The 72,089-nt window shown below is 32.4% G+C and overlaps 6 protein-coding genes across 10 annotated transcripts in view; 2 read left to right on the top strand and 4 right to left on the bottom strand.

The window, feature by feature from the left end:
* The window catches only part of LOC114168902 (uncharacterized), a 4,679-nt gene extending 4,038 nt beyond the window's left edge, over positions 1-641 (top strand). For both annotated transcript variants that reach the window (XM_028053875.2, XM_028053874.2), the window contains 2 exons: positions 1-12; positions 213-641. The exon at positions 1-12 is cut by the window's left edge and continues 81 nt beyond it. In XM_028053875.2, coding sequence (XP_027909676.2) covers positions 1-12; positions 213-272 — 72 coding nt within the window. In that variant the 3' untranslated portion in view covers positions 273-641. The remainder of the gene's footprint in view (positions 13-212) is intronic.
* Positions 642-40,335: 39,694 nt separating this feature from the next.
* LOC146881552 (uncharacterized) lies at positions 40,336-41,473 on the bottom strand. The gene is made up of 3 exons (XM_085669230.1): positions 41,134-41,473; positions 40,478-40,980; positions 40,336-40,392 (listed from the first exon to the last, which is right to left on the bottom strand). Exons 1-3 carry the CDS (start codon positions 41,471-41,473, stop codon positions 40,336-40,338), a joined length of 900 nt encoding a protein of 299 aa, XP_085525356.1.
* Positions 41,474-44,215: 2,742 nt separating this feature from the next.
* On the bottom strand, positions 44,216-47,129 carry LOC114170185 (uncharacterized). Its single transcript, XM_085669229.1, has 4 exons — positions 46,981-47,129; positions 45,919-46,847; positions 44,611-45,672; positions 44,216-44,541 (listed from the first exon to the last, which is right to left on the bottom strand). The coding sequence occupies exons 1-4, from the start codon at positions 47,127-47,129 to the stop codon at positions 44,216-44,218; spliced, it is 2,466 nt and encodes an 821-aa protein (XP_085525355.1).
* A 4,534-nt stretch (positions 47,130-51,663) lies between these two features.
* Positions 51,664-54,268, bottom strand: LOC146881551 (uncharacterized). The gene is made up of 9 exons (XM_085669228.1): positions 54,104-54,268; positions 53,705-53,972; positions 53,511-53,607; positions 53,322-53,427; positions 52,593-52,747; positions 52,382-52,502; positions 52,136-52,315; positions 52,017-52,035; positions 51,664-51,872 (listed from the first exon to the last, which is right to left on the bottom strand). The coding sequence occupies exons 1-9, from the start codon at positions 54,266-54,268 to the stop codon at positions 51,664-51,666; spliced, it is 1,320 nt and encodes a 439-aa protein (XP_085525354.1).
* A 7,694-nt stretch (positions 54,269-61,962) lies between these two features.
* Positions 61,963-65,998, top strand: LOC114169915 (uncharacterized). 4 transcript variants are annotated; one of them, XM_028055308.2, is made up of 5 exons: positions 61,963-62,059; positions 63,078-63,368; positions 63,517-63,639; positions 64,833-65,123; positions 65,481-65,998. In XM_028055308.2, the coding sequence occupies exons 2-5, from the start codon at positions 63,120-63,122 to the stop codon at positions 65,688-65,690; spliced, it is 873 nt and encodes a 290-aa protein (XP_027911109.1). In that variant the 5' UTR covers positions 61,963-62,059; positions 63,078-63,119; the 3' UTR covers positions 65,691-65,998. The 4 variants fall into 4 exon arrangements, with proteins under 4 accessions (XP_027911109.1, XP_027911108.1, XP_027911110.1 ...); XM_028055307.2 differs by having other exon boundaries at positions 62,001-62,157; XM_028055309.2 differs by lacking the exon at positions 61,963-62,059 and adding an exon at positions 62,122-62,225.
* A 2,092-nt stretch (positions 65,999-68,090) lies between these two features.
* LOC114168154 (uncharacterized) lies at positions 68,091-70,397 on the bottom strand. Its single transcript, XM_028052888.2, has 2 exons — positions 70,160-70,397; positions 68,091-68,712 (listed from the first exon to the last, which is right to left on the bottom strand). The coding sequence occupies exons 1-2, from the start codon at positions 70,272-70,274 to the stop codon at positions 68,426-68,428; spliced, it is 402 nt and encodes a 133-aa protein (XP_027908689.2). The 5' UTR covers positions 70,275-70,397; the 3' UTR covers positions 68,091-68,425.
* Positions 70,398-72,089: the final 1,692 nt, after the last annotated feature.

The following is a 72,089-nucleotide window of genomic DNA, read 5'->3' as shown; positions in this document are numbered from 1 at the left end:
GTATTTTGCCAGGTATGGTCATTTGTATCATTCAATACTAATATTGGAGATTCCGAATTGACTAGAAATAAGACAGATTTTTATGATATATAATTGGGTACAAACCTCACGTTTTGTAAAATTGAGTTAGGTTTAAGGTTATTTCTTAAGAACTACCTCTGATTTGTTCTTGCATTCTCATTTAAGGTTTTAATTTAATTTTCTAAATGCAGGGTGGCACCCATTGGACTCAATGGGGACTAGTCCTTGGAGAAGTTTTGAAATCTCTATGATAGAATCATTTTTGAGTCACTTAGTTCATACAAAATTTCAGTATGCAACTTTCAGAGGATGGCATGATTCAGATTAGTACACATACAATCACACACTTCCAGAACACCAATTAAAATTTATATATAACCTCACTGGTAGATTTGTAGCTAGTGTTTAGCTAGTTTATCACAGTGTATCTTCCTTCTGTTTGAAGAAAGTTTGTGGGGATCAGATTTTGATGCTTTGTAGTTTGTACTTGTTTGATCATTAAAATCTTGTCAAGAGTTGTTGTAGAAGTTCAACACAATAGTAGGAATTTCTTATATTTGTATGTGTAATATTTAGTAATTCAACTTTAATTTTTGTTTTTTCATATTTTGCAATGTAAATTTTGATCTCAAAATTGAAGTTCCATTCCTTTTAAATTAACTCTTTTTCATATTTTGAGAAATTAATGTATTAGAATTTAATTTATTTTTTTCCTTTAATGTTTTTACTGGCAAATGGTACAAGTTAAGAGTGTCTATGAATTGATTGTACTCGATTGATTTTAGAGAGAAAAATTATCTAATCCAATTACTTTGGTCTTCTCAATTCTTCAGTTAGTTTATTAGTTTTAAAATATGATCCATTCTAATTTATGACAAGACGGTTTGCATTTGATAAGCTTTTATTATACTTTTATTTTGCATTGGAAATGTATTAAAAGATATAGTAAGATATATCTTAAACATAATAAAAAGTAATAGTTAGAAATATCAAATGTCATCTCAATTATTTTTGTAAAGTTTTAGGATGTCAATTTAATTAGGATATTAAAGTTTGATAGTAGGAATGGCAAGAGAGTACGTTGAGGACGATTTTCACTATATCGTTCTCAAAAATTCATGCTCTTTTACATCTTTGTACCTAATGGATATAAGATTTTTGTGTCATCTCCATCGGAAAAACAGGTATATTCATACCTTTGTCCTATATACTCTCTTATTAATTTGCTATCAATTAATTATTCTTTATAAAAAATAAAAATCATTTTGTCAGCATCCAATTTCGTCTGAATAAATACATTTGTTTTGTTAAAATAATAATAATAATAAAATAAATAATATATAAAATAATAATAAAACTAAATAATAAAATAAAAATATGTTTTGATTGATGATAGGTTTTTTTAACTTTAATTCTACCATGGAAAAAAAGAAAAAAAAAAAGAAGAAAAAACCAAGAGAAGGGAGAATATAATTTATTTTTAATTATCACACGCTTTTCATGAGTCCGTTTTGTACATATTTTCACCTACATTTCATCATTTCTGTTTTTAGAGAGGATATAATATTAGGAGCAATATTCTTTTATAATAATTTGAATAAATATCTTGCATTTATGTAAGCCCCATTTTTTCAGCTTAATAAGTGATTTGGGCTTGACCTTTTCTTGGGCCCAAGGCTAGCCCATTAGGGGGACCCAATACCCCTTTCCAGCCCCTAACCCCTTTCATTCTGTCTCATTTCTAGAAATCAGCTCTCTCTCCCTCTCTTTTCTCCACCAAAGTGCTTTGCTAGGGTTTTTAGCAAGCATTCTCTATGGGCTAAGTTACGAGTTCCTTCCAAGTAAGTAATCCCCTCAGTCTTTGTTTCACTTCGTCTTTTAGCTCATAAGCTTTGGTTTCACCTAAGTCTTGACCTTGGTCTCATTTTTGTCCCCTTATACTTCTGTTTTCAGCTTCCTAAGCTGCTTGGTTATTGTTGCTCCTCTACTAAACATCCTATTTGTAGCTTTCAGCTTAAAAAGGTAAGGGAAGCTAGGTCTTTTTTCGCGTTTTTGAAATATGTGTTTTGTTTTCGTTTCTATTTTATGCTTAAATGATTGGAAAACGTTAGTTTTGGTATATTTCTGAGTTAGGGGTTCAAATATTCATGAAACTGTGATGTTTGACGTCATTTCTCGTAATCTGATGCGTCACACAGTCGCTGGGCGACTTCCTTGGCTCGTTGGGCGACTGTGTATTTTTCTAATATGCGCAGTTTTAGTAAAATTGACTTTCCCGACTCATTAATCGTTGGATTGAGCTCAAATTTTGACATTTGGTTCACAACATGCTATTTTATGGTTTGACCGGTTGGATCGTCGATTAGATGTCTGTAGCTTGAGAAATGTGTTACACATTACTGCAATGATTTTGGTTTTGTGATAATAAATTTTCTTAGGAATTTTGGTGTAAGAATTATGGTTGTGTGTTGTGCTTGATTGTATGGAATTGAAGGTACTTAAATGTTGGCACTCATTTATTTGGGATGAATACTATTTTGTGATATATGTATGTCTTGGTATGCATTTATAAAGTATGAGATTAAATGAAATCTTGTTATGTTGAGTATGAAATGGAAAACATGACTTGTTTGATTGGTGGTGGATTGACATAAGACTTTAATGATTGAGATGAAATGTGAAAATCGTTGGTAAAATAGTTTCAAGGGAAACTCTTGGTGATGGTGGTTAGTGTATACCTTGATATAGGAGATGTCTAGATAAAGGAAGGTATCCTGAACTCTAATAATCGTTCACGCTCACATAGAGTAGAACGATTTATGTGGTGAGAGTGGCAGGAGGTCCTAGTCTTGGGACATATTGGGCCCAAGACATTAGAGGATTAACCCTGTGTGTGGTTGGGTGATAACCCCTTGCGTCTAGACTCTGCAGAGTTTAGAAGCCAGCACAGGCGCATACTTCCTTTAGAATTCTATATCAAGAGTATGATCCGGATATTGAGTTTTAGAAAGTCTTTTAATTGTTTGCTTTCACATGTTTTGCGTGCTTGTTGCTTTGCTTGTCTATAACCTGTTTTATAATTTGTTTGCTCAATAACATGTTAAATGTTTTACTCTAGCTTACCCTTTCTCTTTGTGTCTGTTCTCTTCTTTGGCTTTTTCCTTTTGCGAATGATCACCAAATCCTTGGTGTGAGCAGATGTGGAGACTCTTGGTGATCGTAATGTTGGCGGGGAGGCTGTGATGTAGTTAGGCTTCCTAGATCCTTTATTGCTCATTGTTGAGCATTTCTTCTTGTGTAGTTTTATTTTGTAGTTTCTTACTCTTTGAGCAAATTTCCAGTTTAATCTAATATGTGTTTGGATTCTTCTCATGGCATTATGTTTGTGTCTTTGAGCTTCCATTCCAGTATAATTTGGGATAACTGTAAAAAGGTTAATTCTAATATACTTTATGTCGGTGCTCTATGTTATACTATAAACATGAGGCGTTCTATAAATTAGAATTATTCTACTAAATTGGGATGTTACAATTTACACTTATGTGATGTGTCTCTTTGCGTTGAGTCTGGGAAGGTATTATTTTAAATAGAAGCAAATATTCCCGATAATAATGCTTTTAGAGAATGATACGATTTTAATGACGCACAAAATTTTATAACATCAAATAAATAAATAAATAAAATTAAATAAAAAATTATATTATTTCTTTTATATAAGTATTAAATATCATGTCAAGTCTCGGACTTGCTTCATAATCAAAACACTCCTTCACAGACTTTTAATTCTTTTTCTAAATCAATAATAATAAAATATAAAAATTATAAAATCATTTTAAATATCATGTCAAATCTCGGATTTGCTTGATAACTAAATTTTTTATCATGTAGAATCTCGGGTTCTCTTGATATTAATATATATATATATATATATATATATATATCTAAAATTTAGAAAATAATAATAATATCAAACAACCTCTTTATAAAGAACTACGTTATCCCTGATTTTCCAAATGTAAATACATAGGAACGAGGTACAATCCTTGTCGGGCCAAAAAAAATAAAAAAATAATTTTATTTTTAATCTTTATTATTTTATATGTGTTTTATTTTGTTTGATTTTTGGGAACAACAAATATTTTAAACATCAAATTTTATCTTGCATACTTAATTAAAGAGGGAACCGTCTGGAAACAGGCGTTGTGGGGTGCTAATACCTTCCCCACACGTAACCGACTCCCGAACCCAAATTTGGTTTAGAAGACCACTCTTTTTAAGGTTTTTCTATAGTTTTCCATAATAAACTATGGTGGCCAATCCTCTGTTTCATTTAAAATTATTTTCGACGTTCCGCCGCGATCTCGGTTGCGATAAATGGCGACTCCACTGGGACATGTTTGAGAGTCAATCCTATTAGTTGAGTGTGCAAAATATATGTTGTTTTTATATATTCATTTTCCCCTTGTCTTTTGTTTTATTTCATGTATATTTATATATCTTTGTTTGTCTTGATGTCATGTTTACTCTTTAACGTCCTCATATGATTATATTGTTGAAATTATTGAACCCTAGGGTAGAAGACAATTGATATATCTGTCTGGGAATTTTTGGTTATTTTGCATGTGTGGGTTTGGGTAGTCTTAGGTTGCTCCATTCACACACTACACATGGTAGGCTAGTGCATTCATTTTAATATTGGGGTCCTATACCCGGACCTGAGTTAGCTGTAAGGAGTGGAGGTGTAACGATTGTTATGTTAGATCTCGGATCTACTTGACTATTGGGAAGACTTCATCTAGAGTTTGCTACCTCTTGACATGCCACATCTGTTAGATCGCCTAGCGTTGTGGATTATGTCTTGAGGTTGACTTCAGCTCTAGAGGCCTGTGAGATAATTTAGAGCTATCCTTGGAAGAATCATATAAAAGCCCATAGACCAGAAAATAGATTTTCTCTACACCTTCTAGGACACAAAGGGAGTGTGCATTATTTCTTTATTTTTTTTATATTTGTTTTTTATAAAATAAGTAGTTAAATTGTGTCATATTCGCATCAACATATCATGTAAATAAGGACCTCTCGAGGTGCATACATGTATTACATCTCAAGCATGTTTTTTATAATTGCATAACACATAACATGCATCAACACATCTTGAAAAAAATTTGCACTACAATAATTTTAAAAATTAATTGTTTTGCAATTTTTTAAATCCATGGAATCTTGCCAAAAGTGAAAAAATAGGAGAAAATAAATTTTTCTTTGGTCATATCAGTTAGTTGAATAAATAGATTTTTTTTATGAAAAGTGGCATGCTTCTGAAACATTGCTCTAATATGTGTATATGGAATTGCTCAAATTCATTTCCCTACCCATCCCATTTCTCGTCACCTTGCCTTCATAAATATTTCTTTTGTATTCCATGGAGATCATCATAAAGGGGGCATGTGCCCTAGAATGAATTTAAATTGAAGTGAGTCTTTGAACACAGAAAAAAAGAAGGAAAACAAAAAAAAATGAAGAAAAGTCTGCTAGACTGAAAACCTAAGAGGGTGGTCTAGGCAAAAATTAAGACAAAAAAAAAGAAAATAATACAAAAAAAAAAAATAAAGGCAAACAAGGGGCAACTTCTAATGTGATTGAATTTTTTTCCCCTTTGGATTAAAGCTTTTTAAAGTAAAACAATCATGAGTTGAAATGATGTGTGGTCATGTTTCTTTATCAAGAAAAAATGATCTTCCTTTGTTACCCATTTTAAGCCTATAAAAATTAAAATTTCTTTTTAATTGCCCTGAACCAGGGTCACCTTCCCACTGAGGTTGACATAATGTTTGCATATATTTCATTTGACTTGTAATTCACCAATAAAAAAAGGTTGGAAAGACAAAAAAAATGGTTATGCAAAAAAAAAAAAGAAACAAGAGTTGGAAAGTGAAAAAAAGTGGTGAACAAAGGTAGTCAAATGATCTTTAGGGGCAACGTTAGATTTAAATCACCTTTATACCATTTATTTTGAGCCTTCACTATCCATTTTTTTTATATCCCTTAGCCTTGGCCACAATACAAACCTAATAAAGTCCACACAAATAATTGATTGGTTGTTGTTTTTCGAAAACTTTAATTTAGAGGAAAATATTTTGTCATGTTAAGAGGTTTGTCCAAAAAAAAAAGATTGAAAAAGTGTTCAAAGATTTGTTTTGGGAAATTTATTTTTGGTTGACATGTTTCCACAAAGATCAAAATTAGCATGAGTAGTCAAGTTAAACCAAGGTCATGCCCTCTCATTCTTTCATTCTTCATGCGTTTCCTATCACATTTTTTGCTTTGATCCTAAACTTTGATCTACCTTTCTCCTACCATTACTCATTATTCTCACCTTGAAATAAATTGGGAAGACGTTTCACTTGTTATTCCTACATTGGTTGTCAGGCTTACATTTCATATGTTGGACAATTATTGACTTTGATTGTCAGGCTTACATTGGGGCAACTAGTATGAAGTCTCCCATTATTTTCAACATTCTCATGCTATCAACAATTGGGGCAAGCTCAAACACATTTTGCACCCCGAGACCAATCTATATCCTCAAATTGGGGCAAATTTTGAAGTCTCCATCTTTTTTATCAATAACTGGACAAGCCCAAACACACCTCATGTCCTGAAGTTAACTCTTAACTATCAAATTGGGGCAACTCCTTAGTTAATTATGTCATCTAATCCCTTCCAAGACCTTTGGCAATTTCATGTATGTCACTCAAATAGTGTTCAAAAAGCAATGATTTAGAAAAAAGTTTCTCAATAAACTGATAAGACCAAAGGATATTTTTCAAAGAAAATAAAATAAAAACAAAAAGAATCCAAAAATCTAAAAATAACAACAAATTGGGAATCAATTGAAATAAGTTTCATACAATGTAAAAAGTGAAAAAATACATGAGGGCATGCTTCATGCATAGATTCATATCTAATCATACATGCATCATTCACTTTTGTGAAAAAAAAAATTAACAAACAAAGGAACTTTCATCATGCATTCATACATCAAAGTTTCAACTTTGTTAAAAAAAAATCATAACATGTGCATCATACACTAATATTGTATTAGTGTTCAAAAAGAAAATCCATTAGTCATGTCAACATTATCATTCATTTTGCATGTTCGAAAAAAACATAACAGCATTATCACACATCATAATCAATGTTAAAAAAAATACATAACATGCGTCAACATTTTATGCGTATATCATGTAAATTTTAGAAAAAAAGGTCATAACAAGCGTCAACATATTCATGTACTCATAAAAAGAAAATTCATAACATGTGTTAGCATCTGCATGCATTCATACACATATCACATCAATCATCAAACAAACAATATCTAAACATGTGTTAGAAAAATTAGGTTCTATGTAGTATTTGGTTCAAAAAGAAAAAAAAAGAGTCGCACACATGCCAACTTATTCACGCATATATCATATTAGAGTATTCATGCACATATCATATTATGTTAGCATATTCATGCACAGTCATATAAATGCTCAAAAAAGAAAAATCCATAACATATGTCTTAATAATCATGCATCATATACATGCATCATAGTTATTTTTATGAAATGAATATTTTTTGTCACTTTTGGGATCAAAACCCTCTTCATTCACATGAACGGTTGTTAAATCCTTCTGTTTCAAAACGAAGAAAAAGAAAGAGACAAATTTTTCTTCTTTAATATTTTTCGGATTGATGGTCCTCTTCATTCATATGAATGATCTACACATCCCTAAGCCCAGTTTCACACTGGCCCCTTAAGCCCAATTTCATCTGGCCACCCAAAGCCTAGCTTTGTCTAGCCCTCAAGCCTAGTTTTATCTGGCCACCTCAAGCCTAGCCTTGTCTAGCCCCTAAGCCCAATTTTGCACTAGCCCCTTAAGCTCAATTTCGCACTGGCCTCTAAAGCCCTATTTCATCTTGCCACTTCAAGCCTAGCTTTGTCCAGCCCCCAAGCCCAATGTCGCACTGGCTCCTCAAACCTAGTTTTATCTGGCCACTCAAGCCCATTTTATCTGGCCACCTCAAGCCCAATATAGTTTGGCCCAAGCCCAGCTTTGCATTGGCCCTTCAAGCCTAGTTTTATCTGGCCACCTTAAGCCTAGCCTTGTTTAGCCCCTAAGCTCAATTTCGCATTGGCCCCTTAAGCCCAATTTCGCATTGGCCCCTTAAGCCCAGTTTCGCATTGGCCTCTCAAGCCCAGTTTTATTTGGCCACCTCAAGCCTAGCTTTGTCTAGCCCCCAAGCCAAGTTTTCCACTGGCCCCAAAGCTCAATTTCGCACTGGCCCCTTAAGCCTAGTTTCATCTGGCCCCTCAAGCCCAGTTTTATCTGGCCACCTCAAGCCTAGCTTTGTCTAGCCCTCAAGTCTAGTTTCGCACTAGCCCCTCAAGCCCAGTTTTACCTGGCCCCTTAAGCCCAGTTATACCTAGTCCCCCAAGTCTAGTTTAGTTTGGCCCAAGCCTAGTTTCGCACTGGCCCCTCAAGCCCAGTTTTATCTGGCCACCTTAAGCTTAGCTTTGTCTAGCCCCCAAGCCCAGTTTTGCACTAGCCCTAAGCCTAGCTTAGTCTAGCCCACAAGGCCAGTTTTATCTAACCCCTCAAGCCCAGACTTATCTGGCCCCTCAAGCCCAGTTCAGTCTAGCCCAAGCCTAGTTTCGCATTGGCCTCTTAAGCCCAGTTTTATCTGGCCCCTCAAGCCCAGATTTATCTGGCCCTCAAGCCCAGTTTTATCTGGCCCCTCAAACCTAGTTTAGTCTGGCCCAAGCCAAGTTTCGCACTGGCCCCTCAAGCCTAGTTTTATCTGGCCACCTCAAGCCTAGCTTTGTCTAGTCCCTAAGCCCAGTTTCGCACTGGCCCCTTAAGCCCAACTTCATCTGGCCACCTCAAGCCCAATTTATCTTTGTCTACCTAAGTTTCGCACTGTCCCATCAAGCCCAGATTTATCTGGCCCCTCAAGACCAGTTTCATTTGGCCACCCTAAGCCTAGCTTTGTCTAGCCTTCAAGACCAGTTATATCGGCCGTCTGCAAGGCAATGGTCGAGTCTAGGTTTTCTTTTGATATATCGCCCTTTACCAGGCAATGGTCGAGTTCAAGTTTTCTTTTGGTATCTCAGCCCTCTGCGAGGCAATGGTCGAGTGCATGTTTTCTTTTGATATATGGGCCCTTTATGAGGCAATGGTCGAGTCTAGGTTTTCTTTTGGCATATCGGCCTTTTGCGAGGCAATGGTCGAGGTCAGGTTTTCTTTTGTTATATCGGCCCTCTACGAGGCAATGATCGAGTTCAGGTTTTCTTTTGGTATCTTGGCCCTCTGCGAGGCAATGGTCGAGTGCAGGTTTTCTTTTGATATATCAGTCCTCTCTAGGGCAATGGTCGTGTCTAGGTTTTCTTTTGATATATCGACCCTCTACGAGGCAATGGTCGAGTTGAGGTTTTCTTTTGGTATATCGGCCCTCTACGAGACAATGGTCGAGTTTAGGTTTTGTTTTGGCATATTGGCCCCTTTGTGAGGCAATGGTCGAGGTCAGGTTTTCTTTTGATATATCGACCCTCTACGAGGCAATGATCGAGTTCATGTTTTCTTTTGGTATATCGACCCTCTGTTAGGCAATGGTCGAGTTTAGGTTTTCTTTTGGCATATTAGCCCTCTACGAGCCAATGGTTGAGGTCAGTTTTCCTTTTGTTATATCAGCCTTTTGCAAGGCAGTGGTCGAGTTCAGGTTTTCTTTTGGGTATCTCGGCCTTCTACGAGGCAATGGTCGAGTGCATGTTTTCTTTTGCTATATCGGCCCTCTATGAGGCAATGGTCGAGTTTAGGTTTTCTTTTGTTATATCGGCCCTCTGCGAGGCAATGATTGAGTTTAGTTTTTTTTTTTGCATATCGACCCTGTAACATCCCTAAGGAATATTACTTTTAAAATAATACAAGCGAATCAAAAGAAAATAAAATAAGACGCGATAATAATGATAATACCTCATTTATAATCACGTGTTCTCAAAATCCGGGAAAATAAAAAAAATCGCAAAGTCGCTTACATTATAAATGTTCGTAATCCAAATTTATTACAATTATAAAAGCTAAAATAGCTAATGTCCAAAAACATGAAAATATCATAAAATTCAAAATCTTCAAATGCCCATATATTCCCGCTCTCCAAACTCAAGCGTCTCCTGGCTCACCAGTCAAATTATCTGCTCCCGGATAATAAATTATCCAATCATCGCCACACACAAACAAATAGGGTGAGCTATGCACATATGAATATAAAATAAGTATGACACCCATCCCAAGAAATAAATTTTTCTGATATGTTTTAATTGCAAATTTCCCACCCCTGATCTCATATTCCTTCATAAGTCATATGCATGAAACTAGGTCTTGGGACTTTACTGTGCTCCCACGAACTATCCCTTTCGTGGTCCAACCCTACGAGCCAATCCTACTCATAGTCCAACCCCACAAACTCCTCGTATGTGGTAAAACATCCAAGCCTTCTCAACTTGGACCCTGGCACGCACGCAATCACCATACTATGGACTCCTCGCCCAATAGTAGCTGACGGGAACATCACAGTTCCTTGCCCATCGTGCGTCCAACGCATGTAATCACCATACTAAGGACTCCTCGCCCAATAGTAGCCGACGGGAACTCAACTAGTTCCATGCCCATCATGCGTTCAACCACTCAAGCACATCCCAGACCCCTATTGGACTTAGTCCATCAAGCCCAAACACAAAGGTAAGTGAACCTAGTCCTTTAAGTCCACTAATCAAAACAATAACCAATTACACAGCCACCAAAACCGCCTGGCACCGCCTAGACACCGCTAGGCGAATACTGGCAGAAAACTGCCCGACGGTCACACCCCCACCGCCAGGCACCGCTGAAGAAAACAAAACCACACAGCTCCGTCACCGCCTAGAGGACACAACCCTGTCGCCAGGCGCCTAGAGCTGATAGTGACCACTGCCACTATTTTACACCCTACCGCCCAGCAGTTGCCCCACGCCGCCAGGCGCCATACCTGTAGCGCAATGCTACTAGTTTTTGGCACTTTTTACAGATCTTAAGGCCTCCAACTTCCAATATCAATTTCACACACTAATCCTAGTAATTAATACATATCATCATGCCAAAACACCTAAGTACAATCAATTCATGTCCAAAACAAAATTTATCATGTTCCCATACTTCCCCAAAACCCGTCATGATCATGCAACACTCGATCATAGTGATATCATCAATGGTAGCATTTTTCACACACTTATAACATCATACATTTGAGCTAACATATATAAGTTCATATATTCATCATGTCTTAGTAAGCACTACCAAAAACATACTCATCAATCACACATCTATATATTTATTATATACATTCACCAATCAAGGCCATACCAGCACTTGAGAACACTTAATCATCCATAAATAATCATACTATTAGAGAATTCAAACAACCAATCATGCGTCACGTATATCTCTAGCTACTGTCCTCCAAATCAAATCTCCATCATTCACAGTGAAGAACTACATGTTATGGATCTCCTGTCAAAATTTCACCCAAATTGGACGGTTAACAAACCGGGAAATGCAGTTTTACGAAAACTGCGCAAACCAGAAAAAGTGGTGGCGCCTAGCATCCAAAAGTGGAAGGTGGCGCCTGGCGGGACTGTACTACCGCCGGGCGGTTCCTGTTGCGCGAAAAGTACAAAAACAGCGTTTTTTGTGAACCAGAGCACCCCTCACATCTTTGGTATGGCACCTGGCGGTAACCAATGTCCCGCCAGGCTGTTCTTGCTGTTCCAGGAACCCTAACCTTCTTCTCTGCACCTGCGAGCTTTAACAAATCCCTAACTACTCTGTTTTCCATTGATTTTTCGATTCAAAGGCTACACTCAAAGGTTTAAGATCATGGTTCATTCCTATGGCTCCCAATATACGAAAACCCCTTACCTTATTCCGCTTAACTTAGTGTCACAATAATATTCTTAACCCCAAATAATATTAATTCGATTATCGTCCAATTTGACTGTCACTCACATGTAATTCAATTATGTATGATGCCCAAACACTCAGAACCAATAAGAACTTCCCATTTCCTCAATCAAACTCACATCATATAAATTAACCCCAAACATCTAGCATCGCAGAAACACCCCAAAACCTGCAAGAACTGGACAAGCAAGTTCGTATCGCCTGGCGGGCAGCACCTTGCGGCTAGGCGATGCATGAAGAAAACCCAGTTTTGGGTCCTGAAATTTTTGGGTCCTGAAAGTGTGAGTTGCCTGGCGGCCCTTCAACACCGCCAGGCGGTTTCTGTGGAAAATCCAGAAAACTGCGAAAAGTCTCATAAAACACAAGAAACACATGCAATTTCATTCACACATGGCATAGTTTATCATAACCAAAATAAAACCAATGTAAATAGCTCCCCTAACCTGGATTCCTTAGCTTATTTTTGGACTTGTTGTGAGATCCCTCTTGATCACCAACGATGTTCCTTTGACTCTATCTCAATACAGCTCCTTGCTTCCCTTACTTCTCACCTTACACTCTCCATTTTCGTATACCTAAGGCTATGCAACAATAACAGTCCCTAAACCACTCTTTCTTTCTCTTAATTGGTCCCTAATAATGGTCTTAATGAGAGGTAAATGGTATAAAATGAAAATACCATTAAACTTGAGTTTAATTGCCATTCATTGGCAATTATATAATGGTTTTCCAGCCCCCTTGGCTGCTAGGATTTCCTTGCCCTTTCACCTTCATGCTAAAGGAAATTTTGGCAAAAAAAAAGTTTAATTTGGGTTCACCAAGGTTCGAACCTATACCATGCCAAATGTCAAATTAATGCATAACCATTCAACCAATTCATGTTTCATGATAATTTATATAATTCTATAATTATATTGTCACTCATCATGATCTCGCACATATTTAAAATAATAAATTAAATAGCACATAAATGGCATACATAGGACTTGAACCCAAGTCCTCTCACACAATCGAGTACTCTCAACCACTCGAGCTAATACTTTTCCACACTATAGCAATCCGCATTAAATGCCTTAAAGACTCCTACTACCCGCCTTTATTAAATAATTATTTAATTAATTATTTAAATTTTTCGGGTCTTACAGACCCTCTGCGAGGCAATGGTCGAGGTCAGGTTTTATTTTATTATATATGCCCTCCGCGAGGCAATGGTCGAGGTCAGGTTTTCTGTTAGTATCTCGGCCCTCCGCGAGGCAATGTTAGGGTGCAAGTTTTCTTTTGTTATATTGGCCCTCTGCGAGGCAATGGTCGAGTGCAGGTTTTCTTTGGTTATATCGGCCCTCTGCGAGGCAATGGTCGAGTTCTCTTTTTTTCATTTTTGAAACTCGGACGAAATTAGTGTTTTTATCTTTACTTATCTTTTACTATGATAATATGAAATTTTTACTTACATATAATCTAGTCAAATCTAAGTAAAGAGGGGCAACTTTCAACACCCAATTTCGTCCGGGTAAATGCATTTGTTTTGTTAAAATAATAATAATAATAATAAAATAAATAATATGTTTTGATTGATGGTAGGTATTTTTTAACTTTAATTCTACCATGGGAAAAAAGAAAAAAAGAAGAAGAAAAGAAGAAAAAACCAAGAGAAAAGAGAATCTAATTTATTTTTAATTATCACACTTTTCATGAGCCCAAATGTTTTGTACATATTTTCACCCCCACTGTTTGCTATTTACACTCTTCACATGACATGTCAGAAAAGGACATTTCATCATTTTTGTTCTTAGAGAAGGGTATAATATTAGTAGTAATATTTTTTTATAATAATTTGAATAAATATCTTGCATTTACACTTATATGATATGTCTCTTTGCATTGTCAGTCTGGGAAGGTATTATTTTAAATAGAAGCAAATATTCCCGATAATAATGCTTTTAGAGAATGGTACGATTTTAATAGTTAAAAGAAAATATTCCTGGTAATAATTAGAATCAATTGTATGAAAAATATGTTATGATTTGATGACGATTTTTATGTGACGGAAAATATGATTCTAGTAATTACAGACAATATTTTGTTAATAATTATATTCAATACCGTGGATATTATGTGACCATTTAATCTCTATAATATGTTTCATCAGGACCAATTCATTCCTCATATATTTTATTATAATTAAAGACTAGGATTTCAATGGTATGCCAGGGTCCCTATATAAGCACAAAATTTCTCCAATGCAACACAGAGAACAAAATTCGAAAAACTCCTCTCCTTTTTTATTACCAGAGCACGCGCAAAAGGGGTCACCTAAATGCTCTTTGCTCCTAATGCTTTTCATGATTCTCTTATAATATCAAATATATGATGGTTTGAACTGTTGTATGATTAAATGTGTTCAGGGTTCTCATGTTAGATAATTTTGGGTTTGTCATTGATGTGCTCAACCTTTCTTTTTTCCTTTATTTTTATCTTGATAAATAAAAAAGTTTCTTTTGTAGGCTTTAATTCTCTCTAAAAAATATAATAATAAATAAAAAAAATAAGAAATAAAAAATTATATTATTTCTTTTATATAAGTATTGAATATCATGTCAAGTCTCGGATTTGCTTGATAATCAAAACACTCCTTCACGAACTCTTAATTCTTTTTTTAAATTAATAATAATAAAAAATAAAAATTATAAAATCATTTTAAATATCATGTCAAATCTCGAATTTGCTTGATAATTAAATCTTTTATCATGTAGAATCTTGGGTTCTCTTGATATTAATAATATATATATATATATATATATATATATATATAAATCTAAAATTTAGAAAATAATAATAATAATATCAAACAGCCTTTTTATAAAGAACTACGTTATGCCCGATTTTTAAAATGGAAATACATAGGAGCGATGTACAATCCTTATTGGGCCAAAAAAAAACCAATTTTGTTTTTAATATGTGTTTTTATTTTGTTTGATTTTTGGGGAACAACAAATATTTTAAACATCAAATTTTATCTTGCATACTTAATTAAAGAGGGAACCGTCTTAAGACGGGCATTGTGGGGTGTTAATACCTTTTCCACACGTAACCGACTCTCGCACCCAAATTTGGTTTAGAAGACCACTCTTTTTAAGGTTTTTCTATAGTTTTCTATAATAAACTATGGTGGCGACTCCTCTCTTTCATTTTAAATTATTTCCGTCGTCCCGCTGCGATCTCGGTTGCGACAATCACATAAAAGGAAGTATAAACAAAAATTAAAATAGAAAAAAAATAACAAACAATTTGATAAATCATTGAATAAAATTGCACAAACAAAAGAGTGTATAAAGATATGATAAGATAGAAAATACCTTGAAAATTTGAGAAAGTTTTACAAATATAAAAATAGTTGAACTATTGGGAGATAATGAAAAATTTTTAAGTAAACCAAAAGTTTTACAAATTAAGCAAAAATTAAAGATTGAGAATAAAGAAGATAAGTTTTTATATTACCTCTTAAGTGAAGGATTCATGCGATTCAGCACTTGAAATTGAGTGTCCCACTTTTTTATGTGAAAAAAGATAAACAATAAATAAAAATATAAAGAAAGAGTACGTGTACTAAAATGTGAAACCTGAAATCTATTTTGTTCACTGATATTGATAGTATATTTGATTATAACCACACAAAAAGAAAAAAAAAATGTTGATGGACGTCCTTGGTGGAGAAGTGGAAGGGGATCCATGGAGAATGCTTAGGATGAGTTGAAGTGCAGTGGAATTGGAGAAGAAGGTGAAGTGAGCTCTTGGAAATGGAGGATTTATGAAGATGAAGAGTGGAATTGGAGCTATGATATGGAAGGTGGCTAGAAGAGATGTTGGAGAAAGATAGCCAAGTCTGCTCTCAAATAAGAGTAGAAGGAGTGGAGTGATCTCAACAACTATGCTTCTACTTGGCAAATTCAAGAGTAACCTTTACATGTGCATAGGAAGCTATCATTTGTAGTAGATTAGCTTCCTTAATGCAATTCAAATTAAGCACAAATGTAATGGAGATGTAGCTTGAATAACAAGCTTGATTCTCGGCCATGTGATGTAAGAAGTGATGCAAGATGATGCCAAGTGTCCTTGTCACACACTCCTTGGCACCTTCACACTCTCCTTACCTTGGTCATGCTTAGCTTACTTATCTCCATGTGTAGCATATGCCAAGAAATTTTAGGCCAAAAGAGAAATTGGGCTCGACCCAATTGATACACCATGCAATCACAAGTGTTCTAGCTTATTTATTGAAAGCAAAGCCTAAACAATGGCTCAATTTAAATCTAGACTACTTTCTCCATGCATCAACTCATATTTTGGAGATTTCTTTGGCCCATGTGAATAAAGTAAAAGCCCATGATTGACTTGATCATCTTGTGAGAGGCCCATGTGGATCTTCTTCATCATGGTTCTTGTGATTGGGCCTCGAGGTGGGTTTGGGTTGGTTGATGCCTTTGCGCTTAGGCTTGTTGGGGTCACATCATATGTAATCAAGCTTGTGATAAGAGGAAAAAATATCTTATAAAAGAAGTCAAACAATTGGAAAAATAAAAGAAAATTTTATATATATTGTCACAATTGGGGTCACAACAGGATGGTGAAAAAATGATTTTAAAATAATAGAGAGTCTCTACCATAGTTTATTAAGGAAAACTATAGAAAAACCTTAAAGATTTTAGTCTTTGAAACCAAGTTTAGGTTGGGGAGTCGATTATGTGTGGGGAAGGTATTAGCACCCCATAACGTCCATCTAAAGATGGTTCCTTTTAATTAAGTGTGTAAAATTAATGCAATTTTTAAAATATTTAGTTTCTCGCAAAAATCAAACAAACAAACAAATACAATATATTAAAGAGAATTTTATTGAAATTTTTAGTTCGGTCCGACAAAGATTGACCTTGCTCCTATGTATATCCATTCGTAATGGAGAATCAGGGTTACGTAGTTCTTTAAAAACTATTTGAAAAAAAGATCTTAAGAACATTTTAAATTTTTGGGAGGTGAACCCGAAAGGACTTGGCCTCGCTCCTACGTATTTCCATTCAGAATGGAAAATCAGGAATCACGTAGTTCTAAATGAAAGGGAAAAAAAGAAAAATGATTTTGAAAAGATTTTAATTTCTTGGAAGGTGAACCCAACAAGGACTTAGCCTCGCTCATACGTATTTCCATTCAGAATGGAAAATCAGGGATTACGTAGTTCTAAATGAAAAAAAAACTATTTTAGAAAGATGTGATTTTTGGAAGGTGAACCCGCCAAGGATTAGCCTTGCTCCTATATATCTTCAATTAGAATGGACAATCAAGGATCACGTAGTTCTAAATTAAAAATAATTGTTTGAAAAAGATGTGATTTTTGGAAGGTGAACCCGACAAGGATTGACCTTGTTCCTACGTATCTCTAATTGGAATGGAGAATCAGGGATTACGTAGTTCTAAATGAAAAAAGTATTAAGAAAAGATGGAAGGGTTTGTAAACTCGAATTCTTTTAGAGAGGTTTTGTAAGTCATAAAAAGTATTTATCAAGCAAGTCTGAGACCCAACAAGATAATTAAAAAGTATAAAAATTAATGATTATCAAACGAGTTTGAGAATCGACATGAGAATTAAAGTTATGAAAATAATGATTATCAAGCGAGTCCGAGACTCGACATGATAATTAAAGTTATGAAAATTAATGATTATTAAACGAGTCTAGAACTCGCATGATAATTAAAGTTATGAAAAATCATGATTATCAAGCGAGTTCGAGATTTGACATGATAATTAATATTATGAAAATAATGATTATCAAACAAGTTTGAAACTCAACATGATAATTAAATTATGAAAATAATGATTATCAAGCGACTCCGGGACTTGACATGATAATTAAAGTTATGAAAATAATGATTATCAAGCGAGTTTGAGACTCGACATGATAATTAATGATTATAAAAATAATGATTATTAAGCGAGTCCAGGACTCGACATGATAATTGATGTGATGAAAATAATGATTATCAAGCAAGTCTGAGACTAAACATCATAATTAAAGTTATGAAAATGTTGATTATCAAGCAAGTCTGAGACTAAACATCATAATTAAAGTTATGAAAATGTTGATTATCAAGCAAGTCCGAGACTTGACGTGATAATTAACGTTATGAAAATAATGATTATGAAGCAAGTTCGAGATTGGACATGATAATTATTGTTATTAAAAAATCTTGATTATCATGCAAGTCCGTGATTATCATGCAAGTCCGAGACTTGACATGATAATTAATATGAAAAAAATTATAAAAAGAATGATTATCAAGCAAGTCTAGTATTCGACATTATATTTAATGTTATAAAACTTTTTATTATCAAGCAAGTGTGAGACTCAACGTGATAATTAATGTTATGAAAATAGTGATTTTCAAGCAAGTCCGATACTCGACATGATAATTAATGTCATGAAAATTATGATTATCAAGCGAGTCTGAGACTTGACATGATAATTAATGTTATGAAAATAATGATTATGAAGCAAGTTTGGAACTCAACATGATAATTAAAGCTATGAAAATAGTGATTATCAAGCAAGTCCTGAACTCGACATGATAATCAATGTTATGAAAATATTTATTATCAAGTGAGTTTGAGACTCAACATGATAACTAATATCATGAAAATAATGATTATCAAGCAAGTCCAGGACTTAACATGATAGTTGATGTTATGAAAATATTTTGAAAGATTTTAATGATCAAGCAAGTTTGAGACCCAACATGATAGTTAATGAGAATTTTGAAAATTTAATTATCAAGCAAATTCTAGGCTCAATATGATAATTAATGTTATGCGATATATGTATAAAAAACAAAATAAATAATTTATAATTTTTGTAAAATATTATATATGTCTTTTAGAAAAGAATATCACCAAACAAAAATAAAATTTTCTCAGTTAATGCCTAGACATATTTATTATTCAATAGCTATCTCAAAATTCTTTATTCCAGTATTCATGTTTAGTGTGCATCTTGTGCGTTATTTTGAAACATCCAATATAAGCAGCATATTATATTACCCATTAAAATCAACACTCGCATTTCGATAAAAAAAATTAAGGAAAAAGTATAAAAGATTTTGATCAATAAACTAACGTACCAAAAGAAGCTTTCAAATGCAGAAATTATATATACATATAAGGTTTTATGTTTCTTTGACACCTTTTATGCCCACACACATGCATCTTTCATCTAATATTAATGGCAATAAGGCCCTTTCCTGATTTTGTATATTACACAACCAACCATTTCTTTTGGCATAACAAACCCACATTATAAGAGACAATTTCATAAAAATAATGATAGTTAGAACATGTACATATAGTTTCATGACGAGTTCAAGCTTTAGTGTAAGAGAAGGAAAAGAGAGAAAAAAACAATCAATATGTTCGGTGCTATGATCTCATAATAAATATCACAAGTAAATATAAAAGGAGAAAGAAAAACCTAGATTTTTTCACACTTGTTTGATGATTTTTCTTTTCAAAATTGAAACAATGTTTGCAAGTGTATCTCTCTTATCTTCTCAAAGCTTTATGTTTTGGTGGCTTTGCCCCTCCAAGAAGTATTTTTTAGGTGCTTTTTCTTTGTGCATCGAGGTGTGTGATCCCTTAGTGTGAGTTGTTCTAGAATGATCGTTAACAAAGGTTGATGAGAGTGAGATCCACAAAGCATATTTTTTACCTTGGAAAGAAGATGACGGTGGATAAAGGAGAAATGTCTAGTTATGTATTGTGTGAAAACACTATCTTTAATGAAATGGAGAAAGAAAAAAGAACTCGAGGAATGTCAAAGATTATGAGATCCTAAGACCTTATTTTTTTTTAGTATCGTCTAAGATATTAACTGTGTGCGGAGGTTGAGAGAAATGGGGAGAGAATATAGATTGTAGAAGTATTAGTAGGATGTAGTTGAGTAACGGTAACACAACAATTTATTTTGAAAAAAAAACTTTCCTTACTTTATTTTAATTTTATTAGTTTGTTTTATTCACTTATTAGACTAATATATATTTTTTTAAACAATATTTTTATAGTTGTGTGTACCATTATCTTTTTTCATTTTTTTTACAAATTCAAATATATTTTATAAAACTATTTTGATTATTTAAAAACTTGTTTTTCTATTTTCAATTTATTATTATTTTTTTACTATAAAACTCTTTTTTTAATTCTTATTCTTAATCATTAATTTTATGTTTTTTTTTGTGTTTATCTTTTAAAAACTTATTTTCATTATAAAAGTTATTTTTCTTATTTTTTTCTATTTAGTTTATTTTTCAATTTTAAAAACTTTTAGTTAGTTTATTATATATTTAAATTAGTTTTCTAAGAAATAAGTAAAATAAGGTTATTATTATTAAAAAATAATTTTATTTTATTTTATTTATTATTTAGTTTCTTGGACGAAATTAGGTGTTGACATATATATATATATATATATATATATATATATATATATATATATATATATATATATATATATATATATATATATATATACTTAATAAACTTTAAGTACTAAAGTAATTTAAACAGAGATAGTATGAAGACAATATATGTATTGATACGAGTATAGGAACAAAGACAAGATGGACATGTACATATTCATCCTCATTTCCATACCCATTTAAAAAAGTCGCATATTCATACTTGTATCTAATTAATATGGGAATTCTCCATCAAAACGGAAACAGTTTTGAATAATATCCACAGGAACGATATATTTGCCATCCCTATTTGATAGTGATACTTAACATAATTTATTAAAAGAAAATTGATTAAATAATAGTGGTATGACTTTTTAAATATATACTATTATAAAAACTATATATTCAAGATGATAATTACACATATTTATTGGCTACTCGGATGGCTAAAAGAATATCTTTCATCATAAACAAGTATAACTAATGGATAATTCTACGCGTATATTATAGAAATAAATTTATGAACTTGAGTGGCTTCAAAGTTACCATCATGTCATTATTTAAATGAACCAAACATGTTTTTGTAGGACTGGAATATGCTTACAATTGGTTCTATAAGAAACACTCTTGAGTCCTCTTCTTCTTTGTTGTAAATTTGAGATGTATCCTTCCACTCATTGATGATGGTCGATATGTGTTACAGTAAGATCTCTCCAACAATCGAATAACTGAGACGCTTGCAAAGACATCTGATGCTCAAGTTAGATATATGTGTAAGACAATAATAAATGCTAGAATGAATACATAAGAATTACCTCATGAATAATGATATTTATAGCATTTTCATGGACTTTTACTTGGCGGTGCCCAGGTTACCAAGTTTGTACCTTTCTTAGGTAGTTTAGGGTTTCACTAATCCATCTTATTTCTTAATCCTTGTATCAATCATACGAGGCTTGCACTACTCTTATGACCGAGATGTTCATGTTGACATGATGTTGTCATGGGTCAACGACATAAATTTGATATATCTTGAATATAAGATTCTCATTTTGCAAATAAAATTTTCATTCTTTGGTTTTCTTGGCCTTTATAGGTATAATAGTCCATAGTCTTGGGAAGCATAGTGACAAAAAGACTTGACTGATGGTGTAGGCGTTTGTTAAAAGCAACTGTTACTCGAGAAGAACAATAGACTATCGTTGTAACTGTTAGATCTAAAAGGATTTAACAGTTCAAGATGAGGCGGGGGAGTTGAAAGGATTTGCCTTGGTTGCCATAAATATGGCTTCATTCTTGGGGACCATTTGTGTTATCCTAGGAGATGAGGTTTTATGCTTTGATGTGTTGTGTTTTAGTGCTCATTTAGTCATTTGTTTAGGTATTCCTTTGTCTGCAGCTTTCGATATGTCATCGAGTAATGCCGAGAAGGCGCACAGGTATGAACAGAGGGTGAGATCTTCTACGAGTGTTTCATGCCCTAGTGACAATAATAGTATGGGAAGTCATGATGGTTTCGCCAAAAAATGGGTAGAGAATGAATTCCTCTAGGAGGAAGGTATGATTGGATAGTTCCCCAAGTGAAAGAGTACTTCCCAAAGTATCGATGGTCGTCTACTACTTGATCGTTATGTGAGACTATGCATATGCTTGAGAGAATGTTTAGGATGACATAGCTTATGTTCACAGGGTTTGCGTCATTGACAATGTGTGTCAAGAATCTTATCGGGATTACTTTTTAATATGTAAATAACCTTCATAATCGAGCTACAAGTCCGCTTTCCTTTTGATGAATTAGCAAATGGGGTTCTGCGCATTTTGAATGTGCCATTTATCAACTACATCCAAATAGTTTGGTTGCCCTTCAAGATTTTTTGTGTCATATGCATGATTTTAAAATTAACACATTCTCCACAAGTCTTCTTTCATTACTATAGCACTCGGTCAGGTGAACTGGTTAGTTAGTTATCCTTACTCGACCAAGTTCTCCACAAGTCTTCGTTTAAGGACTTTGAAACTAGGAAGAATTATCTTGTGTTACCTTTACGGTCAAGATTTAATGAAAATGGCAAGGATCGTTGTGATTCTCCCTTGATCGAGATATAACTTGGTAGGGATCACATATCAAAGCTTCCTTAACCAAACTTAAACAATATAATATATACTGAAAATCATTCTTTATTAAATGGGTGCCTCGTTAAAACCTTCTTAGTCAAAATCATCCTTAGTAAAAAAAGATCGAATGAGCACAGTGTACACCAAACTTCTTACAATTGGGATACAAATTCTAACTAAAGGGAAACTTTAAATATGTTACATTCCAAGTCCTAGGTATAGTTTTGTCGAACAGGTACTTTAACAGGTATGCTCGTTTACCGACATCTTCAACTATCTGAAATGGTCCTTCTCAACTGGTCGAGAACTTCCCCTTGGTTTTCCCTACGCTACTAGTCATTCACCATACTAGATCGCCTTGCAGAACCAAAATATGATTGGTTTCCACAAGAAACACTCCTATGTCTTCTTCTTCTTTGTTGTAAGTCTGTGATGTATCCTTCCACTTATTGATGAAGGTCGAGATGTGTTCGGATAAGATCTTTCTAACATCCAAACAGTTGGCTACAAAGACACTATAACACTCAAGTTAGATATGTGTATAAGACAATAATAAATACTAGAATGGATACGTAAAAGATACCTTGTAAATAATGCTATTTATAGTATTTTCATGGGTTTCTACCTTGTTGGACCTAGGTTATTAGGTTGATACCTTTCTTAGACAGTTTAGGATTTTGCTAATCCATCTTATTCCCTGATCCCTTTATCATTCATACTAACCTTTATCTAGGAATGCAACATGGTTGAGGTGTGCACTACGACTTTGGCTAAAATGTTCATGTCGACATGATGTCATCCTAGGCCAATGACATCATTTTGGTCATATATAACACATTACCTCCCTAGACTCGATTTATCTCGAATCTAAGAGTCTACTTTTACAAAGAAAATTTTTATTTTTTGTTGTCTTGGCCTTATAAGTAGAAAATTAAAATATCTTTCAATAAGTCTCAAAAATCTCAAAAACAATCTCTATTATCAAGCTACTATTTTTTTTTCTATAACTAATTTAATTTAGTTTCAAAAAAGTGGTTTTAAAAATATATTAAAAAGAAACTATATAAAAAATTCTAGTTTATTAATTTCTTTTATCACAAAGAAGGAGGAAAATATGTTTTCAATATTTTTTATTTTTATTTCTTAAAAATTGGAAATAACAATATATATATATATATATTATTTTTATTCTGAGAATTAGGATATACTGCTACTATAATTTCCCCCCAAAAAATGAACAAAATCCCTTTATTTTATTTGTAACTGTTCATTTAATACATTTTTTATTTCTTTTGTTCTTATTTTTTTTTAATCTAAAATAAAATATATAAGTTTTAACTAATTAGCATGCAATATTCTTCTTTAGAGAATATACTTTTGGAGATCACAAGGTCATGTAATTCATGTGCCAACTCATCGACTCACGTGGCTCCTTCACTCCATGCGTTGGACCTAACAATATTTTGTTATTATAATAACGTATAAATATGTAGAATGGTGTGCCAAGTAACATGTGTGTTTCTCATTTTGAGAAAAATTTGATATACAAGTAATAAATACAATAAATAGAGTTATTGATAGTTGTAAATTATGTTCTGTTTGTGTTGGATTTTGTAGCATTGGTATGAGAACATGTATTAGGGTTTAAAAATGTTTTGGTCATGGGTAGTGTTTATTAATTTATTATTTTGGAGTATTTTCTCTTTATTTTGGAAGGGGACAATAGGATTATCCTAATCCTTATACAAAAATATAAAAAGAAGAGAAAAAAAAACAAGAAGTAAAGAGAAGAAAATAAAGATAATCACTTCGTAAGTATTTTTTCTAACAAGCCTAAAACAAAAGACAATAAGAACACTCATAAAGAATTCTTAACAACCACAATACTAACTACAAAAACATATATTCCAACAAATATAAAAGCGTTTCTCATATCTAAAGGTGCAATTATATAAACCCTAAACCCTAAACCCTAAACCCTAAACTCTCACTTCCTTTGTTTTTTGTCATATAATATCTCCATGATTTTCAAAAGTAATTGGGCTATGATTAAGAAACGTTAATCACAGGCCCATACCAAAAATTATAAATAGAGGCCCAAGGTAAGTGGGTATGGACCTTTAACTCGCATTTATTACAACATTTATTGCTATCTCCCGATCAGACTTGAACTGATTTAAGCATCTGAGCCTTTTAGATAGGTACACCGATCGCCCGATCAGCCAAGCGGAAGGAGAAAAAGACTTTGAACAGGAGAAAGAGTTGAACAAGCTAGCTGAGGAGAACATTGGACAAAAGGACTAAAGGGTAATTTGAGTGTTGGAGATAGGTGCTTGGCCCCTATACCCGAAACAACTTACATAGATACAAGTAATAAAAACATGTATTATACAATGAAGGAGAAACTGAAGAAGATAACCAACATGAATAAAAGTTTTTCTTTTTATGTGATTAAATGCGCAATGATTTTAGACATGTGGTTGGGCACATACACCAATCAGAATATGAGAAACTAGCAAATGAACATTTCTTAGAAATCCATGCCCAAGCTCTAATTTATGCAACTAGAAAAATTTCCTCAACTATTACATTTATGAAAATAATGTTGCTTCTATGAATCCAAATGCTCCAAACTCTTGTCATCCATATACAATTCCACATTGTATTAGACTTCTTATTTAAACAAAGATGTTCAAATTGACAAAAATGTATCTTTGCACTATTATGATACAAAAGAAGTCCTTGTCCAAAAATCACACAAACTCCATATGTGTGTGTATCTATCCTACAAGTAAAGAATAAATGTGAACTTGTTTCATTGCAAGATTAACACATGACGCATTCTACTATCATGCTTTACACCCATGTGTTGTAAGTTGTCTCGTGTGGTAATCTTATTAATAATCACGCGTCAAGAGAAGTGTTGGGCTATTGTTAAGGCTTTTGTTTTCCAAAAGAAGTCATATAAAAATGTTTCCTCATCTACAATTCTACTATTTAATCTCTTATATGCATATTTTACCATATAATCATGTGTTTCCCCATCATTCCATATCCACTCATCATTAGAGATGGCAAATAAATTTGTCCCCGTGGGTATTGTCCGAACCCGTCCCCGTTTTGACTGGGAATCCCCGCATTGACTGGGTATGGGTATGGGTATGGGGAATCCCCGACTTTTTAATTGGGTATGGGGATGGGTATGAGGATGTACATATCCCCGCCATAATACCCGTCCCCGTTTAAATTATTAAAATATTCACAATTAATTAAGTAACCATATATATATATTATTTTTTATTTCTTCTAATTATTTAGTTTGTCATGACACTCATTCGCATCTTAATTATATTTTCCATCTTATGATAACCTTTATGTAATTATTAAAAAGATATATCTCAATTAAAAAATTTGTATGTCTCACATTTAAATATTTCTATTATTTTTTAATATTTTATTTATTATATATTTTTCTTTCTCATGAGAATGTTTAATACTCTCAATTTAAGTATTTAATAGCACAAACCTTTTGTTTACTAGGTAATATAAAAAAATTATTTACTTATTATTATTAGTTTTTTTTTTTCATTTGAAGAACTCTTTTGTTTTGCTAAAAAACTTTTTTGTTATTTCTCAACCATTGAATATATATGTTAATATTTGAAAAGTTTTCTTAGATCTCTAAGATATTTTTCATCATAACCTTAATTATACATTTGTTTTCCTTTGTGCAATTTCTTTCAATAGTCTCTCAAATTGTTTATAAACATTTGTTAATTTTTTAATATTTTTATTTATTGTTTATTTTCATTATGTACAATACTATTTCAATATATTTTATCTAATTATTTTTTATTTTCTAACTCACTATCAATTATACTGTAATTTTTTCACTATAATTGTATAAGTAACTTTTATTTACTACAATATAAAAATTTAATGTAATTGTCATGAATATTTTTTTATCACCATCCAACATAACTGAAGTTCAAAAGATACAAGATCTATGTTAAATTTTATTATTATGATTATTATTTGTTCTTTGTATCATTTTTATCAAGTAATGTATTATAACTTTTATTAGTATATAAAAAAAAAGATTCATTAGAATTTAAAAGATTGAAGTAAACAAACATTTAAAATATATTTTAATTTGAATATTTGTTTTACTTTTATATTTTAAAAAAATATTTTTAAATTTTATCAACTAGGTTTCATTAATGTTTGCAAATTTAATAAATATGTTGGTTCTCATGAAATTTTATTTGGTATTATAATCTAAAATGTAAACAACTATAATTTATTTTAAACTTTTATTATGATTATTATTTGTTCTTTGTATCAATTTGATCAAATGATGTATTATAACTTTCATTAGTGTATAAAAAATATATTCATTAGAATTTAAAAAATTGAAATAAACAAACATTTAAAATATATTTTAATTTGAATATTTGTTTTCCTTTTATATTTTTTAAAAAATATTTTTAAATTTTATCAACTATGCTTCATTAATATTTGCAAATTTAATAATTGTGTTGGTTCTCATGAAATTTTATTTGGTATTATTATCTAAAATGTAAACAATTATAATTTATTTTAAACTTTTATTATGATTAGTATTTGTTCTTTGTATCATTTTGATCAAATGATGTATTATAACTTTTATTAGTGTATAAAAAAGAGATTCATTAGAATTTAAAAAATTGAAGTAAACAAACATTTAAAATATATTTTAATTTGAATATTTGTTTTCCTTTTATGTGTTTTAAAAAATATTTTTAAATTTTATCAACTATGTTTCATTAATATTTGCAAATTTAATAATTATTTTGGTTCTCGTGAAATTTTATTATAATCTAAAATGTAAACAATTATAATTTATTTTAAAGTATTTGATATCGAAGAAATAACTATCCTTCTAATATTGAATATTTGATAATATTATCTTTCCTTTACCATAATTTTTTTATTATTTTATAAAAATTAATTAAAATTAATATTGAAGTAGTAAGAAGATGGGTATGGGTATGGGTACGAGATTATACCCGTTACTCGGTGGGGATGGGGATGGGACAAAAGTTTAATACCCGTTGGGTTTGGGTATGGGGATGAGGATGAATTTTTTTTACGGATGGGTATGGGATAGCGAAACCCGTGTCCGCCCCGCCCCGTTGCCATCTCTACTTATCATCTCTATCTCTATTCAAAGTTCTTCCTTCGATCTCACATATAAAAATAGTCACGATATTCATCTCCCATTCAAATCACTCTCTCCTCCATGATAATCCTCCATGATAAGTTGAAGCCATGTATTATATATTAGTTGAATGCACATGGTTATTATTATTAATATGGTAATCCTCTTTATTATTGTTCCTGTAGAGAACAAACAAGATAGGTTAGGCACAAGAGTCACCTTACCCATGTAGTCCGTTATCTCCTCGATTGGCCTCTTCCCGGTCGATACATGTCGGATTAGACCCAGAAGGGGTTACCTGCAGAAGGGACTCCGAAGCTCAAGTGAGTCAAAACTCTAAAAAAGGTCAAATTTGTGATTAATGAATGCGTACCTTTAATTACTGGGGTCCACGCGTATTTATAGAGCATTAATGATGTCTGGTTATCCCGTGGGCCGGGCCTTGACTTTGGGCTCTAGCTTGGGCTGTGAGTGGGCCTGGGCCCTAATCCAGGCCCTTAAGGTCTATTGAACGTGGGGGCTTCCATTCTACTAAGTCTTCAATGGCGGTATGATCCGCTTAATTCTAGACTTGTCGGATGTTGTTCTTGGCCGCACACTGTCCTAGGTTGGCCGGTTTGTTGTTACTTTAGTTTTTATTCAGTTATGAGTCTGAGTCCATGCTAGCCCAAGTCGTTTACTTAGGTTGTTTCCGGCATGTATGTGAGGGTTGTCATGTATATGGTTAAGTTGACCAGGTCCGATACAATTATAGACAAAGTTTTTTGAGAAAATGTTTTAATACAAAGGTGTTGTTTAGTTGAAATCGTTAAGATTTTGTTTGTATTGAAATAATTAAGATGGTGTGTAATTAAAATTGTTAAAAATGCTATTGAGTGAAAATTGTTAATATTTGAATCACTACATGACTAGATTTATTAAATTTTTAAGATATAAATAGATCGCAAATGATTGGTAAATATAATAAGACATAAAAGGAAGTAAGCATATTCAAAAGGAGACATAATTATAAAATAAATGACAAAACAAGACTAAACCAATCCACTATATTTGTTGTTGGGTGTTCTATATGACGGTGGGTGGTAGAATTTAATTGAACCCTGGTTACGGTGGGGTTGAAAAAAAAAATATTGAAAAAAAAATAGTTAAATTAGTTAATGAAAGATTAAATGTGTTATGAAATTGGTTAAATATGTATTTTTGAAGAAAGTCTTAGGCATTAACACTAATCCTATGTTAGTGACTTGTCAAGTTAGTAGAGTAACTCTTATTGATCATTGTGATCTTGGGTGGATGAATTTTATTGGACATTCAGCTTGGAACTTTGCTACCAAACACTAATGATGTAATTATGTTTTTGGGAGCAGGTAACGCATAATATGATCTTAGTTGTACTCAAAATTAGTCGAATTTTATTTGTAAGGTATAGACTTATTTGATTCTAATATTTATTCAGTTTTTTCAATTTAGTATATATATATATATATATATATATATATATATATATATATATATATATATATATATATATATATATATATATATATATATATATATATATATATATATATATATATATATATATATATATATATATATATATATATATATATATATATATATATATATATATATATATATTGTCCCAGCCCAGGTACAGATATCTCTCCACCAAGTAGCCCAGATCCGCGACACAGCCAGTCAACCCCAAAGATCCTCATAACCGATTACCGAATACCGAAAACCCCCAAAGGATCCTCTGGTAATTTCCTCCCTAAGAAGCACTGGATCCAAGAATAGCCAAAAAGGGATGATTGGGCCAGAAAGCCCATCCCTGGTAGGACCCACAGGTGAAATAGTATAAATAGCACATTGTTCCATGCATTGATTACGCATTAAATTATTGAAATACTCTAACATCACCAGTGCTGACTTAGGCATCGGAGTGTCTTTTGCAGGTCTCCTGCCCTGCCCCCGGAATTACCCTGAAGCAATAGAAGAAGGACCGAGATCGGCCATCCGAAGCCCTCAAGTGATTTGTGAACTACAACCTTTGGCCCCGTAAGAACATATATATATATATATATATATATATATATATATATATATATATATATATATATATATATATATATATATATATATATATATATATATATATATAATTTAATTTGATTTTAATATTTGTCAATTTTGTTCAATTTGATATTTTCTGTTAATATTGTTAAAATAGTTAACGGATTATGAACATTGACTATCATATGTCATTTTGTGGTTCTTTTTTATTTTATTTTTTTTAATTTTTTAAGTTATTTTTATTTTAAAATAAAATGTCCACGTGTCAAGTCAATATCATACCACATGTCAGGGCCAGTTTTCTGTATTCAATTTGATCTTGATATTCATTATTTTTGTTCAATTTGGTCCCAATTATTTTTAATACTTGATGTGATTTTTAACCTCTTCAATTTTTAAACCAATTGTGTTATTCTCTACTTTTAAAATTTTCATTCTAATTTTAAACCTTATATAACTTAAACAAAAAACATTTAATAAAATTGTAAGTTTTAAAAAACTATCAATATAACATTCATATATAAAAATTAATTTTGGTCTCAATTTGGATAAGGACAAAACTGCTCAACTTTAAAATAAAATTAGGACTAAATTGAACAAAAATAATGAATATTAGAACTAAATTGACTATAGAAAACTGACCCTGACATATGACATAATATTGACTTGACACGTGGACATTTTTTTTAAAATTAAAAAAAATTAAAAATTAAAAAAAAAATTAAAAAATTAAAAAATATAAAAAATATAAAAAATATAAAATAAAATAAAATAAAACACGAAATGACAAGTGATCGTCATTGTTTACAATTCGTTAACTATTTTAATGATGTTAGCAAAAAGAACAAAATTGAACAAAATTGGCGAATATTAAGACAAAATTGAACAAAAAAAAAAATATTATGACCAAATTGAAAAAACTAAAGGAATATTAGGACTAAATTAGTATTTAAACCTAAAATATAAATATGTCAAATTGTTGAAAAGTATAGTAAGTTTATAATGGTGTTGCTTTTAAAAAATATAATTAATGTTAGTTTTTGTTTAATTTTTGTTGTGTTTATAAATAATGTAAAATGTTTCTCTTTTTATTGTATCTTGTACAAATTGTATAAAGCGAAGGTTTATGTTAATTAAATTATATTAATATTCATTTCTTAATTTACTTTTAAATTTTAATTGAATTTGTAAATTTTTACTTTTGTTATTGGTCATTGTCATTTCTATGATAAATTAAGTAGAAGTAGATCGTCTAATAAACAACTCATCTATTTTCGAGATAGAGCATCTAATATTTGATTAGACATTCTAAGGAATGATCTTACTCTATTTAAAATGTAAGAAGATAGGGTTAGTCAACCTAAATCATCTTTCAATAAATTCAATTTGAACTTCAATAAGCCAACACTTAAAAGTGTTTACAAAGGACATAGTATCATGAAATAAAAACAATGTTTAAAAGTGTCTATAGATAGCATAATAACATGAAATAACAATAAAAAGGGGGTTTGCTATAACGATGTAAAAATTAAACAATTATATGAAGACAAGTTGATTATCCAAATAATTAGTTGTTGAATTCTTCATAAGTTACCATAGAATCACCAATCATTTAATTTCCAAATGAATATGAATTAATTAAGCATGTGTCAATAAATTTCGTGCATATATATATGTGTGTGTGTGTGTGTGTGTGTGTGTGTGTGTGTGTGTGTGTGTGTGTGTGTGTGTGTGTGTGTGTGTGTGTGTGTGTGTGTGTGTGTGTGTGTGTGTGTGTGTGTGTGTGTGTGTGTGTGTGTGTGTGTGTGTGTGTGTGTGTGTGTGTGTATGTGTATTTTGCAATAAGAAAACATAAAGGTTCTTAATTTACCAAACAAACTAATAAGTGTGACATTCCATTTCTAATAGAGTAATCTACTAAAATTAAGCATCACATAATTACAATATAAAAGAGCACATGACATGAAGCATACATGTACTAACTATTACAATTATCCATAATATACTTGGAATGAAAGTTTAGGCACACCACGATGCCATAAAACATAACACAAGAGTACTATTGTTTTGCAAAAGGATTGCTCAGGGAGCAAGGAATTTAAAACAAACTAAGAGTTCTTCAAAAGAGCTCAACTGTGAGCCACAACCCAGACCATGGGAACCAATCTACACAGCAGAATCATCACCACATCTGCTCACACCAATAGTATTAGTGATCATTGCAAAAAGGAAAACCAAGCAAAGAAACACACACCAAGAGAAAGGGTAAGCTAGAGCAAAAAATGTTTTAATCATATTATAGAGCAAATCAATAGTCAGATCATATTATGCACAAATAAAGCAGTAGCCACCCAAATCATGTGAAAGCAAACAATTTCAAGACTCTATGACTCAATATCTGGATCATACTCTTGATATAGAATTCTAAAGGAAGTATGCACCTATGCTGGCTTCTAAACTTTGCAGAGTCTAGACGTAAGGGGTTATCACCCAACCACACATAGGGTTAATCCTCTAATGCCTTGGGCCTAATATGCCCCAAGACTAGGACCTCCTGCCACTCTCACCACATAAATTATTCTACTATGTGTGAGCGTGAATAATTTTTAGAGTTCAGGATACCTTCCTTTATCTAGACATCTCCTATATCAAGGTATACACTAACCACCATCATCAAGAGTTTCCCTTGAAATTCTTTTACCAACAAAATCCACATGCCATAAGCATTCAATTCTCATGCCAAACCACCACCAATCAAACAAGTCATGTTTTCCATTTCATACTCAACATAACAACATAACAAGATTTCATTTAATCTCATACTTTATAAATGCATACCATGACATACATATATCACAAAATAGTATTCATCCCAAATAAATGAGTGCCAAAATTTAAGTACCTGCAATTACATACAATCAAGCACAACACACAACCATAATTCTTACACCAAAATTCCTAAGTAAATTTATTATTAGAAAACCAAAATCACTATAGTAATGCATGACACATTTCGCAAGCTACAGGCATCTAATCGACGATCCAACCGGTCAAACCATAAAATAGTATGTTATGAACCAAATGTCTAAATTTGAGCTCAATCCAACGGTTAATGAGTCAGGAAAGTCAATAATTGTGCATATTAGAAAAAGACATAGTCGCCCAGCGACCAATCACTCGCCCAGCGACCACCCGACGCTTCCAGAATACGAGAAATAACTTCAAATATCACAGTTTCATGAATATTTGAACCCCTAATATTGAAATACACCAAAAATTAACGTTTTCCCTGATCTTGGCTCATATTCCACAAAACACTAATCAAACTTAGCCAAACGAATCAGGATAAAGCAAAACAACTTAAAGAAAAGTGAAACCCTAACTTCCCTTACCTTACTCAAGCTTAGACAAACGAAACAGAACCCCACCCCAAGGAGAGCACCACCGCTCCAGAAACAGATTAAGGAGTTGGAGATACGAGTTGAGGGAGCTCCGAACCAAGAAGATTCTCTAACTTGAGGAGGCAAAAATTTGTGCCCTAGCAAAGCTGCTACTCAAGGGTTTGAGGAAGGGGAGGGATCTCTTTCCTGTATAATGAAGCAGAATGAGGAGTAAGGGGCTGTGAGGGGGTCTTGGGGGTCCCCATAATGGGCTGACTCTGGGCCCTCTAAGAGGTCACGCCCAAACCCTTTATTAAAACAGAATTCAAATAAAAAGGGGATTTCACAACCTCTCCAACAACAAAAATTTTCGTCCTCAAAAATTAAGACTTACCAGAAAAGGTGTCGATATGACTTCCTCACATCCTCCTCTAACTCCCACGTAGAATCTCCCATCCTCCGGTCCCAAACGACTTTGACAAGGTTAATGGTTTTTCCCTTACGCTCCTCAACTCGGCGATCCTCCAAGCCAACTGGCTGGACGTCCATTGTTAGATACTCTCTAACTTGCACATTATCAGCCTCCAACACGTGAGATGGGTCAAACACGTACTTCCGCAACTGGGATACACCGAGATTAGCCAACTGTGGAGGTAAAGCAATCTCGTAAGCCACAGGCCCTATCCTTCTCAAGATCTGATACGGATCCAAGAACTTAAGAGAAAGCTTCCTTGAGCGGATAGCCCTTCCCACATCAGTAGTTTGGGTCACCCTCAAGAATAGATGATCCCCAGCTACAAACTCTAAGGGTCTCTTCTGTCGATCGACATATGTTTTCTGTCGACTCTGAGATGCTTGCAACCTATCTCTCACCAACTGGACCTTCTTTGTGGTTTGTTTCAACAATTCTTGCACAACTAAAGCTGACTCGCCATCCTGGTACCAACACAAGGGAGTTCTACATCTCCTTCCATATAAAGCTTCATAAGGCACCATCCCTATACTCGCCTGATAGCTGTTATTGTAGGTGAACTCCACTAACGGTAACACCTCATCCCAACTACCCAAATGATCCAAGATGCATGTCCTCAACAAGTCCTCCAAGGACTGAATCACTCTCTCAGGCTGTCCATCCGTTTGATCATGATAAGCAGAACTCATCCTCAACCTGCTCGCCAAAGCCTCTTTTTATGTTTGTCAGAACCTAGAAGTAAACCGTGGGTCTCTATCAGACACTATGCTATTGGGCACTCCATGTAGCCTCACAATCTCCTTGATGTACAACTAAGCCAACTTGGCAATAGACATCCTTAGATTGACTGCCAAGAAGTGAGCATTCTTGGTCAACCTGTCTATCACAACCCATATAGCATCATGACCTCTCACGGTTTGTGGCAAATGGGTAACAAAATCCATAGCTATGCTATCCCATTTCCATACCGGTATATCCAATGGTTGGAGCCTCCCACCGGGTCTCTGATGTTTCACCTTCGCCTTTTGACAAGTCAAAATGGCATATACAAACTAGGCAACGTCCTTCTTTATACCTTGCCACCAGAAGGTTTCCTTGAGGTCTTGATATGCCAGAATGCAAACTAAGACGACTCTTGTGCCCTTCCTTAACAATCAACCTTCTCACCTCAGCATCACCAGGCACACAAATTTGCCCTCTGAATCTCAACATGTCATCATCACCCAAGGCAAACTCATTGGCCTAATCTGATCCAAGCAACTCTTTCACCTTCTACAAACTATCATCCTCAGCTTACCTCTCCTTAATCAATCTCAGGAAGTCATTGGATATAGTTAAGGCACTACATCAAATCGACTCTGGTTCCAACTCAACTTGAAGCTTCATATCCCTGGAACTTTCAATAAAATCCAATTCTTTAATCATCAAGTGTGCCACATGCACCGTCTTCCTACTCAAAGCATCTACTGCTATATTTGCTTTTCCCGGGTGGTATAGGAGTTCAAAATCGTAGTCCTTCAAGAATTCAATCCATCTCCTTTGTCTCATGTTCAACTCCTTTTGATCAAAAAGATACTTGAGGCTCTTATGGTCACTAAACACACGGAATTGTGTGCCATACAAGTAGTGCCTCCAAATTTTCAAAGCAAACACCACCGCTACCAACTCTAGATCATGGGTGGGGTAGTTCTTCTCATGGACTTTCAGTTGCCTTGAAGCATATGCTACTACCTTCCTCTCTTGCATCAACACACAACCTAATCCATTGTGAGAAGCATCACAGTAAACTTCAAAGGACTTACTAACATCGGGAATGACCAAAACTGGGGCACTAGTCAACCTCCGCTTAAGCTCTCGAAAGCTTTCCTCACACCTGTCAGTCCAAGCGAAAGGTTGGTTCTTCCTAATAAGTTGGGTCAAAGGTGCCACTATCTTGGAGAATCCCTCTATGAATCTCCTATAGTATCCAGCCAAACCCACGAAGCTTCTGACCTCCATCACTAACTTGGGACATTCCCACTCTATCACAGCCTCCACCTTAACTGGGTATACAACTATACCTTGGGATGATATCACGTGCCCTAAAAATTGCACTTCCCTCATCCAGAAGTCACACTTCGACAACTTGGCAAATAATTGCTTCTCCCTCAATATTCCAAGCACTATCCTTAAATGTTCGGCATGCTCCTCGTGAGTCTTGGAGTAGATGAATATGTCGTTTATAAAGACCACGACAAACTTATCTAAATATGGCCTAAAGATCATGTTCATGTAGTCCATGAACAAGGCTGGAGCGTTGGTCACACCAAAAGGCATAACCACATACTCATAATGCCTGTATCTGGATTTAAAGACAGTCTTTTGAACATCCTCCACCTTTACCAAGATCTGGTGATATCCCGTCCGCATGTCAATCTTGGAGAACACTGACTCCTCATGCAACTGATCCATCAGATCATCGATTTTTGGCAAGGGGTACTTGTTCTTGATGATCAGCTTGTTCAACTGACGGTAGTCCACACACAGTCTTGAACCACCATCCTTCTTCTTAACCAACAACACTAGAGCTCCCCACGGCGAAGCATTAGGCCATATAAATTGTTTTTCTAGCAACTCTTATATTTGTTTCTTCAACTCCACTAACTCCACTGAAGCCATACGATAAGGGATTATTGATATTGGACCCGTCCCCGGTACCAGATCAATGGAGAACTCTACTTCTCTCCTCGAAGGCAACCCTAATACTTCTTCTTGGGAATACATCCTCAAACTCCCGCACCACGGGAATCACTGTTATCTTCTCCCCTTTCTCAACCTTCAACTGGGCAAAGATCATGAAGCACTGTGTGCCGTCCTTGATCTCCTTCAAAACACCCTAAGAAGAAAACAACTCAGGTTCCTCTGAGTCGGAGAACAACAACTTCTTCTCCCGACAATCAATGAGAACGTGATTGGCAGGGAGCCAATCCATTCCCAAGATCATGTCCAAGCCCTGTAGAGGTAGGCATATCAGATTGACTTTAAACATGTGCCCATCTACCTCCACTGGACACCTAACACATATTGACGATGTCCTGACTAACCCAGATGCCGGCATAGACACCACAAGATCAAATTGTAGTTCGCTAACCGGCAGACCCAATCTTACACACAAGACTCTGACACAAAAGGGTATGTCACTCTAGAATCATATAGCATACATCGAGGTTTTCTTGCAATCACACAACATACAACAAAAAGATTACCTAAGCTTGTTACCTATGTCCCAGTCATAGCATAGACTTTGCCCGCCGCTTGAGGCCTACTGCCTCCTCTCCCCTGACAAGTCTAAACTGGAGTCTAAGTCGGGGGCCTCGTCGTAGTCCCTTTGGAGGAGGGACAATCCTTAATCAAATGTCTCATCTTCCCACAACCATGACACCTTCGTGTACCAACCAACTGCGAGCATGCACTCCTCATATGTGGTCCATTACACTGATAGCATCTAGGCACTAACAACTGCTGAGATGTGAAACCCCTATCCACCTGAGGTTACGGCCTAGCATAGGGTTTCTTCCTCTCCTCCACTCTAGGTTTGGACCCAGATGATCCACTGACTTTCTGTTGCTGACCTTGTTGAGCCTCTACCTCGGCCTTCATTCTCTCCATAACTCGAGCTCTCTCCACTAGAGCTGCAAAGTCCTTGATGGAGGGCGGTGCCACCATCAATCTGATATCTCCCCATAGTCCATTCTCGAACTTTTTGCATCGTCACTCCTTATCAAGTGGCATGGTATAGAAGCGCCCCAAGAGCTTGAACCTCTCAGCATACTCGACCACTAATTTGTCTCCCTGTGTAAGCTGAAGGAATCCTTAGCGTATCTCACGCTATCTGGGAAATATTCAGACAGGAATTTCCTCTTGAATGCCTCCTAAGTAACCTGTTCATGCTTCTCCTTCATGACCAGCCTCATGTTGACCCACCAATGTTCAACCTCTCCTGTGAGCATGTAGACAGTGAAAGCAAGTCTGCTCTCATTCGGGCACCTCTTGGCATCGAAGATGCGCTCCATGTCTTTCATCCATTGGTCTGCCTGATCGGGACTCGTCTTTCCATCAAACTTGGCAGGTTGGTGCTTCAAGAAATCTTTCAAACTCCATTCAAGGGGTGGAGGTTGGGGGTGAGGACCGTACACTGGAGCACCAGCCATGTTCTTCTCTAACTGGTGGAGAGCCTCCATATGCTTTCTTTGAGCAGCCTCGGAAGTCAGTCTCACAGCCTCCATTTGCTGCATCACCATCTATTATTGTTCTAGAGAGGCCTCTTGGCGCTGCATAGACGTCTCATGTTGCTGCATCATGGCGTTGGAATTCAAATAAAAAGGGGATTTCACAATAAGAATTCTTAATTAGATAATATAATTGAATTATAAAAAAAACAATCTAAAACAATATTGAAAGCAAAAATCATAAGTCAAAAAGAATAAATAAAGTAGACTCCCCTTGCAAATATTAATGAAAAATACTTTAATTACACGTAACCTCAAAATTAGCTATGAATTCATAAGAGAATCAACTTAGAAAAAATATCCTTCTATGTAGAAGAGAATCAAAAGTATTACAAATAAGAAAATGAAACGTGGTGTAATGAGTGATTGAGTGGCGAATGATGATCATTAATCACTAATGGATGTTTATTCATAGAAATCTCCAGTGAAATGAATTTGTTTCTCAGAGATAAAATCTTTGGCATTTGATCCAAAGTAACCAACTATGTTACAAAGATTTTAGTATGACAAAATAGTTTATATTGGTATAGAAAATCCAACACAGAAGATACTCCAAGGCAAATTCTATAGTAGAAGCTCCAATGTAGCAAACGACCTAATGAGCCTTCAAAGCATAAGATAATCCAATTATCCACATAATAGACGTCCCAATGGTTCACAAATCAAATGAGCCTATTGTCCATACTTCAGACTAGTCTCTAGTCCAACTTTGAAATGAGGTTGTTGCACACAAATGAGACGAGTAAGGGTAAGATGAACCAGTATTCTAAATCTCAAATGAGGTTATGGTCGACACATAAGACGTCTAGTAGTTTCACGGAATTGACTTCTTAGTGGTTTACTGATTAGACAATTACTCCAATGGACTTTCCATGAATAATCTTTATTTTTTCAATCTTTAAAATATTTTATTTTTTTCATTAAGGTTATAATTCTAGCTTCTTACAATCACTAGAAAATTTCTCAAATTAATTTGCTAACATCATCCAAAAGTCCATTTGACCATCTATCATTGTATCATCTATAGACTACACATGAGTTTTCTTATAGTTTTCTTATACTTCAGTTGCACAAAAACATAAGTTAAAATGTTCAAGAAACATCTGTTAATTATATCATATCATCTAAACTCAATTTATGGATGATCTATCTCATCATCTAGTGAAGTCCAACAAACTAGACTATCTAATTAGACTCGTCTATTTGGATAGTCTAATTAGGGTCATTTATTTAAAACATCTAATTTTTAACAAGGTTTTAAAAATTATTTTAATCAATAAATTTAGTTAAAGCTCAATTAATATTGATTAGACAAGTTAAAACAATACATTTAAAATCAATTATAATTCAAGAAAGTTAAGATGATATTCTACAACTTCACAACATGGTCAGAAGTGACTAGAAAAAATATATGTTAAAGACATTGGAATTAGGGAGATAATACTTCGGTCTTGCCTCTCAAGCTTTCTTCTTGATTTCTACTCTTGTTTCCTCCTCTCACCTCAGTGTAATTTTTATATTGATTTATGTAAAAAAGGAAAAAAAAAGATGAGAAGGGAAAGTTGAATTCTGTTTCAAACTAGTCCTTCTACCCGTGCAACGCACGAGTTTTTTTATATGTAATAATTGTGGTAATAGCAATGGGTTTTTGGATATTTAATAATCTATATGATGAGAATCTAATGTTTTAAAAAGATGTTGAAGTGTATCAATAGAATAGATCAATTTAGAATGTAATTAAAGTGGTATGTCAAGTTAATATTTGATTTCATTGAATATTATCGTCAACCACCAACAACAAAAATATGACTAATACACTACTTTGTTAATATAAGAATAAAAAAAGAATAAATTACATACCTAGAATGTATCCTTTGGTATTGAAGTTCATAAATTCCTTTTGTACACAATTTCCTTTTGTACACAACGACTTCTTTGTTCAACTTTTTCTGTACCATGATTTTCCTGCATGACAGAAAATAACATAAATAAATTGATATATATTTATAACAGTTTTGAAATGAAAAAAAAAATTAGAAATGACATACCTATAATTGATTTCTTTTCAAAGAGTTTCAAAAATTTCTTTGTACACAACGTTTTTAGTTGTGTTTGTTACCTTTCCATCTTCATCCAATATAAGTATTTTCAATCCTCTTTTGGTTTTGACTCTAGAAATAGCAACATATAGTTGGCCATGTGTGAATATAGGTTGTGGAAGATAAAGGCCGACTCTAGAAAGTGTTTGTCCTTGACTTTTGTTAATCGTCATTGCAAAGCATAACGATATCGGAAACTGTCTTCTTTGAAATTTGAAAGGCAACCCTGAATCAGATGGCACTAAATCCATTCTTGGTATAAAAATCCTATCACCAATGTTTTTTCCAGTAATTACAATTGCACAGATTACATTCTTGCCTAAATGGTTGACTTGCAATCTTGTGTCGTTGCATAGACCTTTCGCTTGATCAATGTTTCTCAAGAGCATAATTGGAACACCTGTTTTCAACTTCAGTTTATGATTTGGTATCCCTGAACATTTGATATCATTTAAAAATTCATATGTAAACCATTCAGATTGCACTTCATCTTGTTCATCAGATTGGCAAGGTGTATCTGAACTTAAATAAGTCACCTCTTCACCACCAATTAAAGACAACATGAAATCATTTACTTGCTCTACAGAATCATTTGTTGGGCACAAAATTGCTCCATTATCAAAATAATTAGGCTTCAACATGTTAACCACAAATTGAGGATAGACAAATTCAACCAATGCCAATAAAGGTAAATCTGTGTTTGTAATCAGGATCGGTTCTGGAATTTCAACCATGCACTCACCATTCTCATTTAGATCCATTTTCCCGTCTCTAATCTTCAATATCCAATCAGCAAATTCTTGAATATCATTGGCTATTTCAGTATTTGATGTAGTACTTAATCTCATGTTCTTGGATAACTATAGCACTTTACAACAATTCCATAACTCTGAATAGTTGATTGTTGATTTTATGATATCAAACCTAGATCCTTTTTTGATAACTAGTAGAATTTGTCTAAAGTCACCTCCCAACACAACTGCTTTGCCACCAAATGGTTTGTCTTTATTGGCATCATCAACATTTCGCATAATATCTCTTAGTGTTCTATCAAATGCCTCAAAGCACATTCTATTCATCATTGGTGCTTCATCCCAGATAATCAAACTGGTTGCCATAAGAAGTTTTGCTCTGAGACTACCTTGTGCTATGTTGCAAGTTGATTCATCATTAATTAACAGTGGGATGTAAAAGGTAGACTGTACTGTTTTTCCACCAGGAAGTAATAAAGAAGCAATTCCACTTGATGCTACGTTCAAAACAATCATGCCCTTGCTTCTTAGACCAGCCGACAATGTCTTCCACATAAAAGTCTTACCTGTACCACCATAGCTGTAACACCCCAATTTTTGGGATGTCACGGAACGTTAGAAAAATTTTGTGTTTAGCGGAAAAGGGAATTAACATTGAAAATGTACTAACTAAAAACTTTTAACTAGAAAGTAAATAGGTAATCCAAATGTTAATTTGAAATAATAATAGTATTTAATAAACAAAGTTCCAACTAAATACTAGAGATTAAAAGAAAATTTCATAGTCTTCACTGTTTGATTTAAATCAACAAAATAAACCATAAATCCCCGAGTCCACTCCATCCTTTCCGATATCTACTTCGAGTCAGAAATATTTGCATTACCGTCTGCTCCCGTATAACACACACGTTATACGATCATCGCACAGGCAACAAACATACAAACAAACAAATAGGGGTAAGTTAACCATAAACAATACCATAAACAATGATATTCATATAAGAAATTCATAAATAAAACTTGTCCAATAATACTCAACATCGCATTCGATTAACACGGAAACTTTATGATCACAATCCATCCTTGGTTTGAACACACAAACCCCAAATCCAAACAATCATACTAAACCAACCATAACATCACATTCATCTAAAATCTTCATTAAATTTCACCAAGAGTTTTCAAGCAAAGCAAAATACTCTCAATATGAAACACATGAGAATTTCATATTGCCAACAAAATATACATCATCACATCATGCTTAAAAATTAAAGTCTCATAACCAAACCAAATTCATATATCACCCGTGTATGTAATACACACAGAATATTTAATAAAATGCATAGGAAAGAAAATAAATAAATTACAACTCAACAACCACCCAAACCTTTTAAAGAGACAAACAAAGATATTACGTATCATGTATCCAAGTTTCAACCCGTTGCCCTTCCCAATTTCCTTTACGCATAAATAATAACTAAAAGAAAACCAAGAGAAAACTAATGATTTTTCACTCTTTATTAATGTGAAGTCTAAGCAACGCAAAAAGAGAACCCTATGCCACGGTCTGCACCAAAAATGAACACAATTTCATCAAAAGAAGTATGATTGGTTTAGAGAAAATGAGATAAAACAATCCCCGTGGCCTCCACCACCTTGTGTATTCACGAGTGGCCTTGATAGAAAGAGAAAAAAACAAGAGAAAGATTTTTAAAAGAAGTAGAATAATGCCCCTCATTCAACACTTCACCTGCAGACCACACTTACGTGAAAAGTACAAGGAAGAAAGACAAAAGAAAGAATTTTAAGAGAAGAGAGAGAAAAAATAATTATGTGAGCCCTGCACCCTCTGCAAAGTGAAGAAACACAAAATCAAACCATGCAATTCCAACGACGAAGCAAAAATATACTACCCGAAAGGAAACCCTATTTCCGTGAAATATTCTGCACTCTCAACTCCAAAGGAAAAGCCAAAATAATACCACATGTATTGATTATAATTAAAGAAGAGAAAGAACTTAAGAGAAGGAAGAAAAATGGAAACCCGTGAATCTATTTGCACCCCATGAACATGTACTCTGCAGTTTACTATGAAAAGGTAAGCCAAAAAGAAAAAATAAAATAAAATAAAATAAAAGAACCAACGCATGAACCCATGCAACCCAAACTGCTGCACCATTAACCCACTTCTGCACCATGAACCAACTGTTGCACCGTGTATATTCATGAACCCATTTACCCCCAAACTTCAACAACTAGATTTGTGGTAAGAAACATCCACCCAAGAATATGCACCATATTACCATAAGAACACCAAACAACCTCAACAAAACCCAAACAAACTGCATGCACGCACGTTTATACTACACCAACAACCTCTTCAACGTTGCACACCAAACAGCGTAAACGAATGCTACCCAAACGGTGGCGACAGCGTAATAACTCATCCAATACCGACCTCACGCAAGTAAGAAATGAAAAGAAAAGCAAGTGTGTATATTCATCAATAGTGGGTTTGAAAACTAAAAGAATCAAAAGCAGAACAACCCTTATCATCGATCTATAACATCATGCAAATTCTCCAAGAACCCACTCACCAAACAACCAAAGTATAGAAAAATACAAGAGAGAATATTAAGCTTCATGCATCAAACACACGAAAACAGAAAGAAAGAATAAGGTATAGCTTCCCCTACCTCTCTAGATGATTCCTCTTCTCTACCACAGCCACTGGAAACTCTAACTTGCACCCTTTCTCTCTTTTCCTTCTCCCGTCCTACCCCTTTTTCTTAAAGAAAACTTTTAGGGTTTAGCTTTATCTAATCCCACCCTATAATTCTGTTAAGATTTCTAGCCCATTTTATTTTTCTTATCATTTAACTCCAAAAGATATAAAAAAAACAGAAAGCGAAAAAAATAAAACAAACTGTTGTAGTGTTTTGAAATCCAATATTCCGCATGCCCCTGGAAACACAATTCATTTACGCTGCCTGGCCCCACACCTTTAAAGGAGAGAAAAATATGGATTCTAAAACAAACACCTCTACTCTTCTTCGCACGGAACTATCACCACTAGGCTATATACCATCACATAATATTATGTACATTATAAGATTTAAAGCCCAAACTCCACTAACCTTAATTCCTTAAATCACTTAAATAATTATTATAAACACCACAATAACTTAAATCACTCAAATAATAATTATTTTCTATTTCATAATTTAATAACCTAATTAAATTAAATAAATCAACAATATTAATCTAGCCATTAATTTTCTTTCTATGTGTTTTTCATTAATCTAATTTTTCCCGGGTCTTATAATAGCCATATAAGAAAAAGAATCCCTCCTTCTTTGAAAGAACTGCTATCATGATATCCTGATATACATGAATTTGTTCATCATTCAGTGCTTTAAACAAATTGTCATGTTCTTTCGCCATGTCTTGTTTATTATATTGCAGCTCATCAACAATAAATCTATTATTGAATGTATGTACATCTGAAAGATCAAGTTGAGATAATGAAGGATAATCTTTCAAACTTCTACCATTTGACATTAGCATTTCCTCTATTTTCAGCAGACATAGTTTTTGTAATTCAGCAGTCTGAATTTGAAGACCTGCAATAAGTAAATAATACAATTAAAATATATATGTATAGCAAATTAAGAAATATATATATAAAATACCTGGTAAGTTCATCTCCTTTCTTTTTTGGTACAAAATTCCATCACATAAGATACTCCAAGTAGAATTCCAAACTATATCTCGTTTAGAAATTGTATTTATCGACAACAAAGTAACAAATAATCTTCTAAGTTGATACCCAGAAGCAAATTCACTTGCTTCTTTGATTGCATCAATATATTCTTTGTCGTCAGCCAACAATCCCAAAACATAGCAAGCTTCTTGGTATGTTTCATAATACTTTCCATCAATTGTCTTAATGCTTTCATAATCAATACAACCTTTTTGAATGGTCAGTAATATCCTCAAATAATAAAGTTCTCCAAACCCAGGAGGAATATAAGTAAGTCTACCAATGTTGTAGCCTTTCTTCCTTGGTTTCCATTCTTTTTCTTTGGCAAACCACACAAATTTGCTTGGAAATTCTGAATAAGTCAATTGTTTTCCTTCCTCATAAACTTTGTTAGCCTCAAACCAAGCTAGAAACATTGTGTTAGCATTTTCGTATCTGTTGAAGACCACATTAATATCATCATCATCTTTAAACAAAGTTGATTGTTGGCCAGGAAGATGAAATGTCAATCTCTGAACAGGAGGCCATCTGTGATGGATGTCAAAAGCAAATATTCTCCAAGCAGCTTCACATGGTGATAGATACCTACAATCGTAATACCTTTTGATTTCATCAATAATGGTTGATTTTTCAGACTGTGCAGAGTTGTTGCTTATTTTAAGAGTAGCTCTGTCGGGACCTTTGTTCACATATTTGAACAAATATTTTATTGAATTGGTCTTGTTGCAATACTCTGTATTGACGTGTGCTTGATACCTCATTAGAAGTGGTGGATTGTAAGGAACAACACTTCTATTGTCCAGCTTAATTCCATTCTTCTCAACAAATCTACCATTATCAAGTCTTATATAGCATGGATATCCTTCTTCATCAATTGAAGTCGAAGATGTGAATTTTTTTGGATAAAATTTAGAATATCTTCCTTCCTTCATGCAAGGTGAATTATGTCTTGCAGGTCTGCATGGTCCATAAATCATGTAACTTGAGACAACTTTTTCCAATTTCAGGTACAAATCAGCATTTGGCAATTCAGTTGAATATTACTTTATCAATATCAGTTGAATTCTTCAATTTGCTTTCTCCATCCAACCATAAAAGTATATGTGCATGAGGTAAACCTCTTTTTTGGAATTCTACTGTGTACATTCCTGCATATATAAATAAATAATAAATATAGTTGTCAGAATTTAATTTAATAAAAATTTATATAATGTATATTACTTCATATATAACATACCTGCAGTGCTTTTTCCAAAGAAGTCCTTTTTCTTAAAATCTGTCATTATTTCATCCAGCTTCATTTTGAACACTCTACATACAATATCAGGTCTATCCGAAGCTGATAAGCCTTTTGCTAAGACAAATTCTTTTATTTCACTCCAATTCACAATGCATGTTATAGTAATGAACAAATCCGGATATCCAAATTTTTTACAAATTGCCATAGCATCTTGATAATTGTTGAACATGTATCTGGTACCACCAGTGAATGAAGCAGGCAAGACAATACGTCTTCCAATTAAAGAAGGATCTGTCTCTCCTCTATTAACAGCTTCTTGTAATCCATTAAGAATATCACAGCGAATTAACTTCTGATTAGCTCTGATGAATGACAACCTTTGGGCTTCAACCATTGTATAGCAATCGACCAGAAACTGTTGGAACAATCTGCATGCATTCACAATATTTCCTGCTTCTACAACTCTTTGTTGTATTCTAAAGGCAATAAATTCTCGCAAAGAAATTCTAACTTTTACCCTAGATTTTGTTTTTGAATGAGATTCAAGTATTGGGATATCCTCTTGATAACCATCTTCTCCATATGGAAACATGAGAGGATATTGCAGTGGAATGAAAGTTGTGTGAGTTTCGTGCAGTCTGGTCAATTCACCAGAACATTTTTTTACCACTATATCTCTGCCTACATCCATATTGCCAAAATCACCAACTATTAGTGCAGTTATTTCATCACATAAAGGTGTATTGTATACTCTAGGGTCTTTGTTTCTGCCTCTAAATAGTCTTAGCGTGAAATCTGATTCCATATGTTGCAGTGACAAATCTCTTACTCTTCTAAAAGATTTCGCAAGAACATTGTGATTGTCAATCATTTCAATCAAATCAGCAACCAATGATTCATCTATAACAGATTCCTTGGTGTTTGAACTAAAAAATAATAAAGAGAATACATGTCAACACATGTATTTAAATATTTCATATAATCAAATTAGTTAATATATTCATTGACTTGAAATGCTTGACTCTGTTAGTCATTTCATTTTCGGTATCATATATGTACAGCTGTGCAAACTTTGGCTTTGATCTATGCTCTGGCAATAAACTTCCAATACGGTGATAGTTCTGTCCATTCAGAATAAATTGTGGTGGAGCAGAACCATTGTTCACTGAATTATCTATCTTACCACCAATTGAAGTAAATGAAAACATGCTATTGTATACTCTTATGTTTTGTAGAAATGATTTGCTTCTCTGATCTTCACCATTTAACAAACCTTCAAGAAGATTAGGTGGTCTTTTTAATAGTGGAATTTGGACTTTTCCCTTTTGACAACACAATAAGAATTCAACTTCCTTTGAGGTGTTACATTTTTCTACTCTTTCTTCATACCAAAGTTGAGCTTTATAGTATTGGCATTCCAAGCAAGGTTCTCCAATATTGAGTAGTTCTAAACATCATTACAAAACATTAGCATGAAAATGCATATATTTTAATCTGCAGTTATATACAATTGTGTTGGAGATTATGTACCTTGTAACTCTCCTTTGCAATACAATTCGTTTGTAGTTGTAGTACTTGTAGTATGTTCTTCAATATTAGTAAGATGAAAATTAATTAATGATTTCAAAGAAATTTATATTAACATCAATAAGTTTAATATCTGAATTACCATCATCTCTTATCGTTGCTGAATCATCATTTGTTGTGTCTGAAGAATTATGTTGTGTTGTTGTTTCATCATCAAGATTGAATCTGTTTTGAAGTGATTGTATGACTTGAAAAGGATATTTGACAACTTTATTCTTAGAAACAGAATGTGAATCATTTACAACCTCTGATCTGCCACCTATGAAAAACAACAGAAAACAATTGTCCTACCTGCATTGGCATTGTGAGTATGAATCCAAATGTACTTACCTGCACTGGAATTGTAATTATTTTGTCCATAATTTCTCTGACTGTTATTGTTAAAAGTTGTAGTCATTCAAAAACATTGATATAAGAAATTAATATTATTCATAAACAATGTTAAAATTTGTCATTTAAATAGGTATATAAGAAATTAAGATGAATGTAGAAATATACCGAAAGGATTATGGTATGTTAAAGTGGAAGTTGCAGATTGTGAAGTGATTTGTTGTTCAACTAAATGACTTGAACAACTTGAAAAATTGTTGACAGTTACTGCATTGAAACGAAGGTTAGTTTAAAGTGAGACGGAATTAATATTATTCATAAACAATGTTAAAATTAAGTACTGGAAGAACTTTAAAATTGACCAATTTGTCTGTGAAATATTGAATTCATATTTTGAAGGTTGTTGTTGTTGTTGTCAACATCTGGAATAGGATTATAGTAGAAGCATTGTTATTAAAAAAATAAACAACAATACTTCATTGATTCATTTAACAATTTGTAAAGATATAACTTAGAAAAAAAAACTTACTAATATCCAACTGTTGTAATGGATTCCTGTCTATATTTTTCTGAAATGATCTTTGAGATACAATTGTTTTATCTGTGATTAAAACAACAAAGATGTTTGAGTATGCATCTGTGTTGTGAAGTTACAATCCAAAACATACATTTACAAATATATATATATATATATATATATATATATAAAGAAATCCTGAGATTTGTTTACTTTGAGAAGAATGGTTTGCAAATTTAGTTTTCTTTCTTGCATTCTCTTCTTTGTCATCTGCAACATAAAAAAACATACAAACATACAATGCATCATTTTTAAATAAATTATTGATGAAGAATTAGAAAAGATAAATGCTTTAAGTAAGATGTTAATGACTTACATGAATGTTGATTACTTCTTGCATTGAACCTTTGTTGTAGCACCAGTTTCCTTCTCAGCCTTGCATTTTTACAATCGTTTTGCTCCATTACAGTACCAAAATGTTATGGAATAGTTTCAAAGGTTACAATGGAAGAAGCAAAAATAAAGGTAAGTTGACTCAATGGATGGAAAAGTGTTTACTGTTTTATTACTATATTGGTGAATGTCTTTGTTAAACTTTTTGGTATAGATTGTACCTCTAATCACAATTGTGGAAACAGAAATATTTGTAATTATAATAGGAAGCACTTGTTTCAGTAGACAAACATTAAAAATAGAAAGAGCATGCAGTGCTGAGTGTTAATATATCAGAATCATTCATATATATATAGCACTTATTTCAGAGTTGATTTGTTCTTGCAACTAACAAAACATTTGCTTTTTATGTAGGTACAATCAGACGTCTTTTTTATGCACTACTATATATAGTACAATAAAGAGGACTGTTTGATAGGAAGTATCTGCAATCTTAACCTCATTATGTGTGAAAATGATAACATACAGTCAGTGTATGCACATACTAAAGTAACATACATCCATACATATGATTATAGAACAGACAACTTTTCATTAATCGTCGAACTATTCATCTTTCAATTGCATCATATATATTTCATTTGAATTATAGAACAAAATAATTTTATTTATGAATATCATACCATAACATGTATCACTTTTCATCTTTCAGAGAAATTCAGAGAAATTCAGAGAAGCTTCAAAGAGATTTCATTGATAAGAAGGTAGAACTATACATATGCATTGCTGAAAATAAAAAAACTTCTAGGTTGAAAACTACATAAGTGGCAGAAATAAAAATAAAACTATTTATACTAACTGTAAATTAAAAATTACAATATGTTAGCACTTTGACATTCTGATTGCTTTTCATGTGGTCCACTTCAAACACCAATCAATAGTTTGATGAAATCCATGAGTAGTACAAAATTCCTTCTAGCCACTTCCAATTTTGCTAGACTTCTTAGGATGATTTCTCAACAGTAGTTTGCACTTGACTGTTTTACGCGGTCCATAAAGAAAAATGTATTTAAATCTTCCTTGACGAAGATAATTGCCAAAATCAGTTGGCAAATCCTAAAACATACATAAAGTATTAATGAAATTAGTATATGGATTAAATGTTTAAAATAATTTGGAAACATAAATATAAATATGAAATAAACATCCATTTAGTAATAAATATGAAATGAATCTCACCAGATGGCTAGCATTGCATTGGTTTGGATTCAGAAATATGAAGAGTGGTTGATCTGCCTCAATTCTTTTAAGAAAACGTGCAATAGACAAAGGTTTGCATTTATTGGGAAAAACAGTGATGTGGAAGCAAGAATAACCCACATATCCAAAATAAATAGTGTGGAAATCGTGAAGTTCATATATGTGCCTTAATTCAGTCCATCCTCCAATTAGCATTGGTTTTTGTAAATTCTTGTTATAAGTAACCACATGTCTATTCCCTTCTTCATCTCTTAAAGTCCATTGACGGTTAAGATCGTCATCATAAAGAATGGCGAATGCATGATCCACAAAACCAACAGCCTCCAAAGAGAGAATTTTTTAAAGAAAAAAATGGATTAGTTAAGGTTAAAATGAGGATATTGTAAAAGAGAAGAAGAAATCTGTCACACAAATAAAAAGAGTAAAAGAAATCTTGTAAAATAAAATATGTCTGAAAAATTTGACGATGAACTTACCTCGTCCTGAAGGTGAATAATAGAGAACTGGTACCTACTCATTCTATTGATAACGTCATCTTCATTGAAGTTGTTTTCCATTTGCTTGGACTTTGAGAGAGATAGTAGAGTAAAAGTTGGAAGAATGTAGAATATGATTGAACTGATCTTGAAGTTTAATCTTCATGGTAGAATGGAGATGAATATTTATTTATAGAAGACAAATGACACATGAAAAGACGGGACGACTACAAATAGATTCTTCAACAGTAATGTAATTATTACTGCATTGGAAAACGGGAAGACGATAATAATAGAATAAAACATTAAAAAGATATAACGTTATTAAAGATATATTAAATTATTCTATTATGCTACACAAAATCATAATATAATATATGTAATATATACCAATAACAAATTTCCAAAAATGAACTTCTGTAATATATAACATAAAATCTTATAATATAATAAAGTTAAAATATTAAAAGTTAGTAATAATATTATACGTAAAAATATAATATTTCATTCGTACTTTTTGTATAAATATATCTCAATTATAATGTACAATATTTAATAAGTTAGTAATTAACAGAAAATAAGTCAATAAAAATTGTATATGGCATCCAATTATGTTGTGACAACTTAAAATCTGTCAACAGATAATTGCTTTGCCATATTTATCTTATTTATGAAAAGTAAATATTATGAAAAATAGACATTTATAAATTCTGTTGTCAGTAAAAATAGATATATCTTATTTATGAGTCACACAAGTATAAATAAAAGATCTTTTTCACAAAAGATATGATATTTACGACTTTAATTACATCATGCTACAAAATGAAATCAATTTTCATAAGTTTTGATGTAGCTGGTAGTCATATTTGTTGACAAAAATTGAAAAATGTCAACAATATTTTGTGGACCAGCGTATGAAATAAATAAAATTCTAAATAATGTAACTCAAAAGCGCATAATATAGTTATCATCAAATTGAACATAGAAGTTGTAGTTCAGATGAAATTAAAGATGAAAGTGAACATAGAAGTTGTAGTTCAGATGAAATTAAAGATGAAAGTAAACATAGAAGTTGTAGTTCAGATGAAATTAAAAACAAAACGATGCGTAGACATATTACATTCCCAAAATGAAAGGCATAAAAAAATTGTCTTGAAATAGAATAACTAAAATCAGATCTCAAATCACTGCTTTTTCCTTCTTAATATTTCTTTTTAAAAGCTTCAATGGAACATTGTCTTCTTCGATGGATTCAAGTGATGCAGTCTTCTTTCTAGATTCTCTCTTATGTGAACTGTTAGCATCATCGTTGGTTGGATTATCTTGGATTAGTTCAGGTGATTGGGATCCACACTCAATTGTTTCTTTGGTAATCGGACTAATAAATCCTATAGTACATGTTCAAAATTGATAACATTATTAAAAGTATTAAAAAAATACAACATGTCAAAAACATTTATATAATTTGTATACCTCTGAAATATTAACGGTGGACTCATTGATTATACGCATTTTTTCCCTGCTAAACTCACCATTCCCAGCATAAACATCCTTCAGATAGGTATAAATAATGAGATTATAAAAAAGAAAAAGATAACTGCATTATAATGAGATTATAATGTACCAAATTTCATCGTAAATTATATCTTGCCACAGATTTCATGGAAGAATCATTGAATTTCTCAATTATATCATCATCAACACATATTTTCTTCACTCTGAAAGACTGCTCAAGTTTGAAATTCTGATCGTTCCTACTTTCTACTTTAAAAAGCAAACTTCTATCAATTAACTCATCAAACTGCTTAGGCAAATTTCCAGAAGCATTCATCTACAAAAACAAAATAATTAAACATTGTGTAATTAAATATATAAGTGGATATATTGAAGAGTATACCTTATCATGAGTGTCTAACATATCATCACAAGTTTTTTTGAAAAGGGTAGTTGCATCCCTATCAAAGAGGACAAATGTGGTTGAATCGGAAGAGTCAATAACTCGGATCTTAATCCTATATCTAAAAATTGAATAAAAAATTTAATGAACAAAAGTTGTAATTACAATGTTGTTTTAAATTGACATTAATATTAATAAACAATTAGTTAACCTTGGAAAGACTTTTATAACATGCTTGTTACACTTCTCACAAAAGAACATCTTGGAATCTGGATAAACAGCTTTGTTGCACACACAAGCAGTATACCACCAGTCATCGTCAACCAAGATATGCTTAATTGTTTCAAACAATATGTAAGTGGTGACCTTTCAATATAAAAAACATTAATGAAGAGATTATTGTGAATAACAAAAATTGCACAATAATAAAAAAATATATTCTAACCTCTTTACAATCTTTTAGACCTTGAATGGTGGTCCTAGGTGTAAGTGTTAAAAAGTCCTCTTCGACAATATTTTTGGAAGTCTGAGAAAGTTGCGTTAATCCTTGAGAGGGAGATTCATTGTTCTCAAACATTCTGTGCAAAAGAAAATATAGTTGTTCTCATAAAAAATAAATCTATTATTGAATGTATGTACATTTGAAATATCAAGTTGAGGAAATGAAGGATAATTTGCATTATAAAGTAACAAAAATATAGTTACGAAAATGGATTATAAAGTTCGAATAAACTGAAGAACAATTTCAATATTACCTTGATTTCAGTTCAGATGCTTCCTTGAAGTTAACATTGTACTTAATACGGGTGCAGAACTTACAATTTTAAACTTGAACCTTATCTATATTTAAAAATATAGTGTATGTGAGACTAACATGGAATAAGTAGTACAAAGTACTTTGTAAAAGTAATAACAAAATTTTACCTTGAAAAGTTTTGACTTTCGCAAATTCTATACTTACAGCAGCATTTTGTACTTCTCCACTTGAAAGAAATACATTCAGTTCATCCACATAAATACCAAACAAAGTACATTCTATTCGAAACCTAAAGATTAAAAAAATGTTATGTCAAATCGTTATTTGAAAAGAAATATAAAAGGAATTTAGTATAGTATAGATATAGAATACCCATTAGCTTTTATTGCTATGACATTTAATTTTGTTGTCTTTCCATCAACTTGCAATTCTCTTTCAGTCCCCACTCCGACCAGTAATCCCAAGATATCTAAAATGCAATTCATAAATGTTAAATCATATACTTTAACAATAAATGTTTATTAATAAAAATATGAATAGTATTGGAACTAAAAAGATTAACTTACCAACTAAATAATCAGTATCAAATGTAGTGGTTGTCAATAAGGACAAAGGTGTGTATTGTGGTTTCATATCAGAAACCAAATTAACATTAAGCAAAGAAACTTTTGTACCAAACTGGAAATTTATCTTATAAGGGTGGTGTGTTGTTCTGTATATTCCAGAATTCGGAGCAACACTGAAATTTTGTATGGCATAAACATGGCCTTCAGAAATCTCATTCTGAAATTTGTAAATTAGAGTACGTCTAATTGAAGCATGTATTTTAGAACCCTGAAACAGATAAAAAGAACATATATAAATTTAAGTATAAATATGTTTAGCATACAAATATTTGATTCATTCAAATTTGTAAACGAAAGTAGGTGTAATGGAAGAATTTAAAGAATAACATGAATAATAACCTCTTTGTCTTGAATAACAAACTCCATGGAAAAAGGACACCTCTGTTTAGTAAAGTCAGGAACAAACCATGAATGAATGACCCTAACGATAATATTCCAATTTTCCTTCTGGGGACTTACTTCGCTTACGCTCTGGCTTTGTTTTGGAACTTCACAGAGAGACATGTTGAACTCACAACAACAATATTGAAAAATGAAAAGTAAAAAAGTCAGGATTAGATTCGTGACATATTTATACTTACATAGAGAAATAAGGAACTAATAAGACAAAATTGTAATTCATACAACTAAAATAAAGAAATCCCAAAAAAAGGTTCAAATAATAACTTTATCAGAATCTATTTTTTATTGGTCAAAGGAGAGTAAAAGAAGTGTAACGATTAATCAAAACATGGATATGGCAATTTTTGAAATGGTAGAAGAAAGCAAAAAGTAGAATATATTCAAATAAGGACTCTTCAAACATGGAGTACGAACGTTTTGACAGAAGTCATGCGAATATATATTGGTGAAACCTGCAAAAAACAGCTATTGATGTCAGAAGAAATTAAGTATTCATATTGATTTATTCACAGGTTTCATAGAAAAGGAAAAATAAGAGAGAAGCATTCTGATGAAAATAAAGCATGAAGCAGATGACTTGAAAGTGAATAAAAAAATTGTTGGCGTGATGGATTGAGCAGTGAACAATTAATTGAAACAGTAATGTGGAAAGAATCAAAAACTGCAAATACATCCTGGTTTCTTATGCATTCACGAAAGAGAAAATGTAGAAAAAAGTGATAGAAAACCATAATTACTTAGACGAAATTTTAGAACTGCAAATCTCATATCGTTTCGTCTGTACAGCAAGACTACTATATTTGTACATAAAACAAATGAAGTACATACCTGTGATGAGTGGAAACGTTAATGGCTTGTAAGAATATGTTAATGGATGTGAAACGTGTTCTGGATGAAGCAACTGTGTTGGATCTCTACAAAAAGTCAAATAAAAGTGTGGTGTACAAAAGCAAAAGAATCTTCTAGGAGAAGGAACTTTGTTAGCAACTTCGAGGAGAAGCCACTGTGTTGGATTATTTAAGTTAATAACGTACAAAATTAGAATAAAAACTAATATAAATAGTACAATTAAATATTTAATGAAATGAAGGATGCTTACAGCAGAAGAAATCTCGTGGAAGGTGGAAGATAAAGAAACATAATGAAGCGGTGCAAAATGTCATATCAATAGACATTGAAATAAAATATTATAAAAGTATTATAAGGGATGTGTATGAAAAATCTTCTGGAAAGTGATATATTTAAATTAATATAATAAATTTTTAAAACGCAGAGACATGATATGATTTGTGTCTGATAGTAATTAAATGCCACAGATTTTCAAATATGGAAGAAGATATGGAGCAAGTAGGAGTAAATAACTTTGCAGAAGTTCAAAATACACATAGTAAGACATATACATATATATAATATAATAATAAACAAAAAAACTTGATACAAAAATTACAGATTATCAATCTGTTAAGTAATATTGTTTATAGATTCTTCATAGGGGATGATAATAATCATTTATATTAAGAAGAACATTGACATCATTGCTTGCTTGTTCATCGTCAACCTCAAAAAGAATTAAATCTTTTTCCTCCAGTCCATGAACTTCACGAAAACATTTCCATCCACTTCCTATCTTGACTGATCTAGGTCTAATCAACAACTTGCATTCAACTCGTGCCTTTGGACCGTAAGGCACAATGTGTGAGAATTGAGTGTTGGCAAAATATTGACGTAAGTCTGAATTTAAACCCTGAAAATAAAAAATATAAGAAATAATATCAAAAACAAATGATTTTCTATGTGTAAAGGTTAAAAAGAATACATGAAGTTTTGTGTACAGATTGTATTCAATGATCGAAAAAGAAGATAAAAAAAGTCACCAGAAAGCTTGCTTTGCAGTTGTACTTAGAAAGCCGGAACTCAAAATGAATTAACTTGGACCTTATCAGAGGAGCATTTGTTCGAACATGACTTAGGAATTTATGGACAGTTGATTCTAAACAGTGATCGTAAAAGTGTATTTCAAAAGCAGAATTCCCAGTATGCCTTAAATAACATAGTTTGGGTGGTTGGACTTGATAAAACTTTCTTATATCAACCCAGCCATCAGTAATTCGCGGACCAAAGGTATTCATGTTGAAGGTAACATGGTGAACATGGCCTTTTTTATCAGAAATAGTCCAACGTGGCCCCAGTTCATTGCCTAATTGAATGACAAACAAACGGTTGACGAACGCAAAATCCTTGAAAATAAAACCAATATAAAAAAAATATTAGTAAAGGATATCGGAGAACAATGATGGTAAATAATGTATAAGAAGCAAGTTCACAAAAACCTGGTCTTCCATGAAAATAGTAAAGAATCCACCCTTCCACTTTGAGCCAAGTATGGATTGTTCACTAAGGATGCATTGCTAAGTGGTCATCTGTAAAATTGGTAAGATAGGTTTGTTTTTGGAAAAATAAATTAAACGCACTCTAACAATGTAAAACAAATTGTTGAAGATGATGAAAATAACAGATTATAAGAACGTATGTTTTAAAAAATGAAAGAAAGATGATGAACATAACCGAATATAAAAACAACTACTTACAAAAATCAGAGAAAGATCAACAGAAACGATTATAAAAACGACTGCTTAGAGCAATGCAATAAAGATGATAATCCGATCCGATTATAGAAACGTTTGCTTAGAAAAATGAAACGAAGATGAAGATCAAAACCGATTATAAAAAAGTCTGCTTATAAAAACATGCATAGAATATGGTGAGAAAGAAATATGGCGAGAAGATATAGGAGATGAAGAGAAGTATAGTTCATAAAAGGGTGTTCTTGAAACAATTTGAAGGTTTTAACAGTCATACCTTTCTGTAATGGATATGAACTTCTTGAAATGGCAGAGGATGGCTTGTTATCGCAGTGTAATGGTGTTAAGGTGAAGCAGAGAAGATAAGTGGAAATTTGATGATCTGTGAAATGTTAATTACTTTCATCCTGCAAAAAATATTAATGAAACAAATATATACCAGACAGTGGAAGAGTCTGGAGACTGAGATAAGTATGACGCGGCAACAGATAGTGCAATCATCATTCTCGTGAGAAGTGAAAAACATAATGAGAAAAATGTTTCAAAAATTTAAACGTCTCTTGGAAAACGAAATGGTAATTAATTTAATCGGTTGAATCAGTTGAAATAATGATAAGTGTTGCAGATGATCGAGGAGTTCAATCATCATTACCTCGAGCAGTGCAGTAATTAATGCGGGGAATACTGATAGACAGGGTGATTTCAAATTAATTAAAAGGATTATTTATTGTAATATTAAATTAAATTAATATTACAAATTAGAAATTTAAAGATTTTTATGTCTTCTCTGCAAATAAATAATGAGTAATATTTTATGTCTTTTAATGACGTGTAATTAACAATAATTGATATTTTGTTTAAAGTATTGATTTAAATGTAATATATTTATTTTATAAAAATATATTAGTGATTAATGTATTTGATAAAAATCTACAAAACTCGTCAACATAAAACGAAAAAAACAATTAACTTTATACACAGTAAATGTATAAAAGCAAACACAGAGAGTAATATATGTAATAAGTGCATACAAAATATAATTCACCTTAAAATCTTCTTATATATTGATATATATATATATATATATATATATATATATATATATATAAAAGAAGATTAACAAAAACAATATACAAAATGTTATAACTTAAAACCAGATTAATGGATAAAAAACTTTGATATGGTTGGTTGTTGTGTGACCTTCAACTTCAAAAAAAACCTCACGATGATCATCTGTAGAAAGTTGATGAAGATTACAAAAAGTTTTCCAGCCAGTTCCAATCTTAACAGAATTACGTCTTATGATCAATTTACATTTGACTTCTCCCCTTGGTCCATGTAGAACAATAGATCTAAGACCACTACTTTTAAAATAAGTGGCAAATTCTTTTTTCAAATACTGCAACAAAAAGAATAAAATATCTTACTTATTAAGAAGACATGTAAATAAATAATCCAAAAAAATTAAAACTAACCAAGTGGCTAGCTCGACAGTAGTATGTTGATAGTTGAACTTCAAAATGCTTTAAGTTTGAAGTATGTAGAGGACGACGAATAGAAAGATGGTTGAAGAAGTTGGCTTTCAATGTTGAGTCGCAAACACGTTTAGAGACGTGTAGTTAGAAAGACGAATTTCCAAAATATTTGAAGACAACCAATTTTTCAGACTCATCTGCATAAAAAGATATTAAATCATTCCAGCCTTGGGTGATCATTGGAGTGTGAATATTCATGTTGTACGTAACATTATGAAAATTCCTATCGTAATCAACAATGGTCCATTGTCAACCAAGGTCCTTCATATTATGTATTATGAAGAGTCGGTCGACGTGTCCAAAATCCTTGAAAGATAAGGAAGTTTAGAATAAAGAAATACAAACAAAGAATACAAAGGAATGTGAAGGAATAAAAAAATACCTGGTCTTTCAAAAACATAGTCACGAATCCGCCAAGCATTTTGCCAGAAAGTATGGCTTGTGGTGTGCACACGGATTCCATTGTTTGAGAAAAGAGTGGGTATGAAGAATAATTTCAAGAGAAGATAATGGGTCACACAACAGAAATAAGATTTGTCAGTATGTAGTCGCCAATATATAGAAAGAGAAAACGAAAAGTCATTACTGTTGCAAATATATAGAAAGAGAAAAGGATAAGTCATTCCTTTTAGTAGAGTCCGTACTTACAGGTGAAGTGTGCATCATAATTTTTGTAATTAATTGTGAATATAAAAGTGAAAAAAAAGTACGAATTAAAAGATAATAGGGTTGAAATAATAAAATAAATAAATAATTAAAATTACAAATTTAAGATTTGTGAACTGATTTTTTGACATAAATTAAAATATCTAAAAATATTTCAAATGTCGTAAAAAATGGAAAGTGGCAATCAGAACAGAATACAAAGAGTTGTGAAAAATTTAAAGAAATAATGGAAAAAAATTAAAAATAAAAACAAAATACGACATGAACAAAGCTGACATGCATGTGTTGGTAGTCTGGAGATCAAACCTTTAAACAAAAGAAAAATGATGAACATAAGAAGATGAAAAGAAGAAAGCTCAGAAAAAAATATAAAGCATCTCCAGACTCAGTATTTTGCGGTTAAAATAAGATGTTTGTGGTTGTACTCTTCATCTGAAGAATTAAAAAACATGAATGTTAAGATGAAGCAAAGAATCAATTACAATTAATAATAAAACATAAAGAACCATAACATGAACGGAAAATCTCATATGCATGTGTTTGTACTCGTTAGTTGAAGCCTTTAAACAAAAGAAAAATGATGAACAAAAGAACATGAACAGAAGAAAGTTCAGAAAAAAATAGAAAGCATCTACAGACTGGATTTATTGCGGTTTTAAAAAGATGTTTGTGGTTGTAATCTTCATTTGAAAAAATTAAAAAAACTGAAACTTAAGATGAAGCCAAAAATCAAATACAACTGAGAACAAAAAATAAAGAAGCATACATGTTGGCTTGAGAAAGCAAACAAAAAAAGATATTGAGAAAAGAAACATAAGCTGAACGGAAAATCTCAAATGCATGTGTTTGTACTCTTAAGTTGAAGCCTGTAAACAAAAAAAAAACATGATGAACAGAAGAAGATGAACAGAAAAAGCTCAGAAAAATATATAAAGCATTGCCAGACTCGGTTTTTTGCTGGTTAAAACAGATGTTTGTGGTTGTACTCTTCATTTCAAGCATTTAAACACCTGAAACATAAGATGAAGCCAAGAAACCATTAGATCTCAGTAAAAAACATAAAGAACCATACCAGTTGGGTTGAGAAACCAAAAAAAAAAGTTATCGACAAAAGAAAAAGAAGATCAAAGGAAAATATCAGATGAATGTGTTTGTACTCTTCAGTTGAAGACTGTAAACAAAAGAAAGATGATGAACAGAAGAAAGATCAGAAAAATATATAAAGCATCGCCAGACTCGGTTTTTTGGTGGTTAAAAAAAGATGCATGTCACACTCATCTTCAGTTGAAGCCTGTAAACAAAAGAAACATGATGAACAGAAGAACATGAACAGAAGATAACTCAGAAAAAAATATAAAGCATCTCCAGACTCGGTTTTTGGGGGGTAAAACAAATGATTGTGGTTGTACTCTTCATTTCAAGCATTTAAACACCTGAAACATAAGATGAAGCCAAGAAACCATTAGATCTAAGTAAAAAACATCAAGAACCGTACCATTCTGCTTGAAAAACCAATAATAAAAAGATGTCCACAAAAGAAACATAAGATGAACGACAAATCTCATATGCATGTCTTTGTAATCTTTAGTTGAAGCCTGTAAACAACACAAACATGATGAACAGAAGAAGATGAACAGATGAAATGTAAGAAAAATAGAAAAAGCATCTCCAGACTGGGTTTTTTGCTACTTAAAAAAGATGTTTGTGGTTGTACTCTTCATTTCAAGCATTTACACACCTGAAAAACAAGATCAAGCAAAGAAACCATTAGATCTTTGTAAAAAACATAAAGAACAATACCAGTTAGCTTGAGAAACAAAAAAAAAAAAGATATCCATAACAAAAATAGACAGATGAATGGCAAATCTCAGATGCATGTCTTTGTAAGCGTCAGTTGAAGCCTGTAAAGAAAAAAAAATGATGAATAGAAGAAGATGATCAGAACAAAGCTCAGAAAAAAATAGAAACCATCTCCATAGTCTTTTTTTTTTGCGATTTAAAAACAACTCGATGAAAAGAAGAAGATGAAACCATGATGAACGCGAAGAAACAGAGACAGAGAAAGACAAAGAAAGAAGTGAGAAGGTGGTGCCAGAGAGAATGAGAAAGAGAGAGAAAGAAGAAAGAAGGCGGTCGCAGAGAGAATGAGAAAGAGAGAGAAAGAATTGAGACGGAGGAAGGTGAGAAGACCGAGGAAGAGAGAGAAAGAAGTTTTTATTAAAACTTTCGATTTTAAATTTCTTTTCCATTTTTTTAATACTTCAAAATGCTGAGAGATTGACACATCAGCGTTTTTACTTTTTGTAGATAAAAATTTGAATTGAGAAATAGGTCAGATATATTATTCAATTGAAAATTTTGCCTTTTGTTAGTTCCCAATTGTATATAGTATTAGATTCCTTTTAATTTTTTAATTTTTATTGCAAAGGATCGTATGATATTAAGTAATCAAACCATAATTTATATTACAAAAATCTCTTGGTGTGTTTTCAAAATTCTTTATCATAAATGCTTTCCTTATTCGGTTAACGTAGACAAAATGCATCATCTTAAAAACAACAAATTACATTTTAAAATAAAAAATATACTCGAAAGTTACTTTTTAAAAGAAACACTATTAATATAAATAATAACATTATTATTATTATTATTATATTTTTGTAATGACACACAGCACAGACATTTTTCTGCATTTAAAATCTAATTTGAAGATAATAATAGTAAATTCTCTTTTTCTATTTAATATTTATCATTTTCATTTTTCTTTCTACTTTTTAAATATTAAAAAACGATGTGTCTCTTCTCTTATATAAAATAAAGCATGTGTTGTAGCAGTAAGAAACGTGCAATGTCTGCATTCTTACAGAATTAATGTAAAGTATTCTTTTTTGTACTTTCAAACATAGATTTGAATCACTAATGTCGACAAATCTTAATTATAATACAACTTAATATTTAAAAATATGATATGAATGTTTATTTATGCATTAAATATTATTGTTGGACTTTTCAGAAATTCCAGAAAGTCGTTGATCAGGACTTTGACTGTGCATCATAGCCACTTAGTGTTCTCCATCACCAATCTAATCAATCGAGTCCTCCCAACTACGGTACGGCAAGAATTTAATTGTGGTGTTTATTACTTTCAAATTACAATTACAATTACACAAAATACCAAGAAGAAGGCAAATCAAAGTTTAGAACATTGGTAACATCGCCATTGCTGCTTGTATTTCCAAACTTGTTCATGATTTGTGTGATTAAATTTCTGTTGTGGTATATCATGTGGCTTATTCACTTCTATGGAATGTTTTTGCTTCTTTGAGATACAAAGTATACATGTTTGTTGATAGCATTTATTCATTCGGAATATCTACAAATCTAGATTCATAGCTTCACTTTTGGTTCAGGGTGCAGAACAAAAGGGCATATAAGATTTAGTGGTTGTGGTGTTATAGTCAGTCACACTACTCACTCGAAGTTAGTTTTTTTTTTTTTTTTTCTTATGCTTGTTGAGATGTCAGGGAAATACACTTGTTTTGTCAGAAGTGTTATTATCCTCGATCAAGGGTGAATTCTGTGCTCTAGAAGGTGCGACTATTTAAAAGGGTTTAGGGTTCTTGGCAGTGAATGGAAGGGTTTAGGACATTGATTATTGTAGGGGTTTACGAAAGTGAGTATTGATGGAGCGATTTAGGTAGTTGATTCCATAACAGAACGGAATATCGGGATTAATGATGTTGTTTATGTAGAAAACGTGGTACTAAATGAGTGATTTTAAGCTTGGCCCTTTAAACATGTGATATAAGGGTTCAGTTCCTGGCTATGCAAATAGAGCAACACCAATATAGGGAGAGAAGTTGTGGCTCGATTAATACTCTATTTCCTTGGAGAATTAGTCTCGGTGATTTTTGGGTGTAGGCATGGGGATACCTTGTAGAATTAATATTCTTATTCATTGTTAACTATAATTATGGTATGTGATTATAATGTTCACATTAAGTATTAACTATCAATAAGCCTTTACTAAAACTGGTTATGCATTGCATTAGAGTTCTATGAGCTACCTTTCACGATATTATTATCTTCAGATGAGTTCTCTTAACAACCTTAGTCATCCTTTTGCAGGTTCAATAAGGTCCTATCAAGCTCAACATCAGAGACAATAAAATGCATCCTGCACAGATCGTGTTTTATGGATCCACTTTGTGCGTCATGATAACAGTGCACTTTGCTATGAAGCTACTCGCAGAACATGTTTCGAACTGGAGGAAACCAAAGGAGCAAAAGGCCATAGTAATTATAATCCTTATGGCCCCATTGTATGCTGTAGACTCCTATGTTGGTTTGATAAATTTCTTTGGAAGTGAAACATTTTTCACTTTCTTGGACTCCATTAAAGAGTGTTATGAGGCTCTGGTAAGATTTGTACCCATAATTTTTATTATGGTCCTATGGGTAACCCTTACTAGTATTTTCATGCTACATATATTTAAATTTAGTTCATTTTAGTAATTTAATGTATTATAATTCAGTAGTTCACAACTTACTCAATGTGTTGCAACAGGTGATTGCTAAGTTTTTGAGCTTGATGTACAGTTATTTGAACATTTCCTTGAGTAAGAACATAGTGCCGGATGAGATCAAGGGAAGAGAGATTCATCATTCATTTCCAATGACACTTTTTCAGGTGGTTGATACTCATAAACCTTTTTGCAATGTTTTATGAATGTGTTCCACCGCATAATTATGTTTGCAGAAATGGTGCATCACACAAGTGAAGTTTTTGGAGTAGTAGATGTATGGCCTCTTGGACCATGTCCGAAAAAAGGGTGCTTTATTCGTTAGTATTATCTCCATTACTGGTGTTATTTGTCTTTCCATTGTGATAAATAATGAGTCTGTATTGATAGAAAAAGATATCATTAGAAAGTTGATTTAGGCCTAGCTTAACTTTACTGATTTAGGCCTAACTTAACTTTACATCCAGTTATATATTATAATTTGGTTATATTTCTAGTCAATGTGGAATCTGCAAGATACAATAGAACTTCAACGAGAGTTATACAATTTCAGGCATGGTATGTTGACAGTCACAGAATATTTTATTGAGTTGAAATCAATGTGGGAAGAGTTGGAGCATTATGGATCAATTCCTTGGTGTGTAAGCCCAACAACCTGTTAGCTCTGAGAAATGCTAGATCATATGTACAGCACGATTAGGTTATGCGTTTTTTTATGGGTTTGAATGTCTTTTTAATGATATTAAAACAAGAGCAGCAGAGCCAGCAAGAAGTAATAGATGAATAAAGATCAAATATCATATTTCTGTCATCAGCTTTATTGTTTTTATTGTTTCTCCTGTTACTTTGAGATATAGCATTTCTAAAGTGACAATAACACTGAGACCACTTACACCATATTTGATGTTTCCTTTTCAGTGGCAACAACCTGGTTTTGTATACACACGCATAAGATGACTGTGAAGTGATATAAGGATTTAACAGAACAACAATAAATTTGTTTCAGTAAAATCATCATTTGTAGTATATTAAATTAAATAGCCTGCCTTTTTTTTTCATGAAAAACAAAATTTAACTAATAGGGTACTGTAAACCTATAGGTTAGTATACATGTTCTCCGTACTAAGCCCTCACTTTAGAGAAAAACTCTAGTGATATATTGTTGCCAAGTGAAGGAGTGATCTAGTTACGTAGTCCATTGGGGATATTTTGCGTAAAGTTGCATGTTCTTCATAAGATGCTTTGAATCATTAGCAACACTTATTCATCAATTAATTACACTAAACATTGTAATGCTTACTTCCCTGGACATTTCTACTAATACATGTGAACTTTAACTCATCATGACCACAATCTGCAGCCTCACACTACACGTTTGGACCATAAGACACTGAAGCTTCTCAAAAACTGGACTTGGCAATTTGTTGTGATACGTCCGGTGTGCTCAATCCTGATGATAACTCTGCAGTATTTTGATGTTTATCCCAGTTGGGTCAGCTGGGCAAACACAATCATCCTAAACATTTCAGTGTCACTTGCACTGTATTCTCTTGTTGTTTTCTACCATGTGTTTTCTAAAGAGTTGGAACCGCATAAGCCTCTTGCCAAGTTTTTGTGCATAAAAGGGATTGTCTTTTTCTGCTTTTGGCAGGTATGCCCCTATGCTTTAGCTTGATCTTTTGAGCCATGATGGATAAACAATTATATAAGATTTTGCTTCTGTAGAATTTAGATTGTTCTATTAAAATTCATCTCTTTTTTAAGCTGAATCTGGTATGAATTTCTAATTTATTAACACTGGTAGTCTTCAGTCTCTGCACATTACTCTTAGTTAACTAATTGATTCTAGATTATAGGCCTATTAGGCTTAGAGAACTTATTCAGGGTTCTGAACTATACACACGTACAATCCTAGAAATAAGGCATCGTTGGGTTAGATATACAAGATTATGTTGCGTTAATGCAGATGATATATTAGATTAACTGCTAACTTCATTCAATTATGCAGGGAATTGTGCTTGAACTTCTGGCAGCATTGGGAATAATCCGATCCCGTTACTCCTGGCTATCTGTGGAACGCATTGAAGAAGGCTACCAAAACATTTTGGTTTGCATTGAGATGGTTTTCTTCTCTATATATCAGCAATATGCATATACAGCCGCACCATACAAGGCTTATAACGAAAGTAGTGCAGCTTCAGATAAAAAGTCAAAGTGATTCCAGGACAAGGATTATTGAGTATTTTTAACTTCAATCTATTTGCTTTCTGTATCAGTGTTGATCCTCACTTGTCCGACACAATAAGTAAATAAATGTGCCAGAAATGAACAAAGTCTTTTGAATAAGATGCAGATACATTGGCGCTACTTCTAAGATCTAGAAAGTTTTGTTCCACACATTTCTGCTTTCATTATGTTTGTGTTAATTCATTGCATACGTTGTTATTTTTGTTGGTCTAACACCAACAGAAACCCTTGAGTTACAAGCTATTTACTATTACGTATACTACTATAGCCATTTTTTCATGTGCCTTATAGCCTCTTTCATCTTGCAATTGCATAGAAAGTATGTGTAAGGAATGGGTTGAATATAAAGGAAAGTATAGGGCCATAAAATCACGGACTCAACTTATCATTCAGTCTGTAGGGTTGTAATTTTAGATATACCCAATCTTCAATTTGAAAGTGTACGATATGTTTATCACAAACTTTTTCGTCTCATCTTGTGCTTTCAATAGGTACGTCTTCAAGTCGTGGAGAATATTGTCTCTTTCACGTGTTAGTATAAGGCCTTGAATGGTGTCAATTTAGTGGAGCTGTTATACAACTCCCAATTCTTTATTACATGCATTAGTCTCTACTACAAGGGTTTTTTGTAAAATCAGGTACAGTATAGATGCATGATTCTGTCATCGTTACTTTTAGTGATTCAAAAGCTTCTTGGGCCTCCTTATTCCATTGGTTTGGCAATCCTGTAATAGTATCTTACAAACGTTATATAACATTCAATAAAGCCTAAAAATCCCCTTAATATCTCCTTATATTTCTAGTTTTTTCGGTCACTGACCACTCCTTGTGATAAAAAAATATGACCCAAGTAATCTAATTTTTTCTGACCAAAACTACACTTTTTTTGTTTGTTTGCAAAGCTTATGATCTATCAATAGCTGCAGTACCACTTGAAAATGCTCTGCATACTCCTCCTCAATCTTACTGAAGATCAAAATGTCATAAAAAAAACTACAAATTTCCTCAAGAAGAACGCAATATCTTCTTATATATATATATATATATATATATATATATATATATATATATATATATATATATATATATATATATATATATATATATATATATATATATATATATATAACCATAGTTGAGGGTTAGAATCACAACAAAGTTATATATGTTTATAAAAGAAACAGGTTTATGGAGAAACATAATCCCTATTATCTTCATCCCGGAGAAAATCCAACAATGGCTTTGGTAACTCCGATATTTGATTCATCCAAAACTACAGTTTATGGAGTCATTCCATGCTTATGGCATTAGTATGAAGAACAAATCTGACTTTGTTGACTGCTCAATTCAAAGACCTGCATTAAATCACGTTCTTTATACAGTTTGGAAGAGGTGCAATAACATGGTGGTTTCATGGTTGGTTCATTTTGTTTCTCCACTAATTAGATAGAGCATGATGGCTAATATACAAGAAATTTGAAAAGATTTAAAATTGCGATATTCTTTAGGAGATCTTTCGAGAATTTTGGATTTACTACAAGAAATGGGTTCAGTTAGAGAAGTTGACAAATCCATAATCGGTTACTTTTCCAAGTTACTTATCATTTGGAATGAATTGAAAAGTTATAGACCGATTCTATTATGTATTTCATGTAATCCAAAATACTGTCATGTAGTGCCCTCATCACTTTCTTTGAAAAGAAGAAACAAGATGGAGTCATGCAACTTCTTAAGGGATTGAGAGATGTTCTTCATTCAAGAGTAATTGAAAGGTTGCTGGAACAATTGTTTGCCCAAAAGCAAACACCACTCATAATACCCTTCGTGAGTTCTAAAACTCAGTTTTGGGAATGTCTTCACTCTTCATTCTTATTTGAAAGACACCCAGACTTTTGGTCAAGATTGGAAAAAACATTGATTCCCGTAGTATATCCAACAACTCATCAATTATGCGAATAAAAAATCTTGAGTTTTGTCTTGTATTCTTTCTCAGTTGCATTAGCTGCTACAGGGGGTGTAGTGCCACTACAAGAGTATCCTGATCTCTAAGTTTTGATAAAACCTTGTTTCTTGCAGAAATCAAATAATATGAAACGCAAAACCAATGTTCTTACAAATTCATTCCATTTAAACATCCAAAACCCTCAAGTATTGATTTCATTTCGTTCAGTTGGTTAAATATTTAATAAAATAAAAGATTCTCCAGTTGTTACCCTGATATGGCAATAGTTAGCCGAACCAATAGAATAATGTTCATAACAAATACATAGTTCAGATTTCAAAATCTCATCAATTCGTCCAGTTTTAAACACATAACCATGTCCCTCAACTTCATTGTTAATACAATGAAATAAACAAAAAGAAAGTGGGGTTTGTAAATCGTAGTTAATTCATTGAGAAACAGATGTTATAGGATACGTTACATACAGGGACTGAAAATAAACTACATGTTATATGATGATATTAATACTATGGGGAAGGACATGCTATAAGACCTAGGAGATTTGGTATACCTCAAGTGGTGACTGATAGAATACACAAGGAGTCACAGTACTCAGACTCAAACGGTGAAACCTCAAGCCAGATAGTTATTATCCCCTTCCCATCTAACATGGTGTGAGGGGAGAGAAGAAAAACAAAGCACATATTATGTTGCACTATCTTAATTATATGTAGAATCTCTGGTGAAGTTATGTAAATTCCATTCTATAGACGAGATCGGATGAACACTCTCCTCCCCTTGCCCTGCACGAGATTGATTTCCTTCAAGCCATCATCCGATTTGTTTGGAATCTGTGACTGATCAGCACGTTTGGTTGATGTTTTGTACTGCTGCTTTATGCTATTCATGTCTTCCTTCACTTCCTCCATTTTTGTCTCAAAATGTAGGTCATTTGCAACCTTTAAGTCAGGATGTTTCTTGGTATTTACAGGGGTTGGCAAGGGTATGTTTATCAATCCTTCTGGCACCATCTTATCAACCTGCTTCCTACCTGTAATAAATACAGTAATGATATTTAAATATAAAACATGTACGTCAGTAGGGACATTTTTTTCAAGCAAGGACTAAACCGAAAACAATGTAAGAAGAGATGGAACTACATTTTCAATTTAACAAAGTGTATGGTTCAATGTAGCAGTAATATCTCAAGTACAAGAAAAACTTGCAAGAATTTTTTCAACCTTCAAGTATTAAATGAAGAACAAGAAATTAAAAGGTGATGCAATTTTTAGAACTAAAAACAAATTAAAAAGGATCATTGTACATTCAAGACCTCACTGAGTGCAGAAAATTCACCCTAACTCTTAGTAAAGTCATAAGGAGTGAAGTTTTCATGGTTTTAAACAAGTATATCCCTAGGCTGATGGTTAAAAATTGATTCTCAGTGTAGAAATCATCGATGTGACTTTTGCCTCTTCCAAAACAGTATTTTCATACACATCACAGACAGAAAACCAAACTCTTCACCACATAGCAATCAGTTATCTCTAAAACCAGAGGGGGTGTGAAAAATCACAAATGATTTGAATTAAACTCCCCGGAGATAACAGCTGAGTATCAAGGATATGATTCTTACAAGATGAGAAGTACCCTTTAGAGGATATAATACTCTTATATCTATTAATGTCAATGGTTAAATTGTGATAAAATTAACTACGCAAAAAAAAAAACAAAAACTCCAGTTAGATTTAATATCAACCACTACTTTATCCTTTTTCACTCTCCTCGCTTAAGAAAAACCAAATCCAGTTAATAAAATCACAAGTCAATGGCTATCTTATGACATAGAATCAAGAATATGGATGACAAGTAATACCAGAATAACTGACAAATGCATAATCAAACATAGGACAAGATACTCCCAACCCTGAAGTTGCTCCACAGAAATGTTCAATAACTCACTTTTCACATGTACATTCACTTCAATTCTGAAAACAGATGAAATGAGTGTTATTTAACATTCTTTCTTTAATTAAAAATAATATCAATACCAATACCTTATTTTCCACTCTAATCCAAAACTTTTGGATGCAGTTTTTGAAAACACTAATACAACATGAATTAAGCATAGACGTAAAAGCAAGAGCATATAAACCTAAAATAAAAGTATAAATCGAAATAAATTTCCCAACATTAGTCATTCATGGTTGAGCACTCACTCGATCAAAAACTCAAAATAGTTACAGAAATAATTTAATTCCTTTACACAATTTAATTCAACTAGCAGTTGAGTGTGAAGATGATTTGATTAAAAACGCGATAGTTAGTTAATTAATTTATTTCCCTAAAATTTATCCCAAATCAAACACTAACTGTTGGATTCCAATTGAAAAGAAGTGAAACAACCCGTTTCAGTGATTCTATATGAAGAGTTAGACAAACAGTTAGTGATGAGAGTGAAATAAAAAGAAAAGTTTGAAATAGGCAGAAGAAATGACCTGGAATGATTTTGCGAGAGCCATCGATGGCAGAACCCACGGCGAACTTCACGAGATCCACCAGTATTTGGCTAAGCGTATGGCGGCGGGCCATATCAGTGACGGCAGCGGCCATGTTCACCGGTGGTAGTTTTTGATTCCGATGATAATCTTCTTTGGGATTAAGGAAGGTGTATGTGGTTGTGTTGTAATGGAGGAGCTTTCAATATTATTTAACTAAAGATATTATTTATAATTCAGATATTATTTATAACATCAGATATTTGTAGGCAAAAAGTCAAATCAAACTTATATTGCCTTGCTCTCAACTACATGAAATTGAAAATAATTTATGCTAATTAAGAAATTTAATTATTATTATTATCTAGTTATATATTAATATTATTTAGAATGCAATTATTTTGGTGCTCATTTAATCACAAATTAAGGTTAGTATAATTGTCTTTAAAAATATGAGGTGGTGTTATAAAATTACAAAAAGTATCTTGAAGTATTTTGATTTAAGAGAAAGTGGTAAATAATATTTTATTTTTATTATCATGTGAAAGGGAATATATATATATATATATATATATATATATATATATATATATATATATATATATATATTAAACATACGTACATTAGAAAATATTTTTTATTTGAGAATTTGAATAATTATTATTTATTATTTTTTGTTAAATTATGTTTTTTGTCTTTATTTTCGTAGTAAAATATTAATTTGATTTCTCTATTTTTATTTATCTCAATTTAGTCCTTATTTTTTAACAATTTGATGCAATCCAATTTTTTTCGTTAGTGGTGTAGTAACAATGTTAAAGATGGGTTATTTTTATTTTTAGTGGTGTCAGTTCCTAAATATTTTTATTTTTTAAAAAAAAAACAAATTCTTTTAAATTCTTTTATTTTTTAAAAAAATTAAAAAATTTGTCATGTGTCAAGCTGTCGTCGTGCCACGTGACAGTGATAGTGTGATGTAGTAGTGATAGTGTCACGTGTTATTGTTATGTCATGTGTCATTTTCTCATTCTCAATTTAGTTCCAATTTTTATAAAAATTGGTAATTTTATCCCTTTCCAAATTTTCAAATTGAAACAAAATTTAACTTTTATATCAAAATTGATATTTCTAGTAAATATTTTTAACAAGATTAAGTTTATTTAAAATTACATTTTACATTGAACTTTATTTAAAATTGTTTAAAGTTGTTAATGAAAAGTAATGCTAATAGAAAAAATATTTAAGAAATTATATTGGTATTTTATTACATCGTACTTTAATATAATTTTTTATTTGAATTTATATTTCCAATAATTATATATTTTTAAAATATGTAAAGTTCAATAATTTCTATACAAATGTTTGAGTTGGTATAAAAACAGTCGCAAAATATTTTGTGGTATCAAAATTTTGGTTGAATTACTCTTTTGGTTCATTTTTTGTCCAAAAATGTCAAGTTAGTCATCTAAATTTTTTTATTCTCAATTTAGTCCTAATTTTTTAAAATTGATGCAATTTGGTTCTTTTTGTTAAATCTCTTGAAACTTTGCAAAGATTTTGCATCACAATTGATACTAAGATTATGTTAATTACACCAACAAAGCAAATAATCCTTATTCACAACTTCAATTTTGATTAAAAAAACTTGACCTGGTAAAAAATTAATGAAAAATGACCAAGTTGCATAATTTTTAAAAAGAAAATTGGAACCAAAAGAGTAATATCCAAATATTTTTATATACACTAATAAAATCATTGTATTTATTTTTTTAATGATAATCAAAAAAATATAATTATTGTTATTATTAGAATTATAAAATTCAATATAAATATTTTTATAATTTTACTATAATTAATTTCCATTTATAATGATTATATCTAAAAAATAGTTAAATAAAAATATCGTTAAATTAAACAACTAATCACTTAA

Source organism: Vigna unguiculata, chromosome 11, assembly GCF_037176805.1.
Source record: "Vigna unguiculata cultivar grain cowpea cultivar isolate G323 ecotype 2 chromosome 11, ASM3717680v1, whole genome shotgun sequence".
NCBI classification, from domain to species: domain Eukaryota; kingdom Viridiplantae; phylum Streptophyta; class Magnoliopsida; order Fabales; family Fabaceae; genus Vigna; species Vigna unguiculata.
This window is presented reverse-complemented; position numbering and strand designations above follow the sequence as displayed.

Excerpts from the sequence above, each read along its gene's own strand:
- LOC114168154 (XM_028052888.2), bottom strand. The coding sequence starts at position 70,274 with ATGGCCGCTGCCGTCACTGATATGGCCCGCCGCCATACGCTTAGCCAA. Across the intron at positions 68,713-70,159 it reads CTCTCGCAAAATCATTCCAG|GTAGGAAGCAGGTTGATAAG; the intron begins GTCATTTCTTCT and ends TATTTATTACAG.
- LOC114170185 (XM_085669229.1), bottom strand. The coding sequence starts at position 47,129 with ATGTTTTCATTTACTTCAATTGGTGGTAAGATAGATAATTCAGTGAAC. Across the intron at positions 46,848-46,980 it reads AAGCCAAAGTTTGCACAGCT|TTCAAACACCAAGGAATCTG; the intron begins GTACATATATGA and ends ATTATTTTTTAG. Across the intron at positions 45,673-45,918 it reads CTTTGGAAAAAGCACTGCAG|TTGTCTCAAGTTACATGATT; the intron begins GTATGTTATATA and ends AATTGGAAAAAG.
- LOC114169915 (XM_028055308.2), top strand. The coding sequence starts at position 63,120 with ATGCATCCTGCACAGATCGTGTTTTATGGATCCACTTTGTGCGTCATG. Across the intron at positions 63,640-64,832 it reads TTCCAATGACACTTTTTCAG|CCTCACACTACACGTTTGGA; the intron begins GTGGTTGATACT and ends CACAATCTGCAG. Across the intron at positions 65,124-65,480 it reads TCTTTTTCTGCTTTTGGCAG|GGAATTGTGCTTGAACTTCT; the intron begins GTATGCCCCTAT and ends TCAATTATGCAG.
- LOC146881552 (XM_085669230.1), bottom strand. The coding sequence starts at position 41,473 with ATGTGGAAGACATTGTCGGCTGGTCTAAGAAGCAAGGGCATGATTGTT. Across the intron at positions 40,981-41,133 it reads CAAAGCAGTTGTGTTGGGAG|CCAATGATATTCAAGAATTT; the intron begins GTGACTTTAGAC and ends ATACTGAAATAG. Across the intron at positions 40,393-40,477 it reads TCAACCATTTAGGCAAGAAT|GGTTGCCTTTCAAATTTCAA; the intron begins GTAATCTGTGCA and ends CATCTGATTCAG.
- LOC146881551 (XM_085669228.1), bottom strand. The coding sequence starts at position 54,268 with ATGTCTCTCTGTGAAGTTCCAAAACAAAGCCAGAGCGTAAGCGAAGTA. Across the intron at positions 52,503-52,592 it reads GTTATAAAAGTCTTTCCAAG|ATATAGGATTAAGATCCGAG; the intron begins GTTAACTAATTG and ends TTCAATTTTTAG. Across the intron at positions 52,316-52,381 it reads TGTTAGACACTCATGATAAG|ATGAATGCTTCTGGAAATTT; the intron begins GTATACTCTTCA and ends TTGTTTTTGTAG.